Raw genomic sequence first — 70,337 nt, forward strand, 5'->3', positions numbered from 1 at the left:
CTCGGCTGAATCAAGGTCCATCTGGGCGGCCTCCCTCAAGGTGTGCCTGGCATGGTCCTGTGACACTCCACCCCCCTGCCCCCAGCCAGTATCTGGTCTCCAGCTTGAACCCGAATTCTGTTCTGTTCAGTGTCGTCACCTGCTTACGCCCCAGGCACCATCACTCCACCCTGGGCCTCTGACGTTCCCTTCCCTTGGCCAATAGTCGCAGTTCCAGCGACGGTGAGGGTGTGCATGTCGGCTACCTCCCCCACCCCTGTGGCTGCAAAGATGCTCTAACAGGAAGTGGGTTTGAGAAGTTGCACAGCTTCCTGCCCCCTGCACCCCCCCTCGCTGGGCTGTGTAGCGAAGAGTGAGTGCCAGGCCGGGCCACGAGACAGCTTCTTGCCAGGGTCCTGGTAGCTTCCTCTTGCACAGCCACTTCCGTGTGGTCGGGGACCCAGAGGCCAGAGTCGCTATCCGTTGCCCAGGCCACCCTCCACCCCCAGTTCAGAGCCCTGCCCCCCTGGGGCTGGGCCAAGCCCAAAGGCTGCCTGGGGCTTACATGGGGGACTGGTAGGGTAAAGGTCTTGGGGGACCGAGGTGGCTGGGCCTGAGCCCTGGGGCTCCGGCCATGAAGTCTCGGCAGAAAGGAAAGAAGAAAGGCAGTTCGAAGGAGCGGGTGTTTGGGTGTGACTTGCAGGAGCACCTGCAGCACTCCGGCCTGGAGGGTAAGGAGCCACCCCAGAGGTGTTGGTGGGTGGGTGGGGAGGTGCAGAGTGTTCCTAGTCCTATCTAGTTCAAGGACAGATGCAGCTTTTGCTGTTCCTGGGGCAGAGGTAATGGCTTGGGTTCACCGTCTAGGAGGTTGATGAGTAGGCAAGGCAGGAAATACGGTTTGGTGAAGAAGATAGGGTGGCTCCCTTGTGTAACTGCTGGGTTGGGAGACTGAGGAGTGAGGATGGCACTCTGGGGGCATCTCCGGTGAGGACAGAGAGATTGGAGAGCCAGGAGAGGTAGAGGAAGCAGAGTGCAGGGATGATGCTGGGTCAGGAGAAAGAGATTGTGGGACAGGGTCAGGAGATGAGTGGCTGAGGGGCTATGATGATCCTTGGATGAAGGAACCCCGGAGAGCAAGAAAAAGGCACTTAGGGAGGATGGAGGTTTCTAGTTGGAGGAGAGCACCCAGGGATAAAGTTCTTGGGCTCTGACCCAGCCACAGGCCAAGATGTGGGGTAGGGAGAGACCCTGCCCCTGTGACTCCTTGGTCCCCTTCCTTACAAAAGAGAAAAACATTCAAAGTAGAGGGCGAGGATTGAAGCTACTGAAATGGGGAACCCCCAGACAGTCACTGATTTGAAGATGGGTGGGGCACAAAGGAAGGTAGGTGAGGGGTGGTCTGTGGAGTTCACGCAGCTCGTCCAAGTTACCTGGGCTGGGGGGTGTCTGGAAGCCAGCAGGACCAAGCACAATGACCAGGCTCCCCGCTGTGCCTGACCTGGAGTAGCCAAAAAAAGTTGATAATATGATTTGAAATTGGACACAGGTTGCCCAGTCCAGCTTGTTTGTGGCACTTTTGAGCGCCTCCCAGAGAAGGGCACGATCTCTCCCAACCCCCACCCAATCTGTCATTTCCTCTTTGTTCTCTTGTACTCAAGGCCTGAGGAGGGAGGGTGCTGGTGGTTCCCAGCTCATTTCCTGCTAGAGGCTCCGCCTCTGTGTCCCCAGAGAACTCCTTCCCTTTTTTCCTCCCCTAGGGGCCCCCATCTTCATCGGCCTCAGTTAAGGGAAAGCCCAGACCCCAAGCAAGAGTGTCAAGCAGCTAAGTCTTCTTTGTGCCTTTCTCCCATAACTGGGTAGAGCTTTTCTCAAGAGATTCCGCTAAAGAAAGATGGTCTTGGTTGAGGATCACGTGGCTTCACTGGGGTTGGTGCTCTCCCATTCTCTCCCATATCCTCCATTCACTCTCCTCATGGGCCCACCCACCCTCTTCCCTGTGGCACCTTTGCCAATCCCATGTTGGCATAGCCAAGCCAGACTCCACTCTAGGAACACCCCTTTATTCTGTCTGCATTTCTGCATGTTTTCTTTTAGAGGGGGACACCTGGTTGCTGGGTCCTGATCCTAATGTATCCAGAGGGAGTGGGAAACACATCCTGCCCACACCAGCACCTCATCTGAGTCCAAGTGGGGACAGATCCTGCGCACCTGAGGATAGAGCCCACCCTCCTTGCTATCCCCAGCTCCTTAGGGCACAGAAACAGTGAGCGAAAAGACAGTGTCTGGTGGTGGCTTCTCCCTTTAATCCAACACCAGCAGGAATGAAAGCCAAGCCAGTGGAGATTTGTGATTCGGTTAGTTTATCCAGTTATCCTGGACCCATCCTTATACCCTTGCTCTAGCTCACCATCATATCCCAGCTCTTAGCCCTGGGTGGGTCTCTTCCTCCTGAGCCATGTATGTGTTGAGTTCTATTTTTCCTTCTCTTTCTCTCTTTGATACCCTGTTTGGGTTTCTGATTCTCTAGGTCCCTAAAATTGGGACCCGCCTCTGTGGCCCACCCACCCTCTTTTTTTTTTTTAAGATTTATTTATTTATTTATTTATTTATTTATTTATTTATACAAGAACCAGGGTACAGGCCAGATGCGTGGGAGGGTGAGAGGATTCACCAGAAACAGAGTGGGAAGAAGAACAGGCAGGCTGACAAAATACACTGCTGAGGGGAGCAGCGGGTGAGACAGGAGAGGTCTGCCCCGCCATGTGGGACCCTCGCCGGCTGGCTGGGATCCAACCAGTGCTGCAGAGGCTGCCGGCAGCTTCACAGCGCTGAAGCTCAACTGCTGCGCCACCAGGGGAGGCCCCACCCACCCTCTTGATATCTCTATTCTTTGATTTATCACCCCAACCGTCTTTTGATTTTTACCTCTAATTCCACCTCTCTGGCCTGTTATCTCTTTCTATACCTCCTTGACCCTTTCCCTCTTTGGCTGTAACTCCTCAGGCTCTCCAATGCCTTCGTGCAGTGCCTTTTCTGGAGGTTGAAAATCAAGAGTATGGGCCTCCCCGGTGGCGCAGCGGTTGAACGCTGGGTTGCGAAGCTGCCTGCGGCCTCTGTGGCGCCGGTTCGATCCCCGGCTGCTCCCCGGCCACCAGAGGAGGGTCCCACATGGCGCGCAGACCTCTCCTGCCGCCCCCTGCTCCCCTCAGCAGTGGACTTGGGTCCTTCTGCCTGCTCTGTTCCCTGCTCTGGCTCCGGTGAATTCTCTCACCCTCCTGCGCTTCTGACTGTACCCAGTGCATGTATAAACAAACAAACAAACAAACAAATAAAACATGCCTCTATTTAAAAAAAAAAAAATCAAGAGTAGAATGGGATGGGGAAGACCTAGCAGCACATGTGGAAGAACTGGAGAGTAGGTGACAGTAGGTATTTAGGAGTCAACAGGCTGATGTGGTGGCCAGAAGAACTGATACAGCATCAGGCACTGAGAGTGGAGCCGGCCCCAACTCTGCATTTAGTCCTGGGAACCGAGGTCAGGCGACCCTGGCAAGGGGGTAAAGGTCCTGAAGGTATGATTCAGGCCAGGACTAAGGCGAAGTGCGAGAATGCAAAATTAAAGGAAGCCTAACTGTCAAGATTGTGCACATGCATGGTTGGCATTTGCACAACCCAAAGACTGAGAGCTTCCTTAGATTTTGGAAGATACCTTCCTTGTCTCACCCAAATTGTGGCTCTGTGCAGAAGGGCAAAAGGTGTAGACATACTGGGGCCTCCGTGGTGGCACAAGGGGTTAAGATGCAGCATTATGAAGATATCTGCAGACACTGCTAAAGCACGAGTTCAATTCCCAGCCAGGGAGCTGACCCACATGGCACAGCAGAACTCTCCTGTCTTTCCTGCTGCTCCCCTCAGCAGTGTATTTCAGTAGATCTGCCTGTTCTGTTTCCTATTCTGGCTCTGGTGAATCTACTCACTCCCCACACCTCTGGTCTGTACCCCAGTTCTTGTATGCATGAAAAATCTTTAAAAAAAAAAAAAAAAGGTGTAGACACCAGGTCATGTGAGAAGGGTTTAAAATAGTGGTTGATACATGTATTAATGAATGCCTTCTTTATATATTTCTATCTTACTTAATTGCACAAAACCCAAAACTTCACAATTAAACAGGGAAAGAATTGGGTTGAAGGGAAAACAAGGGTAAGATTAGTACCCAGAAATGCTTACCAGGTGGTTCTATATGATTCCTAAATATGGGAGCTGAGCTTTACTTGTGGTTAGAAAAGTAATATAATCAGGTACAAGACTCATAAAGCCTGTAAGAAAAAGAAAAGGGATAGCATAGGAGAAACACAGTTTTTTCCTGCCACTGACACCTGATGGTGATTGCTCTGGTGAGTCTTAGTTAGAGGGGCGCAATGCTCGGTGTCAGGCAATATTCTCTATTCAATACCAAGGGGCTCCAGCAAGCCCCATAACTGATTGATTCATTCAGTGACATTTAATAAATATTTATTGATCACCTGTGTTTTGGTACAATGCTGGGGAGGATGTTACCATGTCTCACAAGATATGGATACAAAAGAAACTAAGAACAAAAGGCCATAAGTACTATAATTCAGGTGTGTAATCCAAGGACTGGGGAAGGAAAATACAGATGTAGACAAAAGATTCAAAATTAGAGGTGATGTTTGAGATGTGTTTTGGTGAATGCATAGGAGTTCACCAGGCAGAGATGGGGAAGTGCGTATTTCCAGGCAGCAGAATAAGTGATGGTACCAAGGCTTGTTGGTGTAGTAGCACAGGGCGTGGTCCCAGGCTTTGCTGGGGAACTGGCTAGAGCTGCGGCCCGCATGGCAGCTGGCCCTGTGGTGAAAGGTCTCCTATGCCATGCTGAGGAGCTTGCTTTATTCAGCATCTGTAGTTGGCATTGGAGACTGGGATGGAGCAGGACGCTTCCGTAAGGAGTCAAAGCAGGGAAGTGCTTTAGAAAGATGACTCTGGAGTCAGCTGGCCTTGTGGAGAGGGTTTTTGAGGGTTTCCCAGGTGCGAGATGCCAATCTGAGGAATACTGAGATGGGTCACACTTAAATCTTGCCCTTAGTAGCTTAGTCTAGGAGCAGGGGTGAGCCAGGGGTTGGAAGAGCTAAGACAACTTTTTTTGCACTCTTGCACTCCTGTATTTGAATTCTGGGTGACACTGGGCACTCGTGATTTCCTGAATGTTCCATTTCCTTGTATGTAAAATGGGAGTAGGGGCCTTGAACTACCTGGATGCTTCTCTTCTGAGCTGGCCTGTCTGACCGGCTGTCATGATTTTGTCTACCTTCTTGCCAGAAGGGAATATTGGTACTGTACCAAGGAATCAATGTTCCTTTTTCTATTTTTTTGTTGAGGTAACCTCGCTGTATAGGTTTCCAGGATGCAGCTTCTCACCTCAGCAACTATTTATCACACCACGCCCTCCACCAGATGCCCAGTCTCCACCCACGCCCACAATGTTCCTTTAACCAGACTTATGTAAATGCTCTTCTTAGACCAGTCCTTTTCCTTGACTCTCTTTCCAGCCAGATTGCTGCCCCATAAAAATGCTGGAGTAGCAACTGGTAATTATAGAGAGACAAATTTCAAGTTAACAAAGGCAGGACTTTCTAACAAAGGGCTGGGAAGCCTGGAGAGGCAGTGGGCCCTCCTCCCTGGGGCATGAGGGGACATTATGCTTCTCCTGAGGCTCCAAACCCCATGGGGAGGGATATTATAGAGGCATTGGCCCAGTTGGAGCTGATGTCTTGCAAGAATCTTTTGAACAAGTTTTTATTTCATGAGTTTTGCTCTCAATCTTCCCCAGCCCCCTCCCCCCAAGCTTCTGTTTCTCAGGCCCCTTGAAGTGTGCCCCCTCCCAGAATTCTGACTGCTTCTCTGTGTTTTGTCCCTAGTGCCGCAGGTGCTAAAGAGCTGTGCAGACTTTGTGGAGGAGCATGGTGTGGTAGATGGGATCTATCGCCTCTCAGGGGTCTCCTCCAACATCCAGAAGCTCCGGTGAGTGGGGCAGTGAGGCCAGGGCTGCAGGGCCAGGAGGCTGGGGAGCAAGAAAGGAGGGGAAGAGATATAGGTGTTAGGCACTGTCTAAGGGAGGTGTTCTAGAGCAATCTCCTCAGGAAAGGAGAGATCACTCCCCCATGCCCCAGCCTGTGCACACACAAGCATGTGCACACACAAGTTCACTCATACACACACTCTTACACTCTCACACACGCTCTCACACTCACATACACACTCTTCCACTCCCACATACACATACCCAGCTTTAAAAAAATTAGATATGGGACCTCCCTGGTGGTGCAAAGGGTTAAGATACAGCACTATGAAGCTATCCGCAGCCACTGCAGCACGAGTTCTATCCCCCGCCAGGGAGCAACCCACATGGCGCAGCAGACCTCTCCTGTCTTGCCTGCTGCTCCCCTCAGCAGTGTATTTCACTCAGTCTGCCTGTTCTGTTCCCCACTCTGTCTCTGGTGAATCCTCTCACCCCCTGCACCTCTGGCCTACACCCCAGTTCTTGTATGCATAAATAAATGAAATCTTTTTTAAAAATTAGATATAATTCATATACCATAAAATCCACCATACATAAATATATGATTCCATGGTTTTATATATTAAAAATGTATATATTAGAATAAATGTTACATATTATAGCTATTTATAGATAATATATACATTTCAATATATTATTTTATTGTTTATATATTGTTTTATATCTTAATTTTTATATTGTTATTTATTAAAAATTTTGTGTTGTAAGTAATTTGTGTACTAAATATTTTTAAATTTATATATTAAAAATAGGAAAGTATATTCACAAGATTGTACAATCATCATCACTAGCTAATTCCAGAACATTTAATCACCCCCAAAAAAACCCTAGACCCATTAGCAGTCATTCCATATCTCTCTGTTCCCCCTGTCCCTGGCAGCCACTAATCTATTTTCTGTTTCCATGGATTTGCCTATCCTGGACATTTCATGTAAATGGAGTCATATAATTGTTAACTTTTTATGTCTAGCTCTTTTGACTTAAACGTATTTTCAGAGTTCATGGATGCTGCTGCATGTGGCAGTACTTTCATTTCTTTTTTGTGCCTGATTAACATTCCATTGTATGATTATGCCACATTTTGTTTATCCAGTTATCAGCTGATGGCTATTTGGGTTGTTTCCACCTTTTCGCTATGATAAATATGCTGCTCTGAACATTCATCACAAGTATTGTGTGGATAGATGGTTTCAGTTCTCTTGAAACTATACCTAGGAGCGCAATTGCTGAGTCATATGGTAACTCTATGTTGAACTTTTTAAGGAACTACCAAATTGGTTTCCATAGTGATAGAATTGCTTTACATTCCCACCGATAATGTAAGAGGGTTCCAAATTCTCTACATCCTTGCTTATTCTTCCTACTGTGTGACTTTTTAATTATAGCCATCCTAGTGGGTATGAAGTGATATTTATATTTGCATTATCCTAGTAGCTAATGATATTGAACATCTCTTTATGTGCATATAGGCCATTTGCAGATCTTCTTTGGGGAAATGCCCATTCAAATACAGTGCCCATTTTAAATTTTTTTTTTTTTAAAGATTTATTTATTTATGCAAGAACTGGGGTATAGTCAGAGGCACGGGAGAGTGAGAATTCACCATAGACAGAGCAGGGAGCAGAACAGGCAGATGGACCCAAGATACTGCTGAGGGGAGCAGTGGGCGAGGCAGGAGAGGTCCGCCATGCCATGTGGGTTTCTCCCTGGCTGGCCGGGAATCGAACCCACACTGCAGAGGCTGCGGACAGCTTCACAGCACAGTGCTCAACCTGCTGCGCCACCGGGGAGGGCCAATTTTTTTCTTTTGAGTTGCAAGAGTTCTTTTTATATTCCGAATATTAGATGTTTATTATGTCTACAATTTGCAAATATTTTCCCCCATTCAATGGGTTGGCTTTGCTTTCTTTTTTTATTATTATTGAATTTGATTTTTAAAATAATTTTTAAAAGATTTATTTTTTATGCATTCAAGAACTGGGGTAGAGGCCAGTGATGCAGGGGAAGGGGTAGGGTGAGAGCATTTACCAGAGACAGAGTGGGAGCAGAACAGGCAGATCTACTGAAATACACTGCTGAAGGGAGCAACACAGGAGAGGTCTGCTGCTCCATGTGTGTCACCTCCCTGGCCAGGCATGGAACTCATGCTGCAGTAGTTGTGGATAGCTTCAAAGTGCTGACGCTTAACCCCTTCCACCACCAGGGAGTTCCTGGCTTCACTTTCTTAGACACAGAAAAGTTTGTAATTTTGATGTTCAATATATCATATTTTTTTCTTTGGTTGCTAGTACTTTGGGTGTCAGTCATATCTAAGAAACTGTTGCCTAATCCCAGGTCATGAAGAGTTATACTTATGTTGACTTCTAAGAATTACATTCACTTATTTTTACGTTTACCCCCCCCCCAAAAGCATTTAGGCTCAACTCCCACTTCCACCAGCACACCCTCATTTGCTACTCAAACTTGAAGCTATATCTCTGATCTGTATCCCTGTCCATGCACAGATCCACTACCTCATCTTCAATATCCTCCACATGTCAGCATGTGCAAAGCCTTCCACTTGCCTCATGTGTATACAAGCCCCAACCCCAACTGTCTTCTGTCCACATCCCACACATATTCACCCTCAACCCTGCCTGAGCCATCTCTACATCCCCTGGTCCCCACTACGCCTGACCACTCTGCACCCCCCCAGGCAGGAGTTTGAAGCTGAACGGAAACCAGACCTGCGGAAAGATGTTTACCTGCAGGACATACACTGCGTCTCCTCCCTGTGCAAGGCCTACTTCAGAGAACTGCCAGACCCCCTGCTCACTTACCGGCTCTATGACAAGTTTGCTGTGAGTTGAAAGGCAGGGGTGTGGAAGAGCGGGCTCAGGTATGATTGCTCTGGTTTTCACATTCTCAGTGTGTTCAGTGCCAGAATCCTAGTGATCGTGAATGATACATAATACATTACTGGGGAAAAGACTCCTCTCCTTGAGCCTCGCGTTTCTCCCTCTCTTCATTTTCCCTCCTCCATGTCCTTTCACTAAGGTCTGCAGACCCCAGTGTAGGGGGCTTGAGACTGGGGCAGAGCAGAGACCAGGTGATCAGAGTAGGATGGCCATGGAAATCACCTAGCCCAGACCTTCCTTCATCAAAGAGAATGAGAACCCTTCTTAGAAGTCAAAACTTTTTCTAGGATGCACCACCATGAACTCTCATACACATGAGAAAAATGCTATCCTGGATTGGGTGACACTTTAAACATAAATACATTGCATTGCGCACAGGAGTATTTGGAGATGTAGAGCAACTGCCCCACACCCTGAAACCTTCAGGCTTGAAACCTGGAGGTGAGACTGGGCGGGCACAGGCTTTCTAGGAGATCTTGGAATAACTCTCAGGCCCAGGGGCACCCACAGGATGGATGGATGTGCCACCGATGCACTCCAGTTCCAGGTTTGCAATGAAGATGCTAAGGCAGAGAGTGACAGTAGCTTAAGGTCCCAAAGTTATTAAGTGGCATAACCAAGATTCATCTGCATGTCTTGTGGGACATGTGGGCAACAGAACAGATGCCTCCTGAGAGCCTGGCTCAGAGGTCTGGGGAGTGAGCATGGGAAATGCTGCGTCACTGACTCCTACTTCTTGGACACTTGTCCCCAATCAGGAGGCTGTGGCAGTGCAGTTGGAGCCTGAGCGTTTGGTTAAGATCCAGGAGGTGCTGCGAGAACTCCCTATCCCAAACTACAGGTGGGCTCCCTCACACTGCCCATGTTCTCTCTCTACCCTGGAGCCTTGACTAGACCCTTCTTTTCTGGCTCCCAGGCCCCATTCCTTCCCAAGGGATTCCCATGTGCCTCCTACCCGATTCTGCCCCCTTTTCTGCAGGACGCTGGAGTTCCTCATGCGGCACTTGGTGCACATGGCCTCTTTCAGCGCCCAGACCAACATGCATGCTCGCAACCTGGCCATCGTGTGGGCCCCCAACCTGCTGAGGTGGGCACGTGTGTGGGCAGTATGTTGGGATTCTAGTAGAGCCTGGAGAATGTACCTGTTGGGGTGTGACTCTGTGGATACACTGGAGAGGGGATGGGGGTCACACAGAGCCCAGTGAGAAGCAGGAAGGGTGAAGATAACATTGAGTGAGATTCGCCACACCCACTTGAGCCCCTTCTCTGAGTGTGAGTAAAGTAGATATAAAATTTGAGGTGGATGTCCAAGAAGAAGCTTCTTTGAGGACACTTCCTCATTTGAGTCTTGATTCATCATGGGGTATAAGAGGAAAATATTGGGTTAAAAGCATGCAGGGGAGAGAGGATGTGGTATTTTGGGGAAGAATTCAGATAATGCAATGTGGAGGTCTTGAGGAGGAATACCCACATCTCTACAGGTCTAAGGACATAGAGGCCTCGGGCTTCAATGGGACGGCAGCTTTCATGGAGGTGCGTGTGCAATCCATCGTGGTCGAGTTCATCCTCACGCATGTGGACCAGCTCTTTGGGGGTGCTGCTCTCTCTGGTTAGTAGCTGTACCCCCCATCACCACCATCTGTCTGGAGAATCATATCAGAGTCTCAGAGTGCCCCAAATATCATGCAGTTCATTGCCCCATTTTGCAGATGAGAAAACTGAGGCTGATAGAGAGGTGGTGTTTATGGACACTTGAAGACACTGGAGAGATGATGCGGCACTCAGGACTTGAGCAGGCTTCTGCTCTCTCTCCAGGGCACAGACTGATCTGTCAATTCCTGTCCTGGCTCTCAAGGCTAGTGCCCTAGTGCCTGGTCATTCCTACCCCAGCCCACCAGGCCAAAGTCCTGGGCTCTCCTTGTCCTCTTTGCCCCCAAAGACACCTTCTTGGAGAGTTAGGCATGAAGGAGTGTCTCCTGGGTTCTGAGTATCCCTGGAAGAGTTGTTGGTGAATGGGAGGGAACAGTGAAGAGCAAGGTCCAGAGGGCTCTCTGGTCTCTGCTCTGGTTGGTCAACTCCTCTGCTTTTCCCAGGTGGTGAGGTGGAGGGCCGGTGGCAGTCACTTCCCGGGGCCCGTGCATCAGGCAACCCTGAGGACTTTATGCCGAGGGCAGTGCCCTACAACCTGCCGAGCATCCTGCAGGCTGGTGATGGTCCCCCACAAATGCGACCCTACCACACTATCATCGAGATCGCAGACCACAAGTAAGGCCTCCACCTGGGGCCTCCTTCCCTGTACTGATCCTTGGGCCGTGACGGACGCCCCATTGATCTCGCCATTCCCTCCAGGAGGAAGGGGTCTCTGAAGGTCAGGAAGTGGAGATCTATCTTCAACCTGGGTCGCTCGGGCCATGAAACCAAGCGTAAATTTCTACGGGGGGCTGAGGACAGGGGTAAGTGTGGGGAAAAGTAGGGGGAGCTATGTTGAGTGCAGGCCAGACGCCAGCCCTATGCACATCCCTGTCTTGCAGAGGAAAAGTCTGATAAGGGGACACTGCGGCCAGCCAAGAGCATGGACTCCCTGAGTGCTGCTGCCGGGGTGAGCGATGGTGAGTGTAGGTGTCACTACTCTGTGTGTTTATGTCTCTACATGTGGCCAAGTGTGCTCAATAATTTAAAAAAAATGTAGTGAGTGCCTGTTATATTGTAGCCACAGTCCTGGATGCTAGGCTTCCAGAGATGGGCTTATCCTCTTGTCTGTGGGTGTGTTCATATGAGTATGTGGAAGGACAGTGTGTGTGTGTGTGGGGGGGGGTGTTTGTGTGGGAGGGGTTTGATGGCAGTGACGTTAGCTGCAGGAAGGGAAGGGGTCTCCTTAGGTATATTAAGTGGGATGACCTTGTGGACCAATGAGGGTTGATAGTAGTGGTCAAGGAAGCTGGACCTGGTGCCTTCCTGCCTTTCCAACTTGAGAAAGAAGGGAGTGTTCTCCAGAGCCTTCGGAGGCATCCTAGTCCCTTGCATCTGGATTTATTGCCTACCTCTTTGTACACCCAGAGCCAGAGGGTGTAGTGGGACCCAGTAGTCCCCAGCCATGTCCACTGCTGCCTGAGAGCCTTGAGATGGAGTCTGTGGAGGCAACAGAGGAGGAGCAAGAGACTGAGGCAGAGAGATTGGACAGCACGAATTCTGAGCCAGGCACCCCTCGAGCTGGCCGGTCAGCAATCCGCTCTGGGTGCAGCAGTCGTGCAGAGCGCTGTGCCGGTGTCCACATCTCAGATCCCTACAATGTCAACCTCCCTCTACACATCACTTCCATCCTCAGCATGCCCCCAAACATCATCTCTAACGTCTCCTTGACCAGACTTACCCGTGGCCTTGAGTGCCCCGCTCTACAGACACGTCCTAGCCCTGCCTCTGGCCCTGGCCCTGGCCCTGGCCCCGGCCCTGGGCCTCCAGGTAAGGACTCTGGGATTGCCCAGGATTTAGAAGAAGGGACCAGAACTCTAGGCTGAAGGTCTGATTTTACTATTCAGGGAAGGTCAGAGGCCTCAGTCCTTGGACTTTGGGGCTTTACCTTCAGCTGTTTCTCTGGATTTGAGGTTGGGGAGAATCAGCAATATTACCAGGTTGTATGAAATATGTAGGGAGAGGATCTCTGGAAGCCTTCAGATTTTGAGATACTCAAGAATGGGGGTCTGTGTCAGACATGTACAGCAGGGGTTACTAAATACTAGTGGAACTAGATAGTAGATGAGAATGATGATGATAACATTAATACTAATAGCTAACATTTAAAGGGAACTTATTATGTGCTATGTTAAGGACTCAGCAAGCATTAGCTTATTTTCCCATAACCTTAAGACACAGGTATTGCTCACAGCAGAACTTGAAATTAATTAATTAATTAAAAATTCACTTTACACATCTTTTAAAAAAACAAAACTTCTTTATGCATACTAGAGCTGGGGTGTAAGGCAGAGTTGCAGGGGTGAGAGGATTCACCAGAGTCAGAGTTGGGAGCAGAACAAGCAGATTGACTGAAACACACTGCTGAGGGGAGCAGCAGGCAAGACAGGAGAGGTCTGCTGTGCCATGTGGGTTAGCTCCTTGGCTGGGAATCGAACTCATGCTGCAGTAGCTGTGGATAGCTTCATAGTGCTGATGCTTAACCTCTTGTGCCACTAGGGAGGCTCCAGAACTCGATATTTAATGAAGCAATTTACTGGTGATATAGGCAGTAAATTAGTGGGGATCTGATCTTTGCTCTGACTCCAGATCCTGAAGTGTCATGGATGAGAAGATGGAGGCAACAGAGGGTGGTGGGTAAGGAGATGGGCTATAGAATTAAGTAGACTTGGGTTCAAATTTTGATGGTGCCACTTGCTTGTGGCCTTGGAGAGACCATTTAAGCTCTCTGAGGCTTAATTTTCTCACGTGTAAAATAGGGATAAATTATAGGAGTGTTTTGTAAGGAAAGTAAGACAGCACATCATAAAATGTATAGTATGGTGTATGGCACCTGGAAGAAGGTCAGTGAAAGTAGTCATAAGCCATCCATTAGGATATTTGGTCTGAATGGACAGCCATATGGAATTTCTGCACTGGGAGTGTTGGCCCCACACTCTAGCTAGGAAGATCTACATTGGAAAGAGCCAGGGCTAGTCTTGACCTTTGTATTCTTGGGACTCTCTCTCTCCCAACAGATGAGAAGTCAGAGTCAGGTTCAGTCCCAGGTCACCTGGCTGCCTCAGGCCCAATGGACATGGCCCCAGCTCTGGAGGACTGCCTATCCCAGGAGGTGCAGGATACCTTCTCCTTCCTAGAGGACTCAAGCAGCTCAGAGCCCGATTTGGTGGGGGTGGAGGATGGGGCGGTGGCCAAGGCAGGAGCAACAGGAGCAGCCTTCTCCCCTGGCGAGGACGACTCTGGGATGGGCTACCTGGAGGAGCTCCTGGGAGTTGGGCCTCAGGTAAGGAGGAGCTGTCCTGGGTTTGGGGGTGGTAAGGAATCCAGAGTAGACAGGGCCACTGGTGCTGAGCCACAATGTTGTGCCTACAGGTGGAGGAATTCTCGGTGGAGCCCCCGCTGGATGACTTGTCTCTGGATGAGGCACAGTTCGTCTTGGCTCCAAGCTGCTGTTCCCCAAACTCTGACTCCAGGCCTGAAGCAGAGGAAGAAAGTGGGGAGGAAGTCTTTTTGAGTGCCTATGATGACCTAAGTCCCCTTTTGGGGCCCAAACCCCCAAGCTTGGAGAGTCCAAGGAGTCTGGAGGAAAAGGTGGCAGGGTGTGGGACTTTGACTGAGGAAGAGAAAGGGTGTTGGGGAGTTGGGGAGAACAAGGATGCTGAGCCTGGAAGAAGATGGGACATCAGGGAGGATGCTGAGGGAAGTCCAGAGAGTGAGGTAGAGGCTAGAGAGGCTGTTGAGGAAGGCAGGGAGACTAGGGGAAGCCAAGAGGTGATGGTCAGTTTGAAAGAAGGGAGTGGGGAGTTGACAGAGACCAAGGGAGAGAAGTCCAAAGATGAGAAGGAGGATGAGAAAAGGGAGGAAAATAAGTGTGTTGAGGAGATAGGAGATGAGCAGGGTAAAGATAAGGAGGAAAGAAAGACAGAGAGAGAAAAAGTGACTGGAGAAGGAGAGGAGGCCCAGGCAGAAGCTGGGAGAGACACAGAGCCGATAGCCCAGGAAAGCCAAGTTGACAAGGAAAGCTGGGAAGTTATTCAGAAAGAAGAGGCTGAGGGAGTCATAGAAGATGAGATCAAAGGACAGAGGGAGAATGGGGACCAAGAGGTAAGAGAAGACCAAGGAGATGATGAAGAGGGCAGAAGGGCAAAAGCAGCAGCTGCAGAAGAGGAGGTCAGCAAGGAACAGGAGAGTGGGGATGGAGAGGCTGAGAGAGACCAGAGTGCTGGAGATGGCCATTTAGAAGAGGGCTCCCTTCCTGAAAAGTTGTATGTAGAGTCCCTGCAGGTTGACAATGCCAAAGAGGACAATTCCCAGTCCTGTGAGATGAAACAGGTGGCCCCAGAACCACCCCAGCCAGAGGAAATGGAGCCTGAGGGGCAGACCAGTTCAGAAGGTTGCCATGTGTGCCCCTGTCCCCTTGGTTCAGCTGGTGGTGTGGGCATGCGCTTTGCTTCCACCCTGGTCCAAGTCCAACAGGTCCGCTCTGTGCCTGTGGTGCCCCCTAAACCACAATTTGCCAAGATGCCCAGTACAATGTGTAGCAAGATCCATGTGGCGCCTGCAAAGCCAAGCCCAAGACCTGGTCGACTGGATGGGACTCCTGGGGAAAGGGCTTTGGGGTCCCGAACCTCCCGCTCCTCTTGGAAGAATGGGGGCAGTCTTTCCTTTGATGCTGCTGTGGCCCTAGCCCGGGAACGCCAGAAGACTGAGGCTCACGGAGTTCGACGGACCCAGACTTGTACAGGTGGTGGGGACTATAGCCTCATCCCCAGAACCTCCCCCTGTAGCATCGCCCCTGCCCATTCTCCTCGGCCCCTTAGCTGCCTGGACCTGTCATCTGAAGGCAAAGAAGGGTCTGGACCCCGGAGTCGTCTTAGTCTTCCCCTTAGAGAATCCTTGCCCCCTGACCCCATTATGCTTCCCCAGTGCCGATCATATACAATCGAAACACAGGATGACCCTGGGAAAAGTAAGGGACTGTGATTAGGACTAGAGCCCTAGGCAAAGGGCACGGTATGTGGGCTTGACTTTTTTCAGTTTTAGACAGTTTCTTACGCAGTCTGAGAGGCTGTAATATCCAACTCTCTAGACTTTGGTCCTGCAGCTTCACTTCTGAACTGTAGGAGGCACTGCACTCATCCATTTCCCTGAGTGTCTCATTCACAAAGCACTTATCCCCCAAGAGATGCTTAAGAGTCATCAATGTTGTTTCCAAAGATTGAAGCTACTGACCAAAGAGGAAATGGAGTCTTCTAAAGCAAAGAATAAAGGAGGTGGTCTTGCTTCGGCAGCACATATACTAAAATCTGAATGATACACAGGAGAGTAGAAGGGCCCAAGCACCAGGATGACATGCGAATTCGTGAAGCGTTCCCTATTTTTTCATTTATCACAAGAAATGTAGATGATGCAAATAGGGTTCCGGGGGGAAAAAAGTAATCATAATAAAGTAAAAATCAAAATCAACAGGCAACTATAAACTAGAGACCTTCTGCCCTGGGGAGGAGGGGATAATTCGTTCAAGAGTGAATGGATGATGGGAATTTCTCAGTAACTACAACTGAGAAAAATGCACACGTTGTACAAAAATGAAAAATGATGTAAAAAAATATATAAAACAAAATGATAAAAAAAAAAAGAAGGGGGAACTTCAGGTAGCTACGTTCCTGCCCTTTTCTGATGCTGTGACCTTTTCATGGAGACCCTGGGTGGAGGCAGAGAAGACAAAGACTCTTCTAGAGTTGAGGCCCTGGAAGGACTGACCTCCATTCCAGTTATGCCCCCCTCTGCCTCCAGTGGCCTTGAGGAAGAGAACCCTATTCAGCTCTCTCTGGCCTCTCCTATTCCCTTTGGAATCACTTCCTCCTATTTTTGGAAAGGGGAATGGCCTCACTCAAGCCCTTGGGTTTATCTCCAAGCTGGGGTCACACATCACATTTTAGTCAAGGGTAATGTTTCAGAATAAACCTTGGATGTTTACATGTAAATAGTGTGGAGTCTCATTATTCTTATTGAAACCTTGACTTATAAGTATATGTTTAGCCAAACCTTGTCTTTTTGTTGTTGTTGTTTGGGTGCTTTCCTTAGTTGTTGCCATGGAGACCTGTGGCTAGAAACTAGAGCTGGGTTCATGGTGGTTAGCAAAAGAGGAAGAGAAACTTACTTTACATAATGTTCACTAGGTGCCAGTGAAGGCTGGATAGTCTGTGTGCACAGAATCTATGCCTTTGGTTTTATTTAATACACCTAATAATTGTGTGAGGTTGGCACTAGTACCAACCATTTTACAGATGAGAAAACTAAGACAACATTAAAAGACTTGCCAAAGAGCTTAGGTAAGACGTGGTGCAAGTGTTAGGGGGAAAAGGATGTCCCAAAGCTAATTCCATATAGGCTTTGTGGACTCCACCCCCACCCTAGGTCAAAGTCAAAGACACTGGGAACTCCAAATCCCATCACCACCAAAGGAAGGTGGCTGGGACCTGAGGGTGGGGTTAAGCAGCCAGGTGGATATAAAAGGCAGACACGTGGGCTTTGGGGCCCCCATTTTGGCTCTCCGCCAGCTCGCAGCGTCTGGCCAGCTCTGAGAGTGCTTTTTTTTTTTTTTTTTAAAGATTTATTTATTTATTTATACAAGCACTGGGTACATTCAGAAGCGTGGGAGGGTGAGAGAATTCACTAGAGCCAGATGGGGGGGTGCAGAGCAGGCAGAAGGACCGAAGTACACTGCTGAGGGGAGCAGCAGGCGGCAGGAGAGGTCTGCGCGCACCATGTGGGACCCTCCTCCTGTGACCGGGGAGCAGCCAGGGATCGAACTGGCGCTGCAGAGGCTGCGTCTGAGAGTGCTTTTTGGGTTTCCAGGTCGTCGGATCGGGTAGGACGCATTAAAGACTTTATTTCCCTATTTTTTCCCCCTGAGTTGTACATTTTCCTTATTTCCTTTTCTCTTGTAAATAAACCTTTTATTAACCTTTTGTGTGTGTGTGTGTGTAGTAGAGTTTTCATAAGTCCCTTTAAAGCGCGCGGGTGAGGACCCACAGCCAGGAACCCGTTTTAATATCGGGGTTGCTCTATAACAGAAGTAGGATAGCAAACTGGGTTTGTCTGGCCCCAGAGACCGAATTCTCCATTACACCTCATTTCTCCAAATCCATTAAGGGTAAGTCCTAAGACTGGAGTCAAGGTCCCGCTCACAGAAGTTGGTAGCCTTAAAGGTATTTTGGTTAGTGACCGCTGACGCTAACACAGAGGCATGTCCAAAGCCATACATGCGCAGATCTATGCTAATCACTAGTGTGAGGCTCTTCAAAAGGTGTCCTGATCCAAGATGGCGTCCAAATGGCCCTTGTTAAAGATGGCGCCTTCGACCTAAGTCCCTCCCTGCATGGAAGCTGGACTCTCTCCCACTTCTCCTGGAACTAAAAACACCCTATCCAGTAGCACAAGCTCCCCTCCTGCTCCTGCCGTACTTCTCCCGCGATTCAGCGGGACCCGTGAGCTAGCGAACCCCGACTACGTCCGCCCCTTTCAGCCCGCAACAAGATGTCGCGACCGGAAGTGGGCGGCACAAAGACGCGGGGGGCGGGCCGCGTCTGGGAGAACTTCCGCCCCTCACTAACATGGCAGTGGGCAGGCAGTGCGCATGAGCAGCTGCCCATGGAGAGACCCCGGTCCGGAGACCTAGCACACTGTCGGGGGAGATCGGCGAGCGAGGCAACCGAGGCCGGTGGGTGTGGGGCCGGGCGGGGTGTGGAGACTTGGGCGGGAGGGCTGGCAGGGCGGCCAGCCGTGGTTTTGTAGTCTAGGAGGTCCCGAGAACACGCCTTTGTTTTGAGGGAGGGGGCCGCGCCAGCTTCTTTATCTCGGGCCCCCTTTGTGGGCCGAACGCACCCCAAGCCCTCCCTGCGCCGCCCGCGACTGCTGGGGTCCCTGTGCCCCTGCCTGCTGCTAGCCCTCGCGCCCCCCGATTCTTGCTTTCTGCCACCCAGGGCCTCCGCACCCCGCCTCCTGCGTTCCGAGCCACCGCGCCCCTTGCCTCCTGCGATCCAGACCCCTGCGCCCCCCGCCTCCGGGGCCCGGCCCCCCGCGCCCCCTGCCTTCTCTGCGCGCGGCGAGCTGGCGGTCCCTGCGCCTGGGGCTGGGCTCCCGCTTTGGGCTGGAGGGTGCCCTGAGAGGCGACGCCGCGTTCTGGGGGAGCTCCAGGCGCCCGACTTTCTTTCGGGGCTTGGGTTTTTTTCCTTTTGTATCCAGACTTAGCCAGTGTTCTCTCTGGGCCCTCCTGGCCTGAGCATGCCGTGTCCTAGCCCGGTGTCGGCATCGCATAGCCTAAAACTCAGGAAAGGCTTCCGGAGGGCCAGCTAAGGCTGGACTAGGTCGTCTGACCCCGCTGCTAGGTGCCCTCGGGGGCGCCGCGCCTGACAGCTGTGGGCGATCGAGCCGCCTCCTGCGCCCCGTGCTAGCGTCACTGCCTCCCCCTGCAGCCCGCTGCAAGGTCGGGGGAGCGCTCACTCCCTCCTCAGTTTTGCGGATTGGGAGGAGATAGGTGGTCCCGAAACAGTAGTCTGCTTCTACTTCCCCTTAGGGACTGGGATCTTTCTTCTTGCGGCGCTACTTCCTCTGCGTAGTTTCACTTTCAGTTCCTTTTTATTTTTGGCGCGGGGGGTAGGTGTTGGGGGTTAACACTTTACGTAAAAATGGGCTTTACAAGGCTCGTTTTTCCTTGAGAGGAAAGGTTTGGGGGACCTATGGGTGGAGAGCTTACAAAAATCCCAACCCTTTTGCGACGGGATTATTTTATTGTTTTGTGTTGTTTCTTTCTGGAGGTATCTTTCTGCTCAGCCTTTTGTTTTTCCTGCTCTCCGGATAGGTGTGGGGGTGCTAGGTCCTAGGGCAATGTATTTCTCCCATATTCTCTCTTCTCCCTTAGAACCCTGAGCCTGGAGATTTTCCCCTTCTTCTACTTCTTCTTCTTCTTCTTTTTTTTTTTTTTTTAAAAGAATTATTCCTTTATTATAAGATTTTGATTGTACTTATTTTTGCTAGAACTCGGGTGTAGGCCAGAGGTGCAGGGGGGAGGGATGAGAGAATGCACCAGAAATAGAGTGGGGAGAAGAACAGGTGGAGCCACTGAAATACACTGCTAAGGGGAGCAGCGGAGACAGGAGAGGTCTGCTGAGCCATGTCGGGTTAGCTCCCTGGTGGGGCATGGAACTCAGGGGCATGGAACTCAGGAATGGAACTCTGCCTGTGGTAGGCAGTGGTAGCCCTGAGACTTAACCCTTAGGCCACCAGGGAGACCTGGTTTTTCCCTTCTTGTTGAGGCTCAGCTGATTTGGAGTGATCATGGCAACATTTTAGCAACTGTGTTTTTCTACAGGAAGGCTTGATAAATAAAATGGAAAAGCCTTGAAGATAATGCACTTGAACTTAGAATCTTAACACATTACATAAAGCTAGACACCTCCAAACAAGAGCCTTGTCAGTGGTATGGGGTGCAAGGGCCAGCTCTGTTCTTTATGGTTGAGGGTTTTCCCATAGCATTGGGTTTCAAGTTTCCCCTTCCTAGATGACAGAACAGAAATTTCTTGGTGCACAGTATGTGGCTGGGAAGCTTTGTGCTCATGACCCTGTGTTTTTTGATAATGGTGGCCCTTCCTAATTCCCTGTCCTGATACATTTTAGTAGCTTTAAGAGTAATCCATCCAGAAATACATTGTTTCAGTCTTCCAGTATCATCCCACTTATATAAGGGGGAGAGGTGAGGGTTGAGAAATACTTTGTAAATTTGCTTTTTCAATCACTGGAGTCCCATTGGTGTGAGAATGAAGTGGGTGGTCCCTTTCAATGTCTGGGTTGTGTCATCACAGAGCCTTGGTTTTGGAAAGAGGAGGCTGTTCAGTTTTCGTGACTTAATACAAGCTCCTTGATTTTTATCAGGACTTAGCACTCAGGCCTGTGGAACAGGAGATCTGAAGATCCCCAAAGCAGGACCAGATCCTCGGATGCGCCCCCTTACAGAGAGATGAAGGGGTGAGTGAAGAAGAGGTGGGGTCTGGGATGTGGAGGGATTCCTGAGAGAATGCAGATGTCTCAGAGTACTGGCCCTGGAGTCAGGTCCAGTTACAAGCAGTGTGATTTCCCCATTTATAAAGTACAGGTAGTATTAATCTATCTCTTAGTGCCCTTCTTAGTATTAAATTAGATGGTTCCTGCTTCAATTTCAGCTCATGGCCTACTTCTGTAGTAAGTACTAGCTGCTGTCACTTTAACCTAACCTAGAGTTTGTGGGGAAGGCCATTGAGTTTGGGAGCCACATGTTAAGGGCCAATGACCTCTTAATTTATTCTTCTTCCCTTATTTTCCCTTTTGTCCCTTCACAAACAGGCAGCAGAAGACAGCCGAAACTGAAGAGGGGACAGTTCAGATTCAGGAAGGTGAGTGTAGAAACTGAACTGAGACTAATATACCCCCCTTCCCTACCTGTCCCCCATTCTATCTCCTATGCACCTTTTGCCTTCTAAATGACTTGCAAGTGGAACCCAGGGTGACAGGCAGGAATGTACAGCCTTTTCCTTGGCTCTTGTAATTCAGGTGCAGTGGCAACTGGGGAGGACCCCACCAGTGTGGCGATTGCCAGCATCCAGTCCGCTGCCACCTTCCCTGATCCCAACGTCAAGTACGTCTTCAGAACTGAGAATGGGGGCCAGGTAAGGGAGGGGGCCAGGTGGCTACAGGTTTATCTGGGGTTGGGATTGAGGGAGGTGATGGAATTTGTTGTGGGGAGACCTGACTTGGAGGATGTGATATCAGTGTGGACTGTTTGGGGGGAGGGTGTTGGGATATAAGCTTTGGGGTAGAGATTGGTAATGGGTTGGGGCTATTCTAAAACCTCTGGGGAAAGCTATTCTAAAACCTCTGTCAGGAGAATAGCTGTATCTGTCTTGTTTGGAGGCCCTATCTAAGATAATCTTTATGAGGAGTCATGGGAGCCTCTGTACTTACTCTGTTATTTTTCTCTGCCCGTCCTCTCTCTTCCTTCCCCATCTAGGTGATGTACAGGGTGATCCAGGTGTCCGAGGGGCAGCTGGATGGCCAGACTGAGGGCACTGGCGCCATCAGTGGCTACCCCGCCACTCAGTCTATGACCCAGGTACACAGGTGTGGGTTGGGGGACACTAGAGAACTGAGTTATAAGATAAAAAAGGGAACCAACAGGTTGGGGGGTGGCTAGGGCTTGGGAGGCATCGAGGGCTGCCTGTTCCCAGACACTAGTTTCTTCCTTTCTAGATGTTTCTCTCTCCCTTCCCCAAAGAACAGAAGCTGCAGCGCAGTTCATTGGAAAGCATCTGAATGTCACTGGATTCTGTTCTCTTGCTCCCTTCCCAGGCAGTGATCCAGGGTGCCTTCACCAGTGATGATGCAGTGGATACGGAGGGGACAGCTGCTGAGACGCACTATACTTACTTCCCCAGCACTGCGGTGGGAGACGGGGCAGGGGGCGCCACATCGGGGAGTACGGCCGCTGTTGTTACTACCCAGGGCTCAGAGGCATTGCTGGGGCAGGCGACCCCTCCCGGTACTGGTGAGATACCTTGTGAGGGGGTGGGATATGCTCATAATCCCTTAACAAACTAAGACCTGGGCAGGCCATGAATCTGGGACTGGCGGTCTAGCAGGAAGAAACCTGTACTTCTAAAGAAGGGTACCCATGGCTTGGCTTTGAAGCTTGAGAAGGTTCCTGGTCCCATGGCCTGATAGGCCCTGCCTCTTCACAGGTCAGTTCTTTGTGATGATGTCACCACAGGAAGTGTTGCAGGGAGGGAGCCAGCGTTCCATTGCCCCCAGGACCCATCCTTACTCGCCGTGAGTAACCTAATTTCTTCTCAGTTACCCCAAGTGGTCTGGATATTTGTTGAATCTTATGTGATTCTTTACTCCTTAACTCCAGTCTCATGCTAATTCTGACTACCCCCTCTCTGTTGTCAGGAAGTCAGAAGCTCCCAGGACGACACGGGATGAGAAACGCAGGGCTCAGCATAATGAAGGTAGGTAGGATCCAGCTGTGAAGCTAGGAGAGTCTAGTGGGACTGGGGACAGCTGTCATGCTGGGGCAAGGTCAGGTAATTGTGCCCTGAGGCCTGTGGTGAACGCTCTCTGAGTCACCTTGTCCCTCTTTCCCTCACAGTGGAGCGTCGCCGCCGAGACAAGATTAACAACTGGATTGTGCAGTTGTCCAAGATCATCCCAGATTGCTCCATGGAGAGCACCAAGTCTGGCCAGGTCATGGAAAGACACTGGTAGTGGGCAGGATGCCTGAATTTTGTCTCCTGGTATTGTTTCCAGACATGGTGGAGAATGGGCACACATGGCTTTCCTTTTCTTCTCTCTCTGCAATATCTGTATCCCTGGGAGCTATCGTACCAACACCCTCAGGGGAAAATGAGGTCCAAAGTGTGAGGGTGTTTTGGGACGAAAATCCCATAGCTGGCATCATGTACTCATTTTGATGGGCTTCTTCTTGCAGAGTAAAGGTGGGATTCTATCCAAAGCCTGTGATTACATCCAGGAGCTTCGGCAGAGCAACCACCGCTTGTCTGAGGAGCTGCAGGGGTTTGACCAGCTACAGTTGGACAACGATGTACTTCGCCAGCAGGTCAGACCCCTGTCCCCAGGATCACCCTCCTCGACCCTGGAGCCACTGAGCCAGTGTGGGCCTCCCTACTTTGTTCCCATCTTTGTCCCTTCCTGGGAGATGTCTGAATAAGTGAGGGACTTGGAGTGCCAGCTTTCACACCCACTCCCCTTACTGCCTCCTTCCTGTGTCAGGTGGAAGATCTTAAAAACAAGAACCTGCTGCTGCGAGCTCAGTTACGGCACCATGGAGTCGAGGTCGTCATCAAGAATGACAGCAACTAACTGGGGGTTCAGGGCTTTGGACCCTCCAGCCCTTTTGAGAACTGCAGAGCCTAGGAGCAGCAGGCTAACCCATGCCCTTTTCCTTCACTGCCCACCTCTGGGTTGGGACTGGGGGTGTTCAGAGGTGTGGCTTTGGACAGAGGCCCTGAGATAAAGAGGCTTTCAGGGGTGTGAAACAGGGACACTTTTGGACATGCAGGGACAGCCTCACCAAGCCACCATGCAGCCCCTGGGCCCCTCTGTCTCTCTTGCACAGTGCATGTGCTGCCTCCATTCTGGATGCTGGGCACAGCGGGGCTGGCCCTGTGCTTGCTAACAGAGCCAGCAGAGACTCGGCTGACAAGCTCTGCTCTGATTTGCCCCAGGACTCTGGCAATTCCACTGGTTCTTCCTGTCCCTGGAACTCAGATGGGCACCTGAGGACTCTGGGCAATAGGCTTTAGAGAAACTTGGGGATAGGATGCTTAGCAGTGGCTGCTTCCCAGGAAGAGGAGATTGGCCTGCACACAGCTAAGGCCTATGAGGAAGTCTCATGGTCTCTGGAACCAGGGAGAACAGGCCCACTCCGGGCCGTCCGCCTGTGGGGAGGTTTTTTTCCTTTCTTTCTTTTTTAAGATAAAATGTTCAGAGCCACAGTTGTTTCCTGGTTTTCCTCTTTTTGTGGGGCCCATGGCACAAGGGAGGGTCACATTGCTCTTTGACCAGTAACGGCTGGGCCAGGCTCAGGTACTGCCCCTAAAGTTATCTGTAGTCCTAGCGCTGCACCTGAACACTAAGCCCTGGCACCTGGGCGGGACCCATGTGTACCCGCCCCAGCCCACAATCACTAGGATATCTGCGGCGGGCTGGAGTCTGGGCACCCTGTGCAGGTGCTGCAGGGGCGGGGCGGGGCGGGGCGGGAGGCTGTCCCTGCGCTTCCGGTTCCGGCCCGGAGGAGCGCGGGCGAGATGCCGCGGGCGCCCCACCGGCTGGCCGGGTCACCCTCCAGCGACTCGCCGGCGCCGCGCGCACCATGGCTAGAGGTACCTGCGCTGCGTGTGCCCCCGGGGTGCGGCGGGAACCTCCGGGTGATCGCGCATATGGGGGCGAACTGAGGACTCGTCCGGTCCTGCATGTGCCTCCGGCATCCTAGGGGGGGAGGCGCGTGCGGGGGTCCGGAGGGCTCGTCCGGTCCTGAGTGTGCTCCCGGGTGGTGCTTGCAGTGGGAGGGTCGAGGGCGTGGTTGGAAGACCCCAGTGCACACCCTCATTGGCTGGGTGCTGCCGGGGGAGGGGGAGACGCCTGTCGCTGCTAACATGCTCCCACCTCAGTGCCCACTGTCTCGCTCCCCGAACTGCGTTCGCTCCTGGCCGCGGGCCAGGCCCGGCTCATCGATGTGAGGTCCCGGGAGGAGGCTGCCGCGGGGACCATCCCCAGTGCGCTCAACATTCCGGGTATGGGCTGGACTGGGGCGCCCGGTGAAGTAGAAGGCTCTAGAGGGTCTTAGCCAATAGGACTTCATGTAGGGTGTTGGGGGTGGGGGGGTCGGTCCTGCATTCCCTTCACTACCTCTTAGTTTTCTGGGATTGCTGACTGGAGGTGGACCTTGGCCTTAGAACTTGCCCTTCCTGTTTGAGGGGATAACAGGCTGGGAGGGGGCCGCCCAGCTCTCTCCGCCCTGGGGCTGGATGCCTGAGTCTGTCCTTCCTCGTAACTCGGGAAGTGTATCCGATCTAAGGTTGTTTGGCTGATTTCCCATGGGACAGCAGGATCTTCTTGAGCTCGGGATGTTGGCCATCAGGTGTTGTTTAGGGGCCCCTGGAGACTTGTTCGACCTTCAGGCGTCCTTCCAGACCCAGTCTCTGAACCCTAGAGGGCCATCCCTATCCCTACCCTCTTGACTCCTCCTTCAGTGTCTGAGCTGGAAAGTGCCCTGCAGATGGAGCCAGCTGCTTTTCAGGCTTTGTACTCTGCTGAGAAACCAAGGCTGGAAGAGGAGAATCTCATTTTCTTCTGTCAGATTGGCAAGCGGGGCTTCCTTGCCACGCAGCTGGCCCAGAACCTTGGATATGCAGGGTATGGGGGAGGGTGATTTGCTAGCTGGGGAGGGATTGGGGGCTGTCTCCCAGGTCTTCCTTCCCTCACCTTCTTTGTCTCCACAGGGCTCGCAACTATGCAGGGGCCTACAGAGAATGGTTGCAGAAAGAAGGTTAACTGGGGCCTCCCTGGTGGTGCAGGGGTTGAAGTCTCAGCGCTCTCAAGCTATCACCAGCCATTATGGCATAAGTTTGATCCCAGGGATCTAATCAACATGGTGCAGCAGACCTCTCCTGTCTTGCCTTCTGCCCCCACTCTGTCTCTGGTGAATCCTCTCACCCCCTGCACCTCTGGCTTATACCCCAGTTCTTGTATGCATAAATAAATAAATGTTTAAAAAAAAAAAGAAGACAGTTGGAAGGTGGCGTCCTGATCTTGCCTCACCCCCTTAATGGTGAAGAATGGGCTGATGTGTTGGGTTGGGCAGTTCCTTACAGTGTTGTGTTTACGAAAGTATCAAATAAAGCCTTTGATCAAAGTATTGGAAGCACTGAATTTATCAGGTAAACTGAAAACACTTCTGATCTTCATCTATACCTCTATTCAGTCCTGGATTCTTTCTCCTAGAACAATTGTTTTCAGCCTAGGATGCATCTCAGAATAACTGGTAGCATAAAAAACTTAGACATGGGGCCTCCCTGGTGGCAAAAGTAGTTGAGCACCACACTATGAAGCAATCCGCAGTCTCTAGCATGAGTTTGATCCCCAGCTAGCCAGGGAGCAACCCACATGGTGAAGCAGACCTCTCCTATCTCTCCCGCTGCTCCCCTCAGCAGTGTATTTCAGTCAGTATAACTGTGTTCTGCTCCTCACTCTATTTCTGGTGAATCCTCTCACCCCCCTGCGTCTCTGGCCTATACCCCAGCTTTTGTATGCATAAATAAATCTTTTAAAAAAAGGTGCTTTCCAAAGGAAAATTCAACAGTAGGTGTAAAATTCCTTTCATGTGGTCACAGTGGGATGCTTGTTTTTCCAGACCTTTTAAAAACTTCAACAGCAGAGTTTTGACTTACTAAATTTGATTTTAAAATATATTATTCTTTAATTTTTTTGGAGAGAATGTTGGGTCAGAGATGGACTGAATTTCCTGTTTTTTCAAGTATCTAAGGAAATTCTCACAGACATTTCCTGCATCCCTTGCCTTTGCCCCACCTCCTTTTCCTCTTCCTTTCTACCTTCTGATGGTACCCAGCTTTCCTACATAGTTTAGATCACAGTCTATGCAACTCTCTATAATGTTTCCATTCATCTGGCCCCACCTTCTCCATAACAGCTAGGCCACTCTCTCCTGGGATGATCAGGAGATCATATCTATCTGGGCTTAGTTGAACAGTGTGGATCTGGAGATGACAGCTGACATACACAAAAGACTCTGTTCTGGGTCTCCCTGGTGGTGCAAGGGGTTAAGTCTCAGCACTATGAAGCTATCAGCAGCCACTGCAGCACAAGTTTCATCCCCAGCCAGGGAACTAACCCACATATGTCACAGCAGACCTCTCCTGTCTTGCCCGCTGCTCCATTCAGCCGTGTTTTTCAGTCAATCCACCTGTTCTGCTCCCCACTTTCTCTAGTGAATCCTCTCACCCCCCACACCTCTGGCCTACACCCTAGCACTTGTATGCATAAATAAATAAAATAAATCTTAAAGAGTCTATTTCAGGTTCTGGTAAATGGGAGGTGTCAGTTACCCTTTACCCAAATCCCTTTGGTTCTCAGACTGGTTGGGAAATTTGTTTTTGTGTCTTATTTCCATCTTTGTTTGAGTCTTAACAGTTCTAGTATTTTCTTGCCCTCTTCAAGTATTATAATTTCATGTTAGCATTTATTTTCTTTTTTTAAATAGTGATATACTTTATAATAAAATGCACAGTTCTTAAGTGTTTGGTTTGAGTTTGGCCAATTGTATGTTCACTGGTTACAACCATCCATACGAGATAGAGAACACTGAAATCCCCAACAATTCCCTTGGCCCCTCTCCATCAATTCCATGCCGAATCCCTTTCTAGGCAACCATAAATTATTTTCTAGCTTCCTTTCTGGCCTGTCATCCTACACTGTTTGCTGTCTTCAGTTTTGTTGAACAGGATTAATAGAGGATCCTGGAAGGAAACTGAGTTAGCCCACTATATGACCATGCCCTCTTGTTTGTCACTGCTAAGAGAACATTCCTCTTCCTCCTTCATTAGCTGTTTGGTTCCTAATCTAGACAGGTTGTCCCAACTCTTTATCTGCCCTCTAACATTCTCTTTCATTTTCTCATAGCTAACTATTTCGGCAAGTGAAATTGAAGAACTGATGTTGACCATTCTGTGTCCTTTCCTTTCTTTTCTACAGTAGCTCCTTCTCCCTGTACTTTATCTCCCCAGGTTTGTAGTATTGACCAATGCCTGTGTCATCATAGCTACTACACTACATTTTTGTTAATTTTCTCTATTGGTTGTGAGCTCCTCCAAGGCAGGAACTGGCCTAGCCCTCCAGTGCCTGGAACCAGAGTTCTCAGGTATTTGTTGAGGCTCACCCGCCTCTGACTTTCAGAATCTTCTGATTTCAGCCTTTCTAAAACATTGCTGATTGAGTAATCTTAAAATAACATTTTAATCTTATCAACCAGAGTTGATAATTTACAATAGGTCCTTGTTGCCTCGTGGTTCCAGCACAAAGAATCTTCTTTCCTTTTGAGCAATCTGTAGTCCATGTTAGGCATTGCCGGGCCTTTCCAAACTTATCTTTTAGTGCCTGCTCCCAGCTGGGTTTGCTAGCCACCTAAATGCACACTCCTCCTTCCTCATCCTGGCTTTACTTGCCATTTACCCTGTTTGGGGAGTTTCCAGTCTCTTGTACCACTCTGAATTTCACAAGAATTAGAAGAATGTTTCTGGCAGAACACTTGTCCTCATGTAGAGGGCTTTTTTTTTTTGTTTTTAAGATTTATTTATGCATACAAGAACTGGGGTACAGGCCACAGATGTGGGGGGTGAGAGGATTCACTGGAGACAGAGTGAGAAACAGAACAGGCAGATTGACTGAAATACACTGCTGAGGGGAGCAGTGGGTGAGTCAGGAGAGCTCTGCTGCACCATGTGGGTAGCTCCCTGGCTGGGGATTAAACTTGTGCTGCAGTGGCTGCGGAAAGGTTCATAGGTTGTGTCTTAACCCCTTGTGCCACCAGGGAGGCCTTAGGGGGCTTTTATTTTTATTTTTATTTTTTAATTTTTTTTTTTTTTAATTTTCTAGAGGCATGTCTTATTTATTTATTATTTGTTTGTTTGTTTGGTTTATACATGCACTGGGTACAGTCAGAAGCGCGGGAGGGTGAGAGAATTCACCAGAGCCAGAGCAGGGAGCAGAGCAGGCAGAAGGACCGAAGTACACTGCTGAGGGGAGCAGCGGGCGGCAGGAGAGGTCTGCACACCATGTGGGACCCTCCTCCGGTGGCCGGGGAGCAGCCGGGGATCGAACCGGCGCCGCAGAGGCCGCAGGTAGCTTCGCAACCCAGTGCTCAACCGCTGCGCCACCGGGGAGGCCCCTTAGGGGGCTTTTAAATTGAAACAGAAGAGAGAAAAATAACCAGATAAATTATGTAGCTGAATACCAAGAACAACATGCAGAGCAGTGGGAGAGCTGTGCACACCTCTCCTGTAGCACTTACCATGCTGTATCATGCTTGCTTGGTTCTTCCCCTTTAGACTTAGCACTTTAAGGGGGAGGGTCTGTTTCTTTCATTGTTGTATGACCAACAATTTAACCAAAACCTGGCATGTAGGAGATACTTGGTAGATGTTGAGTCTTTTTTTCTTTTTCTTTTTTTTGAAGATTTATTTATTTGTGCATACAAGAGCTGGGGTACAGGCCAGAGGTACAGGGGTGAGAAGATTCACCAGAGACAGAGTGGGGAACAGAACAGGCAGATTGACTGAAATACATTGCTGAGGGGAGCAGCAGGTGAGTCAGGAGAGGTCCCCTGCACCATGTGGGTAGCTCCCTGGCCAGGGATTGAACATGTGCTGCAGTGGATGCAGGTAGCTTCATAGATTGTGTCTTAACCCCTTGCGCCATCAGGGAGGTCCCCAGATGTTGAATTCTTATTGAGATATTTAGTAATGTTAAGAGGAAAATAATGCAAGGGGAGAAAGTTTGGAACAATATTCAGGTATGGTAGCATGTTGTTAAAGAGGAAAATTGGGGGCCTCCCCAGTGGCGGAAGGAGTTAAGTCTCAGCACTGTGACACTATCCACAGCCACTGTAGCACAAGTTCAATCCCCAGCCAGGGAGCTAACCCACATGGCGCAGCAGACCTCGCCTGTATTACACGCTGCTCCCCTCAGCAGTGTATTTCAGTAGATCCGCCTATTCTGTTCCCACTCTGTCTCTGATGAATACTTTCACCCCCCCATATCTGACCTACACTCCAGTTCTTGTATGCATAAATAAATAAAATAAATGTTTAAAAAAATATAGAGTAAAATTAAAGACTAAGAATCTGAGTTGTGAGTTCAAATTCTGACAGTGCTACCTGGTGATCACAGCACTTTATCTGTAGAATGGGGGTTAAAATGATTTATCTCTTTGGATTGTTGTGTTTAAAGGGATAAGGGGGGGGGGAGGGCCTCCCTGGTGGCCTAAGGGTTAAGTCTCAGCTCTATCACCCGTAAGGCCTGAGTTCTGGGCCCTCCCTGGTGGTGCAAGGGGTTAAGACACAACCTTTGAGCTATCCTCAGCAGTATATTACAGTAGACCTGCCTGTTCTGCTCCCCACTCTCTCTGGTGAATCCTCTCACCACCTCTCCCCCTGTACCTCTGGCCTACACCCCACTTCTGTATGTATAAATAAATTTTGGGCCTCCCCTAGTGGCACAGCGGTTGAGCGCTGGGCTGCAAAGCTGCCCGCAGCCTCTGCAGCGCCAGTTCTATACCTGGCCGCTGGGCGAGGGTCCCACATGGCGCGCAGACCTCTCCTGCTGCCCGCTGCTCCTCTCAGCAGTGTACTTCAGTCCTTCTGCCTGCTCTGCTCCCCGCTCTGGCTCTGGTGAATTCTCTCACCCTCCTGTGCTTCTGACTGTACCCAGTGCTTGTATAAATAAATAAATAAATAAATCTAAAAAAAAAAAAGTTTTTTTCAATAAATAAATAATTTTTTATAAATAAATAAATAAAGCAATAACATATATAAAGTACTTGCCACATAATAGGATAGGCCTTTAGCAGTGTATATAGTATGAATATAGTATGAACATCAAATAGAAAAAGGTGAATAAACATTGTATGAACAGTAAACACAAGGAGGAAACAAAAAGAACATAGATACTGCAAGTGGGTGTAAGGGAAACTAAATGGCAGTGAAAAAGTATGTCATGTTGTTATAGGGCAGTCCTGATATTGAATGGGTTGCCTGGCTGTGGGCCTGGGGTGGGGGTGGAGTCCACAAAGCCTGTATGGAATTAACTTTAGGACATCCTTTTCCCCCTAACAATGTTACAAATATTTAATAGAGTCAGACATCGTAAGTGCTCATCTTTAATTTTTACAAAGTGGACAAACGAATTTAACCACCACTGTGGCTAGAAAACTTATACATTGTATGATTTGAGTCATTAAACTCAGCTGAGATTTGCTTTATGACCAAGTACATGGTCAATTTTTGTAAATATCCCATGAATACTTGTTAAGAGTATATTCTACAGTATTTGGACCCAGTTTATTTTGTTCAAATTTATATCTCTACTGGTTTTATTTTTGGTCTGCTTGTTCTGACAGCTACTTTCTGAGGTGTGTTTAAATCCACTATGATTTGGATTTGATTTGTCAATTTCTTGTAGTTATGTCATTTTTACTTTATATAGTTGGAGACCATGTTACTAGATGTGAAAAATTAAAAAAATTATAATTGTTATGTTTTCTCCTGAACAATCCTTTTCTCATTATGTCACGCCTTATTGCTGATGTTCTTTCTTCCTTGAAAGTCTATTTTATCTGCTAATACAACTATACCAGCTATGGGCCTCCTTGGTGGCGCAAGGGGTTAAGCATGGTACTGTGAAGCTGTCCATCACCAACCTCTGCAGCGTGAGTTCAATCCCCAGCCGGCCAGGGAGCAACCCACATGGAGCAGCCGACCTCTCCTGCCTCTCCCCTCAGCAGTGTATTTCAGTCAGTCTGCCTGTTCTGTTCCCTGCTCTGTGAACCCACTCACCCCCCCACACCTCTGGCCTATACCCCAGTTCTTGTATGCATACATAAATAAATCTTTTTTAAAATTTTATTTATTTATTTATTTACTTACTTACTTACTTACTTACTTATACATACAAGCACTGGGTACAGTCAGAAGCACAGGAGGGTGAGAGAATTCACCAGAGTCAGAGCAAAGAGCAGAACAGTCAGACTGACGAAATACACTGCTGAGGGGAGCAGCGGGTGTGGCAGGAGAGGTCTGCGTGCCATGTGGGACCCTCACAGGCAGTTGGGGATAGAACCGGCGCTGCAGATGCTGCGGGCAGCTTCTCAGCCCAGCGTTCAACCACTGCGCCACCAGGGGAGGCCCCATAAATAAATCTTAAAAAAAAAAAAAAAGACCAACTATACTAGCTACATTGTGGTTAGTGTTTACATGGGAGTAATAGACTGTCTCTTGAAATTTCATATTAACCAAGGAAACAAACAGTAAGCACAGTTGGATGTGAGAAGTATGCAATAGAAAAGCATAATTTTAAAATTAAGAGAAAATATAACGGCCACCCTGGTGGCTCAAGGGGTTAAGATGCAACCTATGAAGCTATCCGCAGCCACTGCAGCATGAGTTCGATCCCAGCCAGGGAGCTACTCACATGGTGCTGCAGACTCTTCTGACTCCCTCGCTGCTCCCCTTAGCAGTGTATTTCAGTCAGTCTGCCTGTTCTGTTCCCCACTCTGTGTCTGGTGAATCCTTTCACTCCCCACACCTCTGGCCTGTACCCCAGTTCTTGTATGCATAAATAAATAAATCTTAAAAAAAGGAGAAAATACAAAACTTGTGGTCAGAGACTAAAGAGAGTATGAATCCAAAAGTTGAGAGACCTCAGAAACCACACTTGATAGTATTTTCCAATGGGAAATCCTTCCAGTTCTCTATAGAGTTAAAAATTTTTTTTTAATTTATGCATACAAGAACTGGGGTACAGGCCAGAGGACTTGGGGGTGAGAGGATTCACCAGAGATGGAGTGGGGAACAGAACAGGCAGACTGACTGAAATACACTGCTGAGGGGAGCAGCAGGTGAGTCAGGAAAGGTCTGTTACACCTGCCATGTGGGTTAGCTCTCTGACCAGAGATCGAACTCAGTATTGCAGAGGCTGTGGACAGCATCATAGGTTGTGTCTTAACCCCTTGAGCCACCAGGGAGGGCCTCCTTAAAATCTTCCTCAAAGTCCCTCATCTTAAAGCTTCTCCTTGCAATCACAGCCCACAGTGCTTGGTTCCCTCTGTTCCTCTTTATTCTGGTACATAACTTGGCATATACTTCTTTCTCTTTAAGGCTTTAAATTCCTTTGAGGGTAAAGAACAGAGCTTTGTACGTGGGCAATATAGTGTAGTAATACTATAGTAATATGAAGTTTCTCATTGGATATATATTGTCTCGTTTCCTGTATTAGTCCTGGAAGTAGGCTGTAAGCCATGTGAAGCCAGGGACTGTGGTTTATATTTATTTGTATTCCCCTACAGCTCCCACCAGGTGCTTTATAACTGCTTTAAGTTGGGTGAAACCAGGTGGACCTCCCTGGTGGTGCAAGGGGTTAAGACGCAGCACTATGAAGCCATTGGCAGCCACTGCAGCAGGTGTTCGATCCCTTGCCAGGGAGGTGACCCACATGTCGCAGCAAACCCCTCCTGACTGCCCCACTGCTCCCCTCAGCAGTGTATTTCAGTCAGTCTGCCTGTTCTGTTCCCTGCTCTGTCTCTGGTGAATCCTCTCACCCCCCACACCCCCCAGAAGTGGACCTTTTTTATTTATTTATTTATTTATTTTTTAATAGAGGCATGCTTTATTTATTTGTTTGCTGGTTTGTTTGTTTTGTTTATACATGCACTGGGTACAGTCAGAAGTGCGGGAGGGAGGGTGAGAGAATTCACCAGAGCCAGAGCGGGGAGCAGAGCAGGCAGAAGGACCGAAGTACACTGCTGAGGGGAGCAGCGGGCGGCAGGAGAGGTCTGCGCGCCATGTGGGACCCTCCTCCGGTGGCCGGGGAGCAGCCGGGGATCGAACCGGCGCCGCAGAGGCCGCGCGCTGTTTCGCAACCCAGCGCTCAACCGCTGCGCCACCGGGGAGGCCCCAGAAGTGGACCTTTGACCCAAGAGATGTAGACAAAGGAATAAGAACAAAGGTGAAAGCAAAAAGTCGAAGAATACCTCTGTTTTTGGGAAAAAAGTGGAATTTTTACTTGTAATAAGTTAATGTTCAGGAAGTTTTCCCTACAAGCAACCTTAAGTCAGTTAAAATTAAATCACTAGAAAACAGACTCTAGAAATAGTAAAGCTGTGGAGGATGAGTTTCGGTTAAACATTGATGTAACAAAAAACAATGTTATAAACCAATGTTACTTCAATAAAAAATAATGTAACGACATAAATATTGACAGACAGGTTGAGTATAGAGACAGTCTAAAGAAAAGGGGCTTAGTCAGCACCCAGCTATTACAGTGAGAAGATAAGTATTGATAATTCTGAAAGGGAGGAGATCTCCCTGGGTTATGCAAGAGGTTAAGTCTCAGCACTATGAAGCTATCAGCGGCCACTGCAGCAGGAGTTCAATCCCCCTGAGAGGAAGATGACCCACATGGCGCAGCAGACCTCTCCTGTCTCGCTGGCTGCTCCCTTCAGCAGTGTATTTCAGTAGATCCCCAGTCTTGCTTCCCACTGTTTCTGGTGAATCCTCTCTCTACCCCCCAACCCCACAGGCCTCTGGCCTGCACCCCAGTTCTTGTATGCATAAATACATCTTAAAAAGAAAATTCTGAGAGTTTGATCTGCTGGCAGTTCAAAAGTGTGTAAAGAACACTCAGTCACTCAGTAATATTTATAGAGTATCAGTCGTCACAGTTTCTATGATCTGGGTGTGTTTGGTCTACACATGTTTACAGTTCTTGAGATAATGTGAGATAATGAAATTCCCTCCACCTTTTTTTTTTTTTTTCCTTCAGGATTTATTTATTTATGCAAGCACTGGGGTACAGGCCAGAGGCACGGGAGGGTGAGGGGATTCACCAGTGACAGAGTGGGGAGCAGTACAGATAGACGGACTGAAACACACTGCTGAGCGGATCAGCGGGCGAGACAGGAGAGGTCTGCCATGCCGAGTGGGAATCTCTCTGGCCGGCGGGCCGGGAATCAAACCGGTGCTGCAGAGGCTGCGGACAGCTTCACAGCGCTGCGCTCAACCCGCTGCGCCACCGGGGAGGCCCGAAACTCCCACTATGAGGTGAACGCTCTCTTCTCCCTTTCTCTTCCCTCTCTCCTCGCTGGGCAACCCAACCCCAAGCCCCGGAATGCTAAGGAGCTGACAGAGGAACACAATTTGGGGCTCTATAAAGGTATCATGCCTCGTTTCTCCTGGCCCTCCCCTCACCCCCCGCATATTGTGTGTTTTTCACTTATCAAAGGTGGACCAAGTTTCTGAGGTCCCCAACAGTTTACACGCCAACAACAAAGCGTGCGCTCTTCCGTGGTTCTCCATGGAGCCCAATTCGGAACTCGGCCAGGCGGAGTCCTCACCGCCGGAACGCCGCCCAACCCGCCGTCCTCACCTGCGGGAGGTGCGCGGTCACCTCCTGACCGACAGTCCCCTCAGCCAATCAGACGCGGCTGGGCTTGGACGGCCCAAGCCCCCGGGATAGCGAGTCGCGTCGCACCTGGCGGCGGTGAGTCACTCGGCGGAGCGGCGTGCCCCTCCGCCAATCGGGTTGCGCAGGGGCGGGGCGCCGGCCTATGGGGCGAGGGGGCGGGACTTCAGGGCCCCACCTGGCGGCCGAGCGCAGAGCGGGCGCTGCTGTGGGCGAAGCGCGGTGTCCGGGGCTCCGCGGCGCTGTTCTTCGTGGTGCTGATCGCTATGGGGTCTGAGACGAGGCCAGGGAGGACGCAGTGGCTGCTCTTCACGTTGGTGATCCTGTGTAAGTTACCCGAGCTCGGAAGGAGTCGGTGGCTCGGTCGTAAGGTAGAAGAGGGCGCTCCCCACGCCCTTTGCCGCAGGAGGGAGGAGTTCCGAAACCCGCCGGTTTTCTTCTCCGCGTCTTTTGAACTGGCCCCGGTCCTCTCGACAGACTCCCCTTCTCCCTGGGCAGAGGGTGGCTCTCCTCCCCCACACCGGTGAGCTGTGATCGCACTTGGTACACCCACCCGGAGCCAGTGCCCTCTCCGCAGCTCCCCTCAAATAACGGGGAGGGCCATGGGCGCAGCGCCCACATGCCTCCAGCCAGCGATCCCCCGCCACACGCACCTGGGGAGGGCCACCTTGCCGCTCGCTCACCCAGCAACCCCAGAGAAGCCGGGATCCTCTCACCCCCCACCCCCGCTTCCCTTGGCCCTTGACCGCCCTGTTCCCGAAGGGTCTTCAGAGAAAACCTAGTGGAGGTGGGTGGACGGAAGTCTCTTTTCCTGGCTGTTGCTGAAGCGGACTTTTTAGCCCTCCTGGATCTTTGGGTGGTGGTTGCTCTGGGGAAGGTCGGTGCAAAGTTGGAAGAGGAAATCTGAAGTGCCTTAGAGCATATCATTCAAAGTTCCTCTCCAGAAGAACTACCCCAAGAGTCCATAACAAATGTTGTTGACTGAGCAGCCATTCCTCAGGGAGCACCTATCTGTTGGTTGGCTGGATCTTGCTCAGAGCCCTAACTCTGCCCTCCCCCTGGCCGCCTAGAGTTTTTATTTCCTTTGTAAACTCCCTTTCCGGTGGAACAATGAGGCTCACTTGCCGGGACTTGCCTCTTTCTATGGATATAGTCAACCTGTGTCAGCACCTACAAGTGTGTCTGTCTGATTCCTGAGTGTCTGTGTGTGTCCTTGTGTGGAAAACAGTCAGTGAGTGTTCTGTAGGAATCTGTTTTCAATTCGAAGCTCATGTTTTAGGAAGTTTAAAAGAAATGCGTGATGAAAACTAGTTATCGGTGATCATAAAGCAATTCATTTTGCTTGATTTTGAAGGGTGGAAATAGATTCCCCTGCCTTACACAGGTGCCTTGACCTTTCATTTTCTCTCATCACAAAAACATAAACCCTTGGGGTGGGCTAGACCAAAGGCAACTCCAGTTCTCATTGTACTGTACAGATAAGGAAACAGGTCCAAAGAGGGGAAATGACTTTTCCAGATTGACAAAAGAACCTGAGGGTGGAGTCTCCTGACTCCCTTCTCCTTCCATTCCTGGGTGCAGAATCCCAGTCTCCATGATGGCAAACATCAGTTAGGGCTACTGTTCCAGAATCTGCTATCTTATTACCTTTTTCAGTCTTTCTTTCCCACTAGAATCTTTCTTCTCTCACCTACCTCTTCCTTTCATTCTACTCTTATGTGGTGTCTCTTTTCTTCTCCAACTTCCATTATTTCCCCACTCTCATCTATTCACTTCTGACTGAATCTTAGAGCTACTGCTAATGCTCATTTTTTTTTGGGGTTCTGTTTGGTGGTCAGTACTAAAGACTTTGCAAATGAAATACTGTTCTATGGTCTAGTACATTCCTCCCCTCTCCCTCTCATCCCCTAACCCTAGAAGGGTCTTTTTCTATGTCAGTGACTGGTTTTGTGACCATGTTTATCAGACTTAGAAGCTTTCTGGAAGCTGTGCCTGTCTCCCCTTCCTTTTCTCTCTCCCTAGTTTTTGATATTATTTGTGAAAATTGCACGAGACTTCCTACTTGCACTGAAAAAACTGTGATTGTGCCTTGCTGAGCATGGGAATGGCAATGGATGTCAGGGACCTAAGCAGCTTAGGAGCTTGGGAGGAGCCTGAAATGCTGCTATATTAGCTCAACAGGACCGTGCATCTTGGGAAGTATCATGTGCAGGGGGTGGAGAAGCTGACCTTGTTACATTTAAATTGGCCTAGACTTGGGGTGGGGGAAGCGATTTGATTATGAAATGAGGATGACAATAGGAGCCTGGCCACCCCACCTGGTTCCAGCTTGACTCTGCTTTATTGTGTCTTAGGCTTGTAGTTCAGTCTTTTCATCTGTAAAACAGGAGTAATAATACTTGTCCTAACCTTGTCCTGAGCATCAACCTGGATAATAGCTACATTACATAGACACAAAGGGATTATTATTGGGCAGCTATTACCCCTTTGGGTTTTGTTAGGATGAAAAAATGCTGTCCATAGTTGAGTAGGTCAAAGGAAGCCAGGAGAGACTCTGCTAGATCCCAAATGGCAAGAGTGAAAAAGTAGGGTGTCCTTTTTGGGCATCTAGTCTGTCCCCTGCCTCTGGAATGTCAGAAGCATATATACAAGATGCCCAAGTGGTGCTTATTGTGGATGTTGCCATCAGGGAGGAAGAAGAAAGGGCAAGATAGAATTGACAGATCAAGCAAAGACCCAGCCCCAGCCTGGGGAACCTAGTGGAAGAAGCTCTGAGCCTACTGGGACAAGGATGGGAGACTAAACCCTGGGAGAACTGTGTTTGGCAAAAGCTAAACTGGTGACAGAGAATGCCAGTTTTTTCCTCCCCATCTGGAGAGAGCCTACCTACAGTTAGCAAATTTTCCAGCTCTCTGCCAGGTGAGGAGGGGCAGGTCTGCTTGGCAGGTGGTGAGTGAATAAGATGACATTGGTGTAACCACAGGAAGAAAGAGGAACCTGAGCTCCCTACCCCCAACTCAAGCATCCTGACTTCATCATGGTGATCCAGGAAGGAGGACACTGAATCTGGGAGCCTCCAGGTCCTGGTGTAACCTGTTCAAGCTCTTCTCACTTTGCTGTTCAGGGTTAGACTTACTCAAAACTGTAGCCTGTGAATCCTGCTTACTTCCCTCTCCTGCATCCCCTCCCCACCCCTCCCCCTGGAATTTACTCCCAGGAAGGAATTGTTCCCTCGAAACTAGAGACCAGTGACTGACGTCTGCTGAAACTAGGAAGAGAGTGCTAGTGGAATTCCAGCACCTTAGTTTTTCTCTCCATTCAGAACTCTTAACATTTGATGTTTCTCTTCAGTTTCTTTGTAATGGGGACTCGTCTTGATCTCCAGCCTCCTTTCAGTTTGGTGTAGAGCTGCTGCCATTTAACAAATAGTTTATTCATTTAAAATAGGTTAATCCACAGGGCCTCCCTAGTGGCGCAGGGGGTTAAGCACAGCACTGTGAAGCTATCCACAGTCTCTGCAGCATCCCCGGCCTGTCAGGGAGCTACCCACATAGCGCAGCAGACCTCTTCTGTCTCACCCACTGCTCCCCTCAGCAGTGTATTTCAGTACATCCTTCTGTTCTGCTTTCCACTCTGTCTCTGGTGAAATCCTCTCACCCCCTCAACTCTGGCCTGTACCCCAGTTCTTGTATGCATAAATAAATCTTAATAGAGCTTGGGTTTTACACCTGCTAGCACTGAGGAGAGAATGTGGGGCTTTCTAACGACAGCTTCCTTTTCAGAAAGGGTCTGATGGCCACTCAAATGTAATTGTGGGAGAGGCTTTGCCCTTGTGAAGGGAGTGTGGGAAGCAGAGTGAGTGGACGCAGGGGGGGGTGGTTTCCAGGCATTGAAAACTCAGAGTTCATCTGCCTGTGACTCCCTGATAAGCAGAGTTTCTGTCCCAAGTCCGCCTGTTGTAGTTTGTTTCGAAACATGGGGGTGGGACAGGAGGAAGCAGCTGGCTGGCAGGAAGTTTGATGCCAGCTCCTGGAGTGAGCCCTGGTCTGGGGGAGAAGGGCGGGATAGGGGGGTGGGGGTGGGGGAGGGAGGAGCCTAGCAGGTAGAACTGGAAATTCTGCTGCGGGCAGGAGGCAGCTCAGAGTGAGCACTCTCTCTCTCGCTGCCATTACCACTTTCGGCTCAAGGCTGTGCCAGGTGACCTACGTCTCTGGAAGTGCAGCCAAGGGTGGCTGATTAGACCTAGCCCCGCCTGCTGGGTTCACAAAACCCTTGCCCACGCATTCCTTATCTGGCCCTCCTTAACCTCCAGGAGTGAGTCAGTCTGCAGAGAGTGGTGGAGGGAAGGGCAATCCGGATGCAAGTCCTAGGTTCAGGTTCTCATTGTATTGCAATGTCAAATTTATTTGTTAACCCAGTTGACGTTGGTGTTTATTATGTACTGAGCTCTGTGCTGGAGATTTAGAGGTAAAAAATAATACCAGCTTTGAGGGGGCCAGAGGTACTGGTAACACTTAGCTTACATTAGGTAAACCCAGCAAGCTGTCATGGTTGCTGGTGGCTTTTGGAGGCTTGCTCTCATCCTCCCTTAAAGCTGGAAGTTCCTGTCAGACTCATATGCCTAGAAAGGAAGTTGGGTGAATATGTAGAGAAACCCAGAGAGCTTCCCTCCTTTTCCTTCCTTAAAAAAAAAAAAAAGAATTCAAACAAACTAATGGCATGAAAGCAGCTTTTGGAAAATTCCAATAATTAACAGGATGCATAGGGAAAACAAAGTTTTCTTTCCTTTTTTTTTTTAAGATTTATTTATTTATTTATACAAGCACTGGGTACAGTCAGAAGCGCAGGAGGGCGAGCAAATTCAACAGAGCCAGAGCGGGGAGCAAAGCAGGCAGAAGGACCAAAGTACACTGCTGAGGGGAGCAGCAGGCTGCAGCAGGAGAGGTCTGCGCGCCATGTGGTCTGCGCTCCCCTCCTCCGGTTGCCGGGGAGCAGCCGGGAATCGAACCAGCGCTGCAGAGGCCGCGGGCAGCTTCGCAACCCAGCGCTCAACGGCTGCGCCACGGGGGAGGCCACAAAATTTTCTTTAGAAAAGCAGTAGAAAGAAGAAGCTGTTGTGGGTTTGATCTGATAGAAGGAGTGGTTGGTGGTGGGTTCTGTTTTGTGTCTGGAGGTCTCCACCCTCTGATCACCTTCTCATCTCAATTGCTTCTTTTTTAAAAAAGATTTATTATTTTATGCATACAAGAACTGGGGTGTAAGCCAGAAGTGTGGGAGGTGAGAGAATTCATCAGAGACAGAGTAGGGAGCAGAACAGACAGATGTACTGAAATACACTGCTGAGGGGAGCAGCGCATGAGATAGGAGAGGTCTGCTGTGCCATGAGGGTTAGCTCCCTGGCTGTGATAGAACTCATGCCAATAGAACTCATGCTGCAGCAGCTAGTGACAGCTTGATAGCCCTGAAACTTTAACTCCTGTACCACCAGGGAGGCCCACATCTCAACTGCTTCTCCTGGCAAAACTGTGCTGAGGAGGATAAGAACTAATCCTGGTTTCTCTGTTCCCAGGAACTAGATAAATAGCAACTAAGTAAAACATAGAGCATCAAAGTACAAAATGTCATCAAAGTACAAAATGTTTTGGGAGCATAGAGAAGAGAGTTACTTTTTTAAAAGATAATTTTCTTTTATTAAGTGATACATGCTCAATGTAGGAAAATAGGAAAACCCAGAAGAACATTAAGAAAATAAGTCATGGGCCTCCCTGGGGGCGCAGGCAGTTGAGCGCAGCGCTGTGAAGCTTTCCACAGCCTCTGCAGTGCTGGGCCGGCGGCAGAGTTGCCCACATGGCGAGGCAGACCTCTCCTGTCTCTCTCCTGTCTTGCCCACTGCTCCCCTCAGCAGTGTATTTCATCAGTCTGCCTGTTCTGTTCCCTGCTCTGTCTCTGGTGAATCCTCTCACCCTCCCGCGCATCTGGCCTGTACCCCAGTTCTTGTATAAATAAATAAATCTTAAAAAAAAAGAGAATCATATTTAATCCTATTGTCTAGAGAAAAACACTACTGCTGGCATTTCATTCCAGTCTTTTCCACTGAATAAATGTAATTCTATTTTAAGTAAAAGACACCTTAAATATAATCTTTTTAAATGTTTATTTTATTTATTCATGCATACAAGAACTGGGGTGCAGGCCAGAGGTGGGAGGGGGTGATAGGATTCACCAGAGACAGAGTGGGGAACAGAACAGGTAGACTGACTGAAATACACTGCTGAGGGGAGCAGCAGGCGAGACAGGAGAGGTCTGCTGCACCATGTGGATCAGCTCTGAGACTTAACCCCTAGGCCATCAAGGAGATCCCAAAACTGGTTGTTTTTATGTTGTCAAATTAATCACCATTTTGTTGTCTCTGGGTTTTGTGTCAGAGTTAACTGAGCTAACGCCTATTCATGGAGGTTCAGATGAATTCACCCATGTATTTTTTAGTACCTTTATGGTTTCTCATTTTTCATTTGGATCTCTAATCCATTTGGAATTCATTCTTTTTTTTTTTTTTTTAAGAATTATTTATTTATTTATTTATTTATGCAAGCACTGGGTACAGTCAGAAGCGCGGGGAGGGTAAAAGAATTCACCAGAGCCAGAACGGGGAACAGAACAGATTGGCTGACGAAGAAATACACTGCTGAGGGGAGCAGTGGGCGTGGCAGGAGAGGTCTGTGTGCCATGTGGGACCCTCGCGCCGGCAGCGGGGATCGAACTGGCGCTACTGGCGCTACGCTGCGGACAGCTTCGCAGCCCAGCGCTCAACCGCTGCACCATCAGGGGAGGCCTTGAAATTCATTCTTATGTGTGGAATGAGGTATGGTTCTAATTTTATCTTATTCAAAATAGTTACCTAGTTGTTTCAACACCATTATTAAAAAGATATCTTTGCTCTAGTAATTTGAGATGCTATCTCTCACTTTTGACATTTATTTAATCATTCTTTGCTTCCTGGTATGACACTATTTGGAAATTTCCTGTTAGTATTTTTTAAATCATCCATTTCCCCCCCCCCCCTTTCTTTTTGCCTCTCCTTTCTGGCTTTCTTTTATTTTTCTTTGCTTTTGTGATCTGTCTGATTTTCCCCATCCTCCTCCTCCTCCTATTTTATTCTCCTTCCTCACTTTTCTCTAAATTAAAATGTTTATACATACTTGCAAATTATGGTAATGTAGAACACGGAAAGAAAAAGTTACCTCATCTCATTTCAGATTATACATATGGTCAAGTGTTTGGAGTCTAAGAGGTTTTTGTTTTCATGCTTATACTCAGGTTATTTTTATATTTGGGCATAGTCCTATGCCAGTATAAATTGGTCAACCTTGACCTTTGGAAAGGCAATATGTACATTTTACATAGTTGCCTGATGTATCATGACCTGGAGCTGGATTACCTGGGTTACAATCCTAGCTCTGCTACTTACTAGCTCTGTGACCTTGAGCAAATTGCTCAATTTCTGTGCTCCACTTAACTCTTGTAAGATGGGACCAAAAATATTTATCTCAGCATTACAACAAGGACTAGATGAATTAAATCTTTAAAGGACTGAGAAGAGTGCCTGGCACATATATGTTAACTGCCACTATTTTATACAGCAGTTTTCTTGGTTATGTTCCGTTACTGGGGATTCACCCAGATGCCCCCTGCTGATGCCTCTCTTAGGCTGTTGTATTAGTCAGCCAAGGCTGCCATAACAAATGCCACTGTGTGGCTAAAACTATAGTCTAGCCCTCACTTCCAGAAGATAGATTCCTGGAAGCTGCAACTGTGTGTGTGTGTTTTAATGCATACAAGAGCTGGGGTGTAGGCTAGAGGTGTGGGGTGGGTGAGGGTAAGAGGATTCACCAGAGACAGAGTGGGGAGCAGAACAGGTGGATCTACTGAAATACACTGCTGAAGGGAGCAGTGGGCAAGGCAGGAGAGGTCTGCTGTGCCATATGTGGGTTAGCTCCCTGACCATGGTTGGGATAGCACTGAGACTTTAACCCCTGCACCACCAGGGAGGCCCAAAGCTGCAACTTTGAATGAAACAACCTATAACAAATCCAATTTGACCATAGGCTAATTAATATAAATAAGAGTTAAGTTCCCATAGCATATTTCTGGTCACAAAAACATCCTAAACTTCTAAATAAAGACCCCAAACACTCCTGATAATTCAATGATCATTTGTCTTCATTCATCCACTTTTCAACCCCCTTTTTCCAGTTCAAGGTCTTGGGTGGCCAGGGCGTGGCCTGGCAGCTCTAGGTCAATTTAACTTAATATCTTCAAAGATTGTGTCACCAGGGCCTCCCTGGTGGTGCAGGGGATTAAGTGTCAGCACTATGAAGCTATCCGCAGCCACTGTAGCATGAGTTCGATCCCTGGCCAGGGAACTGACCCACATGGCACAGTAGACCTCTCCTGTCTTGCCTGCTGCTCCCCTTAGCAGTGTATTTCAGTCAATCTGCCTGTTCTGCTCCCGACTCTGTCTCTGGTGAATCCTCTCACCCCCAGCACTTCTGGCCTACACCCCAGTTCTTGTATGCACGAATAAATAAATATTTTAAAAATAAATAAAAATAAAGATTCTGTCACCAGATACAGTCACATTCTGAGAGACTGGGGTTTGGGAGCTCAGCATACAGATTTTGAGGGAACACAATTTAGCCCATAACAACTACAATCCATTTTGGAGATCACCTCTGCAAAAAGAGCAATGTTCTGGCCTTGGGCTTCCTCCCCAGTGACTTGTGTTACAAGAAGCTTTTTGGTTGCTCTTGTGGTCATGAAGACAATGGGATGATTTACATGGAAATACAGCATTCTCCAACTTTTGCTGCATTAGAAGACTTCCTTATGCTTCTGCTTAATTTATCTATCCTTGTGCTTCTCCCTTATTTGTCTATGCACACTTCCCATAGATGCATGAAACCAGTCTCTGCCATTGTGTGTGCAGACACACAAGACATTGCAACCCAGGTGCAGAAACCAGTCCTTTTAGCAAAAGGACAGGTGGAAATTGCCCGTGTGTGGAGAATTTTAATTCTGTGTTAAAACAATGAAGCAAATGTAAAAGGCCTTTATTTTTAAGTTATGAAGCTGAAGAATTAAAAAAAAATACAAACCCTTTGCTCTTATTAAAATCTAGGGTAGTCTTTGGCGCCTGTTCTTTTTCCTTTGCGTGTACTCCATCTGCCACTTTGAAAAATGGGCTTATCTTTGTGTGTGTGTGTGTGTGTGTGTGTGTGGGTGGGACCCTCGCCCGGAGCTGCAGAGGCTGTGGGCAGCCTCGCAGCCAAGTGCTAAACCTCTGCGCCACCAGGGGAGGCCCAAATGGGCTTATCTTTGTAGATAAACCTTAACAAATAGATGTTACAGAGAATGGTCAGCTGTGACCTAATTTAAGGCTCTGTTGTCAATCTGTACCAGGCATTTTGCTAAGTGCTGAGTGCTCATAATAACAGCAGGCATTCCCTGCTCCCAGGAGGTTTACTGTCTAGTAGAGGAATGCACGTACACAGATGATGTCATCGTAATGGGAAAGTGCGTTGATAGTGTTTTGCAGGGGTTCTTTTGTCTGAGAAAGGACTTAAGCTGGGTTAGTTGAGGACTAGGGGTGGGGCAGGTCATTTCTCAGAACAGACCACAGACAAATAGCTTCTGACCTGATGGAAAAAGAGGGGAAAGGTTGCTCCACTAGGCCTCCCTGGTGGTGCAGTGAGTTAAATTACAGCACTATGAAGCTATCCCAGGCCAGGGAGGAGTTGGATCCCAGGCCAGGAAGCTAATCCACATGGCACAGCAGACCTCTCCTTTCTCTCCTGCTGCTCCCCTCAGCAGTTTATTTCTTTAGATGATTGTTGTGCTCCCCACTCTGTCTCTGGTGAATCCTCTCACCACTCCCAACACCTCTGGCCTGTATCCCAGCTATTGTTTGCATAAATAAATCTTAAAAAAAAAAAGGAATTGTGAGCAAGGGCAGCGATTATGAAAACAGCTGCCTTTGCTGGGAATTATAAGTAGTTTTGTATGCCCAGAGGGTAAATTACAGCACCTATAGAAGGCGATGAATATGATAAGCTTAAAACAAGGTCAGTAGTACAGGAACTTTTTCACTTGCTGAAGAATTTAAATTTTATCTTAAAGGTGATGGAATCAATGAAGGCTTGAAGCAGATGTCAGATTTGTATGTTTAGGAAGGCTCTATATTATCATGTTGCATCACCTCTGGAATTGGACTGCCTCAACTTGAACCCACACCTCCATAACTGCTGTGGGCCTCAGTTTCCCCATGTAGAAAATAGAGGTGATAATAACACCCACTCTCCCAAAGTTGTAGAGATTAAATGATTGTTTATGTGATGTGTTTATAGCAGGCAGTGCCTACCTTACAGTAAGTGCTCAATAAATGTAACTCGTACTCCTGCAGTGGCAGGGAGGATAGGTTTGAATGGGTCATGATTAAATAAGGCAGACAGACCAATTGCAGTTCTTTGGGTGATGATGGTTTTACAAAATGGCAATGGGTATGTACAGGAGGGACCTAATTTGAAGGATTGGGAACTGATTTATCATGTTAGGTGTTTTTTTTTTATGATTTATGTTTTGGGCCTCCCTGGTGGCGCAGTGAGTTGAACGCAGAGCTGTGAAACTGTCTGCAGCCTTTGTAGGACAGGTTCAATTCCCAGCCAGTCAGGGAACTCCCCTCATGGCATCGCAGACCTCTCCTGTCTCACCAGCTGCTCCCTGAGGTAGTGTTTTCAATGCATACAAGAACTAGGGTACAGGCCAGAGGTGCGGGGGGGGGGTAAGGAGATTCACCAAAGACAGAGTGGGGAACAGAATAGGCAGATCTACTGAAGTACACTGCTGAAGGGAGCAGTGGGTGAGACAGGTGAGGTCTGCTGTGCCATGTGGGTAGCTCCCTGCCCGGGGATTGAACTTGTGCTGCAGTGGTTGAGTATAGTTTCATAATGCTGAGACTTAACCCCTTGTGCCATCAGGGAGGCCCCTCATGCTAGGTGTTTGATTAGAGTGAAAGAAGCAGTGATGGCTTAAGTGCCAAGAAAGTGGGGATGCTACCAACCTGGAGAGGGGCAGGAAAGAAGAGTGAGGATGAAGATGTCACCAAGCACTGTGAGATGCCAGGAAGGGTGTGAGGTCCAGGTGTAGATGTGATAAGTGTGCAGATCAGGTGAGAGGTGGTGCTAGAGCTGGCTGTGCATGGATGTGGGTGAATTTGGGGCTGTTTGAAATTTCCTGGAGAGAATGTGGAGAAGAAAAAAAGGCCAAAAAATGCTGGGATGGACAGAGGAAGCACTGTTCAAACAGGGGACTAAGACAGAACCCTGAAGTAGACAGTGGGATTATCTGCTGAGGAGGTAGGGGGGTGACCAGTGGGGTCACATGTCTTACAAAGACCACAGTAGGTAACTGAAAAAGCAAAATACTGGACATCCTTACTTCCTTTTTTTTTTTTTTAAAGATTTATTTATTTATGCATACAGTACTGGGGTACAGGCCAGAGGTGTGGGGGGTGAGAGGATTCACCAGAGACAGAGCGGGGAACAGAATAGGCAGACTGACTGAAATACACTGCTGAGGGGAGCAGCGGATGAGATAGGAGAGGTCTGCTGTGCCATGTGGGTAGCTCCCTGGCCAGGGATTGAACTTGTGCTGCAGTGGCCACAGATAGCGTCATAGTGCTGCATCTTAACCCCTTGCACCACCAGGGAGGCCCCTTTTAAAAAATTTTTTTAAAGATCTATCTATTTATTTATTTATTTATTTGTTAAAGAATTGGTGTGTAGCCAGAGGTGTGGGGAGTGAGAGGATTCATCAAAGACAGAGTGGGGAGTAGAACAGGAAGATCTGCTTAATACACTGCTGAGGCGACCAGTGAGTGAGGCAGGAGAGGTCTGTGGGTTAGCTCCCTGGCCTGGGATCAAACTGAGGCCAGGCCATAGCTGTGGTAGCACTCCTAGGCTGCTAGGGAGGCCCTAGTTTCAACTTTTTGAGGAGCCGCCATACTGTTTTACATAGAGGCTGTACCAGTTTACATTCCTACCAATACTGTACCCGAATTTCCATGTCTACACACTCCTTCCAACCCTTGTTCTTTCTTGTCTTTGTAAAGATCACCATTCTGACAGGTATGAAATAGTAATCTCATTGTGATTTTGAGTGAGAGCTGTTTTTATATCAAGGCAAGAAGCAGATACATTGCAGTAGGTTCATGGTGAATGGATGTGGTGGACTGAAAATCGTGCATGTAGATAATATTAAGTTTGGAAGAAAGGGACCTCCATGGTGGCGCAAGGGGTTAGGTCTCAGCTCTAAGAAGCTATCTGCAGCCATTGCTGCATGAGTTCCATCCCCAGCCATCCAGAGAGCTACCCACATGGTAGAGCAGACCTCTCCTGTCTCTTCCGCTGCTCCCCTCAGCAGTGTATTTCAGTACATTCTCCTGTTCTGCTCCCTACTCTGTCTCTGGTGAATCCTCTCACCCCCCACACCTCTGGCCTGTACCCCAGTTCTTGTATGAATAAATAAAAAAATCTTTTTAAAAAAAAGAAGTTTAGAAGAAAGAATAAAATAAAACAACACCAACAAAAACAAACAAAAAAAGAAGTTTGGAAGAGGAGAGAATCAATTTGTCCAACTAGATCAAGCTAGGTGTGCAAGAATTCAGTGGAGGGTTTCTGTTGCACAGTGGAGGGCCAGATACCTGTTGATATCCTTGACTAGTGGCTTTTCTTGTTGTGAACATTAAGTTAAGCATCACAGTGGAAAGGATGTTTTTTTTTTTCCACAGCTGATTTGTTGTGTGAATCGCTAGGACATTATTTGTGTGTGTACATGCCAAGGCTGCACACAGGTCCAAGGTTACATGCAAAAGGGGGTCTGTGATGAGGCCAGGGAAATACAAAATAGGGAAAGAAAGTGGGTGAGGAAACTGGATGTCCCAGTGTAGGTGCTTGTGTTTTAGAAAAGCTCTCAGTTCTCAGGTCTGTCCATGAAGGTTCTAGAGAGGAACTGGTCTTTCAAGGAAGCTACAATGACAGAGAAGAGTTTGGTGGGTGGGAGAATGTACTTTTCAGGTACTATTTATATTTATTTATATGTCTTGTTGAAGAAAACTTATTTTTTTTTTAAGATTTACTTATTTATGCATACAAGACCTGGGGTACAGGCCAGATATGCAGGGAGTGAGAGGATTCACCAGAGACAGAGTGGGGAGCAGAACAAGTAGATTGACTGAAATACACTGCTGAGGGGAGCAGCTGGGAGTCAGGAGAGGTCTGCTGTACCATGTGGGTTTCTCCCTGGCTGTGGATCGAACTCATGCTGCAGAGGCTGCAATTGCTTCATTGTGCGGTGCTTAACCCCTTGCGCCACCAGGGAGGCCCATGATGAAGACTTTGAAGTCAGAACAGAAGTGTGTACAAAAGGCCTATGGGCAGATGACAATTCAATGTAATACTTATTTGGTGCTTCCTGTTGGTCACTGTTGTAAACACTTTATTTGTATTTGCTTGTTTAACTCGTAACAACAGTGCTTTGATGTAGAAACTGTTATTATCCCCATTTTACAAACGGACAAACTGAGGCTCAGAGTGCCTAGTGGCTTGCCTGTGTTGCATGACCTTGTAAGTAAAAGTAACTAAGCTGGGATTTGGGTGCAGGGAGGCTGGTTGCAGGGCCTTGTTCAGGGCTGGGGAGAGGAGTGGCCTAGATAGTTGATCATCCTGTGCTGACTTGAAGGGTGTGGTGCTGAGGCCTAGGCCTGACTGCAGTGGGGTCGACAGTCACAGTGGTGTTCGGAACTTGGGGTGAAGCCACAGGCAGGCAGACCTCTGCAGTCCCACATCAGAGAGCAGGGGGATTCCCTGAGGGAATGGCCTGTTCTTTAAACCAGAGAAAAGAAGCCGGCTAGGGAGTGGTGATCCTGATTGATGAAGGGGAGGGGAAGAGGCCTGTAGCTGATGGAGGATAAGAATAGAAAAACTGGAAAGGAGGTGCCACAAGATGGAGAAACTCACCTGGGAAACTTGCCATGTGCCACTGAAACGGGAGCTCTGGTGAAAACTTTCCCAGAGTGAACTCAAGAACCTCGCACTTCAAACCTACTGACTCCAAAAAATGACATCATAGCCACCGGGTTTGTGAATATACGTGATGTCATGTGAATGTTTAGATCTGATGGCCAGGGAGGATTCAAAAATAAAAGAACTTTAAACTTTTAAACTCAAGTGATGCAAAAATAACCATCAAATTCATATGCTGTGATTTTTTTTTTTCTTTTTTGCTGTGTGTGTGTCTCTCTGTTTCAAAAGCTGGTTTTTACTTTAATTAGAAGCTGTTCTTTATTTGGGTGGTGTCATAGATTGCGCTCTTAGGAAGCTGACTCTGAAATATCAATTACTGTACCAAGACATTTATTAGGGAGTGTTCTTGGGATCCACACCTGGAGAGGAGGGGAGCAGATGTGGGCCGAGGGGAAGGTGAGTTGCACAGTAGTCACAGCTTGGCCTAATTTTGCTCCATAGGGAGCTGTGGGGCCCAGTAGGCTTCATTGTTGGGTCCGAGTTGCTGGGGCTTTATTGCCTTGCTCCTCCTCCCACTGGGTACAGCTGTGCCTGTCCCTGGGAGGAGGGTGCCCCTGGAGGTAGGATGCCCTGGGCCTCATACCCCTGGGTGAGGGAGCAGTTTCCCCTCTGCTGGTGGCTAAGGGAGGGCTTTCTTCTGGCAGGTCTCCCAGCAACCTGGCCAACGGGAGTCCCTCATTCCTGAAGAGAGATCTGCTTCAAGCATCGCAGTTGTAAAATTTTGAGAATCTTAAAAAAACAGAAGGCAAAAAGGGCCTCCCCTGGTGGCTCAGCGGTTGAGTGCTGGGCTGCAAGGCTGCCCGCAGCCTCTGCAGGGCCGGTTTGTTCCCTGGCCAACGGCAGAGTGTCCTGCAGGGAAAAAAAAAAAAAAAGAAGGCAAACAAGCAAAAAATGAAGGCATCTCATTGATTAGCTTTCTTAATGAAAGTTGAGTAAGAAAGTCCTCAGTTTTCAGTTCAGTGAAAGTTGCTTAATTTAATGTCTGTGTCTGATATGACATTTGATTAAATGTATTAAAGTATAATGCCAAATGTACAGATACAGGGTAATAGTGTTAGAAATAATTTATAGGCAAAATGGGCCTGACTCTTATTTTTTAAAGGTTTTTTAAAAAGGTTTTAAAGGTATTGGTTTTTGCATAGAAGTGGGGTGTAGGCCAGAGGTGTGTGGGTGAAAGGATTCACCAGAGACAGTGTGGGGAGCAGTACAGGTGGATTTACTGAAATACACTGCTGAGGGGAGCAGTGGAGAGATAGGAGAGGTCAGTTAACTCAATTGTGGGTTAGCTCCCTGGCTGGGGATGGCAGGAGCCATCACAGTGATAGTGCTTAGTATTTTTTTTTTTTTTTTAAATAGAGGCATGTTTTTATTTATTTATTTTATTTGTTTGTTTGTTTGTTTTGTTTATACATGTACTGGGTACAGTCAGAAGCGCGGGAGGGTGAGCGAATTCACCAGAGCCAGAGCGGGGAGCAGAGCAGGCAGAAGGAGCAAAGTACACTGCTGAGGGGAGCAGCGGGTGGCAGGAGAGGTCTGCGCGCCATGTGGGACCCTCCTCCGGTGGCCGGGGAGCAGCCGGGCATCGAACCGGCACCACAGAGGCTGCGGGCAGCTTCGCAACCCAGCGCTCAACCGCTGCGCCACCGGGGAGGCCCGTGACAGTGCTTAGTCTTAACCTCTAGGGCACCAGGGAGGTCCTGGCCTGACTTTTAAATGGATGACATTTTATTTTTATTTTTTTTAAGATTGATTATTTATTTATTTATTTGTTTATTTATTTGTTTGTTTGTTTGTTTGTTTGTTTATACATACAAGCACTGGGTACAGTCAGAAGCGCAGGAGGGTGAGAGAATTCACCATAGCCAGAGGGAGGAACAGAACAGGCAGACTGACGAAATACACCGCTGAGGGGAGCAGCGGGCGGGCAGGAGAAGTCTGCGTGCCATGTGGAACCCTCGCCTGGCAGCCTGGGATCAAACTGGCGCTGCAGAGGCTGCGGGCAGCTTCACAGCCCAGCGCTCAACCACTGCACCACCAGGGGAGGCCCTGGATGACATTTTATTCCATAGTTGGCTTCTGGTAGCAAATGACTTTTTGGAGACAGCCCGATTTATAAAGACTCGTATACTAAGGAAAGAGGAGGCTTAGGGGTAATCATGTGCTGATCTGAGGCCTGTCATCTCCTTGCTGTGAAATCTTTGGGGCCACTTAACCTTTTAGACACTTAATTTTCTCTTCTTTAAAATGGGGAAGATATTACTTATCCAGACTAATTCACAGTGTTATAAAAGTATTCTCTAAATGTTAATGCTAACCAGCAAACAACACCTAAAGGACTTTAGAAAACACCTAAAGTTCAGAATGCTTCATCTTTCAGATGAGACAGGTAGTCTCGAGACCATGTTCACTTTTGTGAGTATTAAATAAAGGAGAAATGTACTTGCCTTTACCTGAGGAAGACAGGACAAGCGTCAGGCATTCTCTGAGCTTGAGCCTTGAGTTCAGGTATATTAAGTGTCATGTTTGCAGAATCCACTGTCAGTGGGTTTTTCTAGGGATGTGTGGCCCCATGTATTTATTTAGCCTTGCCTCTTCCCTCCACCCCCACATACCTTCTCTGATTTGGATGGATCACCTGAGCCAGGTCCTGGTCTTGACTTAGTACCAGCTGTGTGATCGTAGGTGTACTTCTCATAGGCTCAATTCCTCATGGAAATTTGGGATAATAACACTTGTCCTGCTGATCTGTCATGCTTGTTTCAAGGATCAAATGATATAGTGGATGCAAGAACATGTTCAGAAGCCCTGAATGCCCTACAGATGTCAGGGATTATTATTATTATCTTCTGCATGGCTCCTCCCTCCCGCCCTTGCCTCCAGCTTTGTGGGCTTCCTGCCAGGATCGTCTTGACAAGTGGCTGCAGTGACTTGTTGAGAAGCTTTCTTGCTTTCTCCCAACCATGAAATGTCATTTGCGAAGCTACTCTGGTATTCAGAGGATTCTAATTAGATTATTTGGGAGGCAGAGAAGGCGAAATTAAAAATGAAATAAATTTCATTTGCAAGAATTATTTCCTTTCCATTGATGTGATAAAAGAATATTGGCTTGCAATTATAGCAAAATGCCTATTGGAAGCTATTCTCTTTGCGATACTGGTCAGAAGGTGTGAGGAGAGCTGGTAGAGCTCAAGTCCCTTCACCTTAGGCTCTTAGCACAGAGAAGTGCTGGAGAGCAGCTTTGGATACCCGGTGAGCATGCTGCTCTGCCTTCTGCACCTATTTCTCTGATGTATCCTCTTCTCTTCCCAGGCTCCCCAGCACTGGGCAGGGGTAACGTGCACACCTCCAGTCCTAAAGTGGATGTTGCTGAGAATAAATGTGAGTTGGAAGGGGTCATGGGGGTGGAGGGTAGGGAGGCACAGACCCCCAGAAACCTGGATAACATCTCACCAAAACCACAGTGGGGCACTAGTTCCCCATTTTCTCCACTTGCTACTGTTCCTTCCTCCCTCACACTTTGATCCTGTCTGCAGCTGTCACGTTGTACTGCTCCTACTCGGGCTTTACCTCGCCCCGTGTAGAGTGGAAGTTTACCAACAGGACTGGCACCACTCTTGTCTGCCACGATAGTAAGATTACCGGTGAGTAAGTCTCTCCTTCCTAGTGGCCCGTTGTGGAAGGATGGGTTGTGTCTGGGTTGGGGACGGGGAGGGGGAGGCCCTGGGTGTGCCCAGGGGCTCATATGCCCCAGCCTGCCCATCACCCTTCCTGGGGGGGATACAGGACAGTCCCTGTGTCTTAGGTGTCACTGTCACCAGAGTGTCTCAGCTCTCCAACTCACTCTGCCCCTGCTTCCTCTCTCCTTGACAGCTTCCTTTGAGGATCGAGTCAAACTCTTGGATTCTAACATCTACTTCAATTCTGTGACCCGGAGAGACAATGGGACGTACACCTGTATGGTCACTGACCCCAGTGGCAACACCTATGGGGAGGTCAACATCTATCTCACTGTGCTTGGTACCTGTCACTTGTCTTTGTGTGGGCTTGGAATCTACCGCCTTTAAATCCTTAGAGGCTCTGTGATGTTTTGGAGCTGGTGGGTGGGTGGGATTCAGTGCCTCCAAGGAGAGGATGACCTTATTTGGAATGACCTAAGGGCATTAAGGGAGGGAGGCTAGAGCTGAATGGGATTTCCTCCTAGTCCATACATATTCCAGGCAGCCCTCCCTGGCCTGTCATCAGCGCCTTCTCTCCCTTCCCAGTGCCTCCATCCAAGCCAACAGTCAGTGTCCCCACATCGGCCACCATCGGGAGCCGGGCAGTGCTGATCTGCTCAGAGACTGATGGTTCCCCACCCTCCAAGTACTCCTGGTACAAGGACGGGGTGCAGATACCTTTAGAGCCCAAGAGCAACCGCGCTTTCAGCAACTCTTCCTATACCCTGAATGAACAGACAGGGGAGCTGGTATGGAAGGGGTATTGGGGAGAGGTGGGAGGGGCATGGTTATGGGTTCCCTGAAGGTGGGGAGGAAGAACAAGGTATATTCATGGTAAACTTGGCATTGGGGTCAGGAGACAACAAAGATAGGAGCTTGGTTTTCTTCAAACAGAGCCAATTTGATTTGTTTTCAGATCTTTGATCCTGTGACGGCTGCTGATACTGGAGACTACTTTTGCCTGGCACAGAATGGGCAAGGGTCACCCATGAAGTCAGAGGTCGTGCGCATGGAAGCTGGTGAGCGAGGGTGGCTCGGACCACCTGGGGAGGCGGGTAGAGGTCTGATTTCCATCCTGAATTTGGTGCTGTTCTCAGTGCCCGGATTGAGCATCCAGGTGCCTGACCTCTCGTCTATGTCTCACAGCGGAGTTGAATGTGGGGGGCATTGTGGCAGCTGTCCTGGTGACCCTCATTCTCCTTGGACTGTTGATCTTTGGTGTGTGGTTTGCCTACAGCCGAGGCTACTTTGACAGTAAGTTTTTGCCCTCACAGGCTCTCTGACTCCACCTTTGGGCAGGGTGGGGGTCCTGGTACTGTGCCGCATGTGCAGTGTGCCAGACCTGTCTTCCTGCACCGTGTGATCTTCTAGCCTGCTCAGGTCATGGTCCTGTTTTTTCTCTTTCAGAAGCAAAGAAGGGGTGAGTGAGCACCGCCGTGGGCTCTTCCAGGTTGAGGACATGATGGACATGCTTGGAAGCTGAGCTGGGCCCAGGGGAAGGGGTTGGAGATGGAGGCAGCTAGCCCGGGAGGGAAGACAGCGGGTTTGCGGCCCTGCTTGCTGTGGCCCTGGGCCTGTCCTTTCTCACAGGGCCTACTGCCCCACCCACCCCACCCAACTTCTGGAAAGCTCTCAGTTCCAGCCTCTGAAGCTGGCAGGCAGAGGTACAGGTGAGGGCTGAGTACCTTGTCTTCTGGCTTGTCTGCAGGACCTCAAGTAAGAAGGTGATTTATAACCAGCCCACTACCCGCAGCGAGGTGAGTGTGCCTGTTCTGGGACCAATGGGGCAGGGGGTGCAGCTGGAGTGGGGATTCTGGCCTGTGCTCTGTGTTGGAGGAGTTATCCGCTACCAGGCACTATAGAGAGGTGACTGGATGTTTTGTTTCCTCAGGGGGATTTCAAACAAACCTCCTCCTTCCTGGTGTGACCCTGGCCGGCTGTCTCCTGTCCTCTGCTTGCCTTACTTACTCAGGTGCTACCAGACTCTGGCCCCTGACTCTGTAGTTCACAGGATGCCTTACTTCTCACCCCCACAGGGACCTCTGTTATCTTAGTGAGGATGTGTTTTTAATACTGTTAACCCCTTCCTCTTTCACACCCTCCCTTACCTTCCCGCCACTGCTGATTGGCCTGGGACTTGTTTGAAGCTTTCATTTCCCACCACCACAAGGGATCAGGCAACAGTCAACCAGTGATGCATGTTGTTTCCCTTCCAAGCAGATGGTGGGGGTGGTGGGCACTCACTCCCCTCACCGGACGATAGTGGCTGTTGAATGGAATCTCAAGCCCAGTTCCTTGGCTTTCCTCCTGTACTGAGGCTGGTCCCAGCTGTTCTAATGGGGATGGGCAGCTGGAGCAGCAAAAATGAGTGTTTGGGGGTGATGTCACGTCTCTTCGTTCACCGGAGCCCACTCTTCTGACTTCCCATGGGGAGTGCCTTGAAGACCCTCTTGAACACAAGCAGACCAAACCCGACTGTGTTGGTAGCAAAGATGGGAGCTTTTGTTGAGAACATGCTGAGCTTTCAGGAGGCAAAGCTGTAAAGCGATATACCACTGATGCAAAGAACTGGAGCTGGTTCTCAAGCCATCACTCTTCCCTTGGCTGGAACAACTGGACAGATCCTTTTATGATGTCTGTGGGGACCTGTGAGGTTGTCTTAGTTCTTTGATGAGCTCAAGTATGCATGACGTGTGTGTGGGCATGCGCGCACCCGCGTTGTCTTAGCTCTGTGATGAAATCGAATGGGAGGAGGGCTTCTGAGTACTTTGATGAGATTGTGTGTGTGTGTGTGTGTGTGTATTTGTATATAGCCATTTGTTGCTGGAAATAAAAATCTGGTATGTCAAAGCTGCTTGTTGTAGGGAGTGGGGGTAGTGAGGTGCCCTTGCTCCATTGTACAAACAGGTCCCCTAAAGCTCTGCTTCCCAGCTACCTGTGCTGTCCCCACCCTGTTCACTCCCTGGTTCCTGTGCAAGCACTGGACCACATTCCAGAACAATCTGAGACACGCCTTCCTTACTGGGAGTTGCCAGGGTGATGCTGCTGTGCTTTGGGGTTCTGCTTGGCCTCTTTAATTCCAGTGAGAGGAGAAAGTCCCCCCTCCTACCCCACTCCAACTAGGTGCATTAATGGGCTTCTCTAAGACCACAGGAAGACCCTCTCTAAGGCCTGTGGTAGGGGGATTCTCACATTTGGAAAACCACTTTAGTAGTAGGGTAGAATAGTGACTACACTTTATTTAGTGGGGTGGGTATTTGAAAAAATTTGAGCGCACAATTAAGGACAAGCAGGGTGGCCCATCATTGCTTTGCTCGTTCCCATCTGGATGCTTCCTTGCCCTTAAGTTTCTATTTTCCTTCCACCACAATACCCTAGTCTATTTATTAACTAGCAAGAGGGCAAATTGGGGTCCTGATCTTGGTTATTTCTTCCAGTGGTGAGTATTAAAGCCATATTCTATTATCTGGAAATCCCTAGCAGAATTTCGGTTTCTTCTCTGTCAGAGATACAAAAGGAAAAACAAATCAAACCATCAATTAAGGGTCATGCATCAATTAAAAAAAAAATAAAATTTCCAGATGGAAATGAAATCTAATTAGACAATAAAAGAAATTATAAAACGGTTCAGCAAGAATGAGATTTTTAAAGTATGTTTCAGTTCTGTGTCAGGGTTGGGAGAGGGTGGGAGGGGATGTGGAGGAAAGGCCATAGGAAGCAGATGAGTCGGCTCCTGTGGGTCTGAGGTGAATGGCTGCCCCCTCCCTGGGTCACTGTCTTGAGTGTGAGTCAGTTATAATCCGCCTTGGACTTTACATCTCCACTTGTAACAACTGGGTTGGGAGACACCCTGTCTGCTTTCATTTTAGAATGTTGAAACTAATTTTTGTAATAAATGTTTATTTTTCACATTGACTTTGTTTAAATCCTGCATTAAAAGAATTGGGACTTCCAGAGTGACTTGGACATTCAAAGTCTTCCTGATAGTTTTGTTGATGAAGAGGTAAGGGACAGGGCCTCCCTGGTGGCCTACGGGTTAAGTCTCAGAGCTACCACCACAGAGGCCTACTGAGAAGGCCTGAGTTTGATCCCTAGTGAGGGAGCTAACCCACATGGTGCAGCAGACCTCTCCTATTACACCCACTGCTCCTCTTAGTAGTATGTTTCAGTAGATCTGCCTATTCTGCTCTCCACTCTGTCTCTAGTGAATCCTCTCAAACCACCCGCCTCCGCCGCACCTCTGACCTACACCCTAGTTCTTATATGCAAAAATAGATAAATAAAATCTTTCAAAAAAAAAAAAAGATAAGGGATCTCTTTCCCTGAAGCCCCATATTCATGTTTTAATTCAACTTACCTTTGGCCTATGCTTGAATAGGAATGACTCAATTGGACATTTCTTACCTTAAAGGAACACAGAGGTATTGATGTTCTGAGACTGGACCCATGGTGGTCAGGGATAAAACAAGTGTTATGGATGTGTTTGCTGTTCCTGTCCTAACTATTTACAGATCAAGGCGGGGCTGGGGGATTGGGGAGGAATAAGCTGGTTCATTTCTGAAGAAGGAAACAGTATGTTATCCCTTCCTAGGCACTTGCTGTAAAAACTTAAAGAAATGGAAAGTTTTTCTCTTGGTAGGTAACTTACATGATTACTATTATCCATTACCTTACTAGATATTATTATCTCCATTTTGTAGATGGGGATGAGAGGCACACAAGTGCTGAGAACTTGTCCAAATTTACCCAGTTAGTATACTGCCCTCTTCAGTGACCCTGGGTGGATGGAGAGGAATGTAGGAGGGTGGGTTCAGATCTGAACTTTCTCTGTAGAACCTGTGTGTCCTAGTAGAGAGGGCGCCTTGAAAAGTAATGATGAGGTGGGCCTCCCCGGTGGCGCAGCGGTTGAGTGCTGGGTTGAGAAGCTGCCCGCGGCCTCTGCAGCGCCGGTTCGATCTCCGGCTGCTCCCCTGCCACTGGAGGAGGGTCCCACATGGCGCGCAGACCTCTCCTGCCACCCGCTGCTCCCGTCAGCAGTGTACTTTGCACCTTCTGCCTGCTCTGCTCCCTGCTCTGGCTCTGGTGAATTCTCTCACCCTCCCGCGCTTCTGACTGTACACAGTGCATGTATAAACAAAACAAACAAATAAATCATAAATAAATAAAAATACATGCCTCTTTAAAAAAAAAGAAAAGTAATGATGGGGCCTCCCTGGTGGTGCAGAGGTTAAAGTCTCAGCTCTATCGAGCTATCACCAGCCACTATAACATGAGTTCCATCCCCTGCCAGGCATCTGACCCACATGGTGCAGCAGACCTCTCCTGCTGCTTCCCTCAGCAGTGTATTTCAGTGGATCCACCTGTTCTGCTCCCCGCTCTGTCTCTGGTGAATTCTCTTACCACCCCCCCTTCCCGCCCCCACCATCCCTGGCCTACAACCCAGTTCTTGTATGCATAAATTAAAATAAATCTTATTTAAAAAAAAGTAATGATGGTCACCTGGGTTTCCTCTGCACTGTTACTAAATGTCACTTGAGCTTGCTATCCCAGCAGGATGTACAGGACAGAGACTAAATATTGACAAAATGGAGGGCCTATGACTGCCACCTTCTGGAATGAAGGATAGATATTTGCATTTTCCAAGTGAAAACCTGGAGGATTGTGTATCTTGATTACAAGACAATGGATTAGAAGGGACAGCAACTTCCTATGCTTACAGACTGAACATCCTAAAAGCTGTCAATGGGCAGAAACGAATAACTCCCTCTTATAAATTGAAATCAACAGTGAAAAGTATAAGCTTCTGCCTTTGGATCAAAGAGGTTAATGCTTCATGTATAAAGCTGGGAAGCTGTAGAATATCTGAAACTAGGGAGGCACTTGTTGCTGATGGCACTATGCTTCTGTATTAAGTTCTGTTTCAGGTGCCACTCTTTAAGACAGTTATAGATCAATGAATATTTTCAGAGGAAGCACTCTAGATGGCGAGGGGACTTAAAGTGATGCCATAGAGACCCATTCATGGTGTTGTACACCTGAAATTAATGTAGCATCATTATGTCAGTTATAACTCAATTTAACAACTAAGTGCAGAGGACTAGGGGAATGGGGAACTATCCCATCTAGACATTTCTGAGTGCTAACCCAGAGAATGAAAGACTCAAGCAAGGCAAAATTATTCTTCAGGTATTTGAAAGTTACTATATGAATGGCCGCAAGGGAGAAAAGTAGGATTAATGATGGATTCAAAAAACACTGGATATAATTCAGAATGTGCCTTCAGAGCTTTGAAGGGGGAGTGTCGTGGAGTGGAAAGGATGCTAGTTTCAGAGCATCCTTGAAGAAATTGCCTCAGTTTTAGTTTTGTTGTCTAAAAAGGTTGATACTGGGCCTCCCTGGTAGCTCAAGGGGTTAAGTCACAGCACTATGAAGCTATCAGCAGCCACTGCAGCCTGAGTTCCATCCCAGCCAGGGATCTGACCCACATGGCGCAGCAGACCTCTCTGCTCCTCTCAGCAGTGTATTCCAATTGATCCGCCTGTTCTGCTCCCCACTTTGTCCCTGGTGAATCCTCTCACCCCCGCCCCCAACTCTGGCCTACACCCCAGCTCTTGCATGCATAAAAAAAGTAAATCTTAAAAAATAAAATGATGCCATAGACTCTTAGAGAAGTAAATGAGGCAAGATCTATATGGCACTTTACCTCACACAATAAGAGCTGCTCATGGATGCTTTCAGGTGGCATTTTAGGCCAGAGGTTGGCAAATTTTCAGTAAATGTTCAGAGAATCATTTTATTTGACTTTGCAGGTCATACAGTCTCTGTGAGTTTGCATTTGTAGTGGGAGGTCTCTAGAGAAAACACAATGATGTGGCTGTTTCAATGAGGCCTTTTAAGGGCCATGTAATGTGGATTTTACATAAGAGACTTAACTTGATTTTTTTTTTCATCATTTAAAAACATTAGCCAGGGCCTCCCTGGTGGCACAAGGGGTTAAAATGCAACCTATGAAGCTATCCGGAGCCACACAGCACGAGTTCCATCCCTGGCTAGGGAGCTACCCACATGGTGCAGCAGACCTGTCTCGCCCGCTGCTCCCCTCAGCAGTGTATTTCAGTCATTCTTACCCCTCTGTTTCTGGTGAATCCTCTCACCCACCCCCCACACCTCTGGCCTGTAAACCAGTTCTATATGCATTAATAAATAAATCTTTAAAAAAAAAAAATTAGCCATTCTTAAATCCCAGGCTACACCAAAATGTAGGGTGGGCTGACAGCTGGTTTTTCTTCACAATTGAAATGGAAAGAAAGCCTCCAACCCCCACTTGTTTTTGAATCCAGACTTTTAGATTCCTGTGGTGCAGGTTAATAACATCCTGGGTGGGGGAGCTGAGAAACTCAGAAGATCAAGTGGGTGGGAACAGTCAGGACAGGAATGAGGGTGCAGTCATTGGAGCTGCAGGAGGTAGAGTGTGACCAGGAAGCCCTGATGTCAGTGACAAGCAATAGGGAGGAGACTGTGCCTGGGGAGGGGACGTATGCATTCAGTTATTATAGAACCATGAAAACCCAGTTTCTGTTTCTAGATGATACTGATACCGGAATTGTCAGGCCTAGTCTCCCAGCCAGGAACGGATCCCAGGCTGCAGGGCAGCGCTGAGCCCCAGCCACTAGACCCCCACGGGTTGGTGTCTCTTGAAGCCACAGCAGGAACTTCGCAGACGCTCAGGCAAGCAAGCAAGAAGAGGCAGGTTTGTTTAGAAGAAGAAAAAGTTTATTGAGGAGAAAAAGAGCAGAAATAAAGTGGGACTCCCAGGCCTGGGAGGGGCAAGGAAGCCAAAGTGGAGTCATGTCCCAGGGAATATAGACCTTCTTTCCCTCATTATTCTAAAGCTCCACCAGTCTCTTTGTGATTGGTTAGTTCTCGGCTGTCTCACTTAATTTGCTACTGAGTGGGGGATCTTCACATTCCTTATCTAACAGGTCTGTCTTTCCCCATTTGTTGCATCTTTATCTTTATGGCCCAGTCCTCTGGATGGACATCCCTGCATTGAAGTTAAACAGCTCCCCTTCTAAGTTGTGATAAATTAAACCACTCTCCGTTTCTCCAATCTCCGCCTCCCTTTACCACCTGAAGGAAACCAGGACCAGCGTTAACAATGTTGTCCTTGGTACTGAGATGTTTGTTTTTCCCAGTGGAATTGGTTACATTCCCTTGGTTGTCCTTATCTCTGAAGCCTCCCTAAATTCTCCGAGGTCCCCTCCTGCAGTGTCCCTAAAACTGCCTAATTCCTAGCTTGCCCTGTGTCTCAATACTTAGAACTTTTAGAGTAAACAACATGAAAATAATAATCAACAGGGTTTGGTCATAAATCTATTATGGGGCCTCCCCTGGTGGTGCAGCGGTTGAGCGCTGGCCTGAGAGGCTGCCCGCAGCCTCTGCAGCGCCAGTTCGTTCCCCGGCCGCCAGCGAGGGTCCCACACACACACACAAAAAATAATAAAAATTAAAAAAATAAATAAATCTATTATGACTTATGACTCCTCGGCGGATCCCTGAGGCCAGGGAGCATATATATGTTTATTGTAGGCGCCAGGATCCAGCATACCCTGACAATCAGTTAATGGCGATTGAATAAATACTAAGTCCTCTATGTTGTCTGTCACCAGCATCATCATTTCACATCACTTGTATACAAACCAAATGAGAATCAGCAGAAGAGAGCTGGGGAAGAGAGAACCCAGATCCCGAACTGTAGGATGCTGGCCCCACAAACATTTTGTTCTTGGTGTGTGGGCTGTGGGGTTAGTGGAGCAGGCGGCAGACCAAAAAGAGAATAAAGTAGACATTTTACTTGCCTCTGGTGTGCAAAGTCTTTACAGGTTTGGACTCCAGGTTCAGCGCTGATTTAAGGTATAAGGTGATGTTGTTAGGGGGAAAAGAATGTCCTATAGCTAATTCCATACAGGCTTTGTGGACTCCATCCCCACTCCAGACCAAAGCCAAAAGACGCTGGAAACTCCAAATCCCATCACCACCAAAGGGAAGGTTGCGCGGGTGAGGACCCACAGCCAGGCTACCCGTTTTATATCGGGGTTGCTCCGTAATAAAGTGGCTGCAGCTCTTGTCTTTTAAGACTGCCCATTTGTGTCTACACAGGTGGCTCTCTTTCTTTTCTCTCTTTTCCTCAATAAACTTGCCATGTGCTGATGGAAAAAAACAAAGTGATGTGACTATAAACAACACACTGTAATCGTCCCCAGAGAGACATCAAGCTATACCAAAAAAAGCCTAAATTTGGGGCCTCCCTGGTGGCACAGGGGATGAATTCTCAGTGCTATTGTGGTTTGTGGAGTCTGTGGGTTTGGGGTGCAGGGTCCTTGGGTTCTCTGTGGTAAAGGTTTCACCAGAGCTCCCCTTTCAGCTGCAAGCGGCGATTTTCTCCACGAGACAGAGATGGTAGTTGTATTTAGAGGGCAGGTTTATTAGGGAAGGGATAAGACAGTTAAAGACACTTGCATAGACACAAGCGGGCAGGAAGAGCTGCCCCCAAAGGGACAGATTTGCCAAGAGAGGCCTGCCTGCTGGCGGAAGGCCTTGACAGGTTATGGGCAGGCATGAGGCTGCTGCCCTGCAGAGGGAGAGAGTTGGTGAAAAGAGGCACCTGCATAGTCACAGGTGGGCAGTGGGAGTGCTGCCCCAGCCAGTGCAGAGACTGCACTGATAAAGTCTTCTGTTTGGGAGGGGCTCACTCCTTGTGAGCTGTCAATTGGTTGCTAATTTTTTTTTTTTTTAAGATTTATTTATTTACGGATACAAGAGCTGGGGTACAGGCCAGAGATGTGGGGTTGGGGGGAGTGTGTGAGAGGATTCACCAGAGATACAGTGGGGAACAGAACAGGCAAACTGACTGAAATACACTGCTGAGGGGAGCAGCAGGCAAGACAGGAGAGGTCTGCTGCACCATGTAGTGGCTCCCTGGCCACCGAGGATGGAACTCGTGCTGCAGAGGCTGCGGATTGCTTCATAATGTGGTGCACCACCAGGGAGGCCCCCAGTTGCTAATTTTGGATAACTATATAGAATTTGAAAGGGACTGGAAATTCTACAATGGGCTCAATCTCCATATCTTTACCTTTTGGGTCCCTTGGGCTCAATCTCCATATCTTTAGGCTGGCCTCAGGATACTAGTTTCTGCAACTGTGTTAATGGTTATGCTAATCTCTTCTGCCCCCACCTCCTAGTGTGAGCCAGGTTTCTAGTCTTGTGGAGCCTCTTTAGTTTTTTTCTATTCTTGTCCTCCATCACTATCAAGCTATCATCAGCCACTGCAGCATGAGTTTGATCCCAGGCCAGTTTGCTAACCCACATGGCACAGCAGATCTCTCCTGTGTCACCTGCTGCTCCCCTCCGCAGTGTATTTCAGTTCTGCTACCTGTTCTGTCTCTGGTGAATCCTCTCACCCTCTGGCACTGTTAGGAATTGTTAGGGGGAAAAGTATGTCCCAAAGCTAATTCCATACAGGCTTTGTGGACTCCACCCCCACCCCAGGCCAAAGCCAAAGACACTGGGAACTCCAAATCCCATCACCACCAAAGGGAAGGTGGCTGGGACCTGAGGGTGGGGTTAAGCAGCCAGGTTGGTATAAAGCCAGACACGTGTGGGCTTTGGGGGGGGGGTTCCCCATTTTGACTCTCCGCCAGCTCGCAGCGTCTGGCCAGCTCGGAGAGTGCTTTTTGGGTTTCCAGGTTGGCGGATTGGGTAGGACGCATTAAAGACTTTATTTCCCTATTTTCTCCCTGAGTTGTACATTTTCCTTATTTCCTTTTCCCTTGTAAATAAACCTTTTATTAACCTTTTGTGTGTGTCTGTAGTGGAGTATTCATAAGTCCCTTTTAAGTGCACGGGTGAGGACCCACAGGCAGGAACCCGTTCAATATCGGGGCTGCTCTATAACAGCACCTCTGGCCTACACCCCCGTTCTTGTATAGATAAATAAATAAAAAATAAGTCTTAAAAAAAATCGAGAATGAGGTTGTTATAGGACAGGGAGAGGGGCAGCCCAAGCCCCGCAAACCTGCCTATTCTAAATGGGTTCTGCCATCCGCCGCATCAACACAAAACATAGGAGACTTTAATGGGAAGGAACTTTAATTAGGAAACAATACAGGTAAGGCAAAGAATCTAGTTTCTAAATGAAGCACCCAAAGTTACCCATCCCCTCGTGGGTAAAAGTCCATCCAAATGGGACTGGCCCAGATCAAGGCCCCAAAGCCTGCCACAAGTCTAAAGCATCTTCCAGTGGGGACCCACAGAAAAGGGCCAGAAACAACCAGACAAGCCCAGAAGGAAAGGAGCAAAATCAACATCAAGATAAAAGCTGCCATTGTCACCTCCACAGGTCTCACCCACATCTGTGTCACCCAGTCCACGACCAAAAGACAAGCGCAGTTTCTTCACGTGTCTCTAGGCTCCATGTGCCTCCTCCAGGTCTCCTTCTGGCTCCATCCTGCTTCCTTCCTCAGTCTCTTCTGCAGCTTCTCCTCTTCCTGCTCAGCTCCACCCTCCCTTGGGTGGGGCAGGGAACCTCCCCCTTTCTTGGGGACCACCCTGTTACAAGGTGACTTTATCTCTGGGAGAAGCCTGCCTCGGACACTGCATTTGGAGGTAAGTGAGGAGCTAGAACAATTCCTGTGTCCCCACACCTGGCTGTCACTTTTTACCACCTGTGTTTTGACAGCATTCCTAATAGGCTTGTGACATAATTGTTGGCACACGAACACCTGAAGTCATTGTCTTGTTATAGGAGATGGAAAAAAATCTTACCCCTTCCTTCTCAGTTCACCAGTGGGACTGTAATTGGACCAACAGAACACACATTGCCAGGAGAAACAGTTTATTAACCTGTATGTGGAACCAAGCATAAGTATTCTTAGCCATTGCTTTGTGTAGCTGCCATTTTAGAATTTTAGGTTTTGCTGGGAAAAGACTGCACTCCACCCTTACTCTCCGGTCACCAATGAGGGTGAACTTGCTGTAATTGGAGCTGCAGGTTGGAGCTGCATCTTGGCCTGGCCAGTCAGCTTAGAATGATAGCCGGGCAAAGTTGGAGAATGCATCCTTGTAGCCAATGAGTAACTGCCAGCATAATTTAACCTTATTAAAAGACCCCTGCTTCCTTTGTTCGGGGCTCTAGGTATCTGCCACTGCGTTGGTAGGTGCTGTGAACCCGGACTTGAGTCTGAAATAAACTCCCTTTTGTGTTTGCATCAGCTGTCTTTGGGTTCTTGGAGGCTATGCTCGCTCAATCTGCTGACCTTGGGCACAACACTGTACATCACAAATGAAAGGTCCATGCAGCAGGCCACAATGCAAAAGCCTACCTGGAAGCCCACCTGGGGGGCAGGAATGCGGATACCTGCCTGGAGGACTCAGACAATGAGCCCCCCCCTCCCCCTATGAGTCTCTTCTCAGACAAAGAACCTCTACCTGCCCTACAAACTTTTCCCGCCTTACGAGCCCAACTACCCACCTGACCTCTCCTCACCCTATAAAACCCTGCTTCCCCCTAACAACGTGTGCGACTCCACATACCCCCGCCTTGGGTCTGTGAGGTCCGCCCGGGGTGCAATAAATTTTCCCTCACTTTGAGAAATGTAGCCTGGCTCTCCTTTTCTTTACTGCGTCGAACCTTTCAACAAATACCTGGAGAAGCACTCAGATGAATAGTTTATAGGACAACTCCGGGGGAAACAGGGGTGACCTAGGTGTGTGTCCTCACCCAAGCACTTAAGAACTTGAGACAAGAACCCAAAGCAAATACACAGTGAAAAACAATAAAGGGTTCATTTACAGGGGCGTAATAAGGGGGACAAGAGCGAGAACACTGGCCAGCAGCACCATGATGCAAGTCAAAGATGGAAAAGCAAGAGGACAAGGACCACTTGCCTTCCATGTTGTAAAGCTGCACCTGGCTGCTCAGATCTGCACCTGATTCCCAACAGCCCCCCTACTCAGGAAGTCTGGTTCACGGCATACTGAGAGATGTAATCCAAAGGCACTTGAGATCTGTTTGGCATGCAGATAGGGGAGGAGTGGGTGGAGTTTTCTCAGGACATCATTCACAGGCTCAGCGCTTGTTCCTCCTCCCTCTTCCTCTAACACTAGTCCCCAGAATTGGTGGTGTTAGGAAAGGGGGGGGTTCTTTGGAAGGTGCTTATGTCATGAAGGTGGAGCCTCATGAATGGTATCCGTGCTTTACAAAGAGGCTGGAGAGAGCTCTCTAGAACTGGCCCTTAGCCCTAGCTCATCACTTCTTTCTTTCTTTCTTTTTTTTTTTAAGATTTATTTATTTTATTTATGCATACAAGATCTGGGGTGTAGGCCAGAGGTGCTGAGGGTGAGAGGATTCACCAGAGACAGAGTGGGGAACAGAACAGGCAGACTGACTGAAATACACTGCTGAGGGGAGCAGCAGGTGGGACAGGCGAGGTCTGCTATGCCATGTGGGTAGCTCCCTGGCCGGGGATCCAATTCTTGCTGCAGTGGCTGCTGATAGCTTCATAGTGCTGACGCTTAACCCCTTGGGCCACTAGGGAGGCCCTCAGTGCTTCTTTCAATTAAAGAATCAATGAGCTCCCTATCCTGTCCACCATGCAAGGATGCAAAAATACCGCAACTGGAAAGAAAGTCCTCACCAAACCATGCTGGACCCTGATCCCAAATTCCAGCCTCCAGAACTATGAGAAACAAGTTGTTTGCAAGCTGCCCAGTGTGTGTTATCTTGTTGTAGGAGCCCCAACTGAGTAATGTGCTGTCGGGGAGGGGAGAACCAACCCCCCCCCGCCCTCTTGGCTCTTCTAAGCTGTCCAAATAATCAAATTAATATCATACAGATTAACAGGAGAAAAGATCAATTTATGGGACTCCAAGGATGTGAACTTCAAAATGGCATCGAAGTAATGGGGATATAATCTCCTGAAGTGAGGAATGGAGTGAGGATGGGGGGACAAAGCCGGAGAGAAGGCCATTCACAGGAATGCAGAGAAGTTGGAAAACAAAGTTTGCCTGTCCTGTAAATATGCTTGTTAGATGAGGAGCTATTTCCGGTGACAGACTTCTTCCAGACTTCCAGCCTTCTGCCCCTAGGGCAATTTAGGCAGTTAAGGAGGAGGTAAAGAACTCTTCCTGAATCCATTGTTTTCATCACCACCTTTAACTAAAATAAGCCCAGACCAAAGTGACATAGTCTGGGGTCAAGGGGTCAAGTGTCCTGCTCCCTCTTAACACATGTACCTCCTGTATACATGGGAAGACCCAAGAAAACTGAGTATCAGGCGTCCCCGGTGGTGCAGCGGTTGAGCGCTGGGTTGCCTGTTCGATTCCAGGCTGCTCCCCGGCCACCAGAGGAGGGCTCCGCATGGCGCACAGACCTCTCCTGCTGCCCGCTGCTCCCCTCAGCAGTGTACTTCTGTCCTTCTGCCTGCTCTGCTCCCCGCTCTGGCTCTGGTGAATTCTCTCACCCTCCCGCGCTTCTGACTGTACCCAGTGCATGTATAAATAAATAAATAAATCTTAAAAAAAAAAAAAAGAATGAAGTGGATCTCTATGTATAAAAACAAAACAAAACTGAGTATCTCCCCCAAATGGTCCAAAGCCACCACCTTAAATAACATCACTAAAGACAAAGGATGTGCGGGAGGGGGGATTACTATGGAGGCTCCCAGGAAAGGTGCAGTAAACAGGGCATGCTTGTTATGATTTAAATTGCTGCCTTCCTTACAAGAGACAGAGACTGGGTCATTCTTCTCTTCCCATACAGACATCTTATAAATAGAGATTTCCCTTATTAATGTTCATATATCTTTTTTTTTTTTTTAAAGATTTTTTTTATTTTATTTATTTATTTATACAAGCACTGGGTACAGTCAGAAGCACGGGAGGGTGAGAGAATTCACCAGAGCCAGAACGGGGAGCAGAGCAGGCAGAAGGACCGAAGTACACTGCTGAGGGGAGCAGCGGGCGGCAGGAGAGGTCTGCGCGCCATGTGGGACCCTCCTCCGGTGGCCGGGGAGCAGCCGGGGATCGAACCTGCGTTGCAGAGGCTGCGGGCAGCTTCGCAACCCGGCGCTCAACCGCTGCACCACCGGGGAGGCCCTGTTCATATATCTTATAAATGGGTAACTTCTAAGTTATCAGAGCTTTTCTTTTGCTGTTTCTTAAAAAAAAAACCAAACCAAATCAAGCAAAACAAAACAAAACCAGTCCGAAATAATCCTTATATCAAGCAGACATATTTTGGGGTGGCAAATTTTGTTTCCCTTAATACCCTCTGAGTGTCAATGGGCAAAAGGACTAAAGTGCAGGTGAAATAAGGTTGGTAAAAGCATGAAGGCCAGTGTTTGCATGACAAATACCAAGTCCATACCTTTCCTCTGTCTGCAACTTAGTGATAGGAGGCACTATACTCTGTTGTAAGAGTATCAGTGAGAATCAACAGTGAGAATCAACTCTGAGCCAGTGGTTGGTGTTCATAGGCAACTCCACATTCTCTCTCTCTCTCTCTCTCTCTATTTGTATTTTTCTTTTTAAAAAGATTTATTTTTATTTATTTATGCATAGACGAACTGGGGTACAGGCCAGAGGTGTGTGTGTGGGTGAGAGGATTCACCAGAGACAGAGTGGGGAGCAGAAGAGGCAGAATGACTGAAATACATTGCTGAGGGGAGCAGCAGGCAAGACAGGAGAGGTCTGACACGCCATGTGGGTAGCTCCCTGGCCGGGGATTAAACTCATGTTGCTGTGGCTGGTGATAGTTTGATAATACTGAGACTTTAACCCCTGTTCCACTAGGAAGGCCCTCTCTCTCTTTTTAAAATTTTATTTATTTTTGCATAGAAGAACTTGGGTGTAGGCCAGAGGTGTTGGGGGGGATGGGGTCAGTGAGAGGATTCACCAGAGACAGAACTGGGAGCAGAACAGGAGACTCCACTGAAATACACTGCTGAGAGGAGCAACGGGGAGACCAGAGAGGTCTGCTGTGCCATATATGGCCAGGGATTGAACTCATGCAGTAGTGTAATAGCACTGAGACTTACCCCCTAGGCCACCAGGGAGGCCCCTCCACATTCTCTTTTTTGGCTTCTGTTTGCACCCTGGTCTCTGCTCAGCAGACACTGTAACAGGGTGGTCCCCACCCTGTGGGGACCAGGTTTCCTGCCCCACCAAGGGAGTGTATAGCTGAGCAGGGAGAAGAAGAAGCTGCAGAGGAGACTGAGGAAGAAGGAAGCAGGATGGAGAGCCAGAAGGATACCTGGACAAGGCACGTGGAGCTGAGCGACGTGTGAAGAAACTGCGCTTGCTTTTTGGTGGTGCACTGGGTGACACAGATGTGGGTGAGAGTCCCGTGGGGAGGTGACAATGGTGGTTTTTGTCTTGATTTTGATTTTGCTCTTTTCCTGCCAGACTTGTCTGGTTGTTTCTGATCCTTTTCTGTGGGTCCCCACTGGAAGATGCTTTAGACTTGTGGCAGGCTTTGGGGCCTTGCTCTGGGCCAATCCCATTTGGATGGACTTTTACTCATGAGAGGACAGGTAACTTTGGGTGCTTGATTTAGAAATTATATTCTTTGTCTTTTCTGTATTGTTCACTAACTAAAGTTAAAGTTCCTTCCCACTAAAGTCTCATTTGTTTTGTGTTGATGCGGCAGACGGCAGAACCTATTTAGAGCAGGTAGGTTTGCGGGGTCTGGGTTGCCCCTATCTCTGCCCTGTAACAACACTACCTGCTTATAGGACAGGGAGCATCCAGCTATGTGCTATCCAGCACAATTTCTTCTCACTCTTTCCCTTTTCTCATTCCTGATATTGATAACTGATGGAGGAGAGAATAGAAAACCTGAAGGAGGCATCCCAAGACTAAAACCTGACTCACACAAGGAGGCGGGGGTAGAGGCGTCTAATGTGACCGTTAACCTAGCTATAGAAATCAAGATCTGTAGGCTCCAACGCCTTATCAC

At 48.5% G+C, this 70,337-nt stretch overlaps 4 protein-coding genes across 4 annotated transcripts; all 4 read left to right on the plus strand.

Annotated features, from left to right (window-relative positions):
- Positions 1–613: 613 nt before the first annotated feature.
- On the plus strand, positions 614–15,645 carry ARHGAP30 (Rho GTPase activating protein 30; the record flags this gene model as incomplete). Its single annotated transcript, XM_084250360.1, has 12 exons — positions 614–710; positions 5,916–6,018; positions 8,772–8,916; positions 9,732–9,814; positions 9,953–10,060; positions 10,455–10,582; positions 11,067–11,238; positions 11,323–11,426; positions 11,505–11,582; positions 12,031–12,432; positions 13,680–13,945; positions 14,035–15,645. The coding sequence occupies 12 exons, from the start codon at positions 614–616 to the stop codon at positions 15,643–15,645; spliced, it is 3,297 nt and encodes a 1,098-aa protein (XP_084106486.1).
- Positions 15,646–21,712: 6,067 nt separating this feature from the next.
- Positions 21,713–23,684, plus strand: USF1 (upstream transcription factor 1; the record flags this gene model as incomplete). The annotated part of the gene is made up of 7 exons (XM_084249171.1): positions 21,713–21,811; positions 22,048–22,243; positions 22,437–22,524; positions 22,648–22,706; positions 22,847–22,941; positions 23,186–23,314; positions 23,488–23,684. 7 exons carry the CDS (start codon positions 21,713–21,715, stop codon positions 23,575–23,577), a joined length of 756 nt encoding a protein of 251 aa, XP_084105297.1. The 3' UTR covers positions 23,578–23,684.
- A 905-nt stretch (positions 23,685–24,589) lies between these two features.
- Positions 24,590–25,779, plus strand: TSTD1 (thiosulfate sulfurtransferase like domain containing 1; the record flags this gene model as incomplete). The annotated part of the gene is made up of 4 exons (XM_084250090.1): positions 24,590–24,599; positions 24,888–25,010; positions 25,470–25,632; positions 25,719–25,779. The coding sequence occupies 4 exons, from the start codon at positions 24,590–24,592 to the stop codon at positions 25,768–25,770; spliced, it is 348 nt and encodes a 115-aa protein (XP_084106216.1). The 3' UTR covers positions 25,771–25,779.
- Positions 25,780–35,358: 9,579 nt separating this feature from the next.
- F11R (F11 receptor) lies at positions 35,359–55,247 on the plus strand (the record flags this gene model as incomplete). The annotated part of the gene is made up of 11 exons (XM_084250091.1): positions 35,359–35,439; positions 35,595–35,793; positions 52,914–53,012; positions 53,138–53,245; positions 53,475–53,621; positions 53,867–54,069; positions 54,237–54,339; positions 54,467–54,574; positions 54,728–54,740; positions 55,029–55,077; positions 55,212–55,247. The coding sequence occupies 11 exons, from the start codon at positions 35,359–35,361 to the stop codon at positions 55,245–55,247; spliced, it is 1,146 nt and encodes a 381-aa protein (XP_084106217.1).
- Between the last annotated feature and the right edge of the window lie 15,090 nt (positions 55,248–70,337).

Source organism: Talpa europaea, assembly GCF_964194135.1.
Source record: "Talpa europaea genome assembly, chromosome: 12".
NCBI lineage: Eukaryota > Metazoa > Chordata > Mammalia > Eulipotyphla > Talpidae > Talpa > Talpa europaea.